Here is a 72089-nt window from a genome sequence, read left to right as displayed (position 1 = left end):
AAGAACAAAAAAAAATGGCTGTCTGCAAGTTACAAATGGATTGGATTCCTAAAAGTCACATAAGCCAGTGACTTAGAACACCAGATACATGGTTCTCATCAGAGCAACAAAAACTGAACTCATTCACTTACTCATTTCAACAATTATTTATTAAGTGCATACTTAGTCACTCTGCTAAATATTGCTAATAAAAATTGAAAAGATATTATTCCTGCTCTTAAAACTGCTTTTTTATAGTATAGTGGAGGAAAAAAAAATGATAACAAATCAATCAACCATAGCCTGTCAAATCCATAGTATAATAGATATATGATTACAGTCCCATGGAAAAAGAGAAGCAAGTGCTTTTTTTCCTACTGAGGCAAATGCATGATTGAACAAAGAGAAAACTGGCAGAGACTTAGGCCATATAAAACGTCCACATATGCATAGGAAGTTGAGGAGTCATTGACAAGTTTTATACATTTGAGGATTATGATACTAAATCACCCATATCCTGACAGGAACAAGACAGAAAGAAGAGAGAATAGTTAGAAAGGACTTTTTTAAGAGCCATTTTTTTAAGTGTCCGACTGTTTGCAACCCCATGGACTGCAGCAGACCAGGCTTTTCCAAGGAGTCAGTTCACATCAGGTGGCCAAAAGATTGCAGTTTCAGCTTCAGCATCAGTTCTACCAATGAATATTCAGGACTGATTTTCTTTAGGATGGACTGATTGGATCTCCTTGCAGTCCAAGGGACTCTCAAGAGTCTCCTCCAACACCACAGTTCGAAACCATCAATTCTTCAGTGTTCAGCTTTCTTTATAGTCCAACTCTCACATCCATAGATGACTATTAGAAAAACCAAAGCTTTGACTAGACAGACCTTTGTTGGCAAAGTAATGTCTCTGCTTTTTAATATGCTGTCTAGGTTGGTCATAGTTTTCCTTCCAACGAGCAAGCGTCTTAATTTCATGGCTGCAGTCACCATCTGCAGTGATTTTGGAGCCCAATAAAGAACTGCCACTGTTTCCACTATTTTCCCATCTATCTGCCATGAAGTGATGGGACCAGATGCCATGATGTTAGTTTTCTGAATGTTAAGCTTTAAGCCAACCTTTTCACTCTCCTCTTTCACTTTCATCAAGAGGCTCTTTAGTTCTTCCTCGTTTTCTGCCATAAGGGTGGTGTCATCTGAATATCTGAGGTTATTGATATTTCTCCCGGCAATCTTGATTCCAGCTTGTGTTTCATCCAGCCCAGCATTTCTCATAATGTACTCTGCATATAAGTTAAATAAGCAGGGTGACAATATACAGCCTTGACGTACTCCTTTTCCTATTTGGAACCCGTCTGTTGTTCCATGTCCACTTCTAACTGTTGCTTCCTGACCCTCACACAGATTTCTCAGGAGGCAGGTCAGGTGGTCTGGTATTCTCGTCTCTTATTTTCCACAGTTGGTTGTGATCCACACAGTCAAAGGCTTCGGCATAGTCAATAAAGGAAAAGTAGATGTTTTTCTGGAACTCTCTTGCTTTTCTGTGATCCAACCAATGTTGGCAATTTGATCTCTGGTTCCTCTGCCTTTTCTAAATCCAGCTTGAACATCTGGACGTTCATTTTTCACGTATTGCTGAAGTCTGGCTTGGAGAATTTTGAGCATTACTTTGCTTGCGTGTGAGATGAGTACAACTATGCAAATACAGTTTGTGCAACAACACAAGATATATATATATATAACAAGGTTTTTTTCTATATAAGAATGTCTTCAAAACTAGTGAATTAATACAAGTTCTCCCAGAGAGAGCAGACATGATATAATCAGGTGCTATGGTGGATGAGGTTAAATTAAGCTATGGCTTCTCTGCTTTCATAAGCACAGTAGGTGAGACAATGGAGGACATGGCATACTGGACGTTACAGAAATTGAACAGACCAACATACTTATTTTTAATCCTTTTTTTTTTTCTTTGTCTCTTCATATTCTCATTTTCTCTACCAAATTCTGTTTTCTCTGATAAGCCTTATGTTTAGGACATGTTTTAGCACAAGCACATCTCATAACAAGTGTTATAGTGTGAAATATCTATTTAATGTATTCATGAGAAGTCTACATTTTAGTGTCAGATAACAAATTAATCTTTATGTGCTGATAAGAAAGTATTTCAATCAAACTATTGCCAGCAGGCCCAACACTTCTCATAGATATTAAGAGGAAAGTGAGAACATGCAACAGATTAAATATTTTTATAAAGGAAATAAAATGATTTCCATTGTTTCCACATTCCTGAGTGTTTCAAGGCAGTGGAATACAACAGTCAATCAAGTGAGACACAGGGGATGTGCAGCTTCAGTGAACTATTATCTTGGCTGACTTGGACTGAGGTCAGTGGAAAAAGAAAAGCAATAACAACCAGTAGGTATGTGACCTACTAAGGTGTTCTTGCCTGGAGAATCCCATGGATAGAGGAACCTGGGGGGCTAAAGTCCATAGGGTCGCAAAGAGTCAGACGCAACTGAAGCAACTGAGCAAGCCCACAGTAGCACTTTTCCAGATATTCATATATATCTCTAATTACAAAGCTATTGTTAATTTTTGCTATCAGCTTTTACCCTTAATTAAGTCGTATTGCATCATATTGCATGAACTCCACCCAAGGTATCTTCCCAATTCTTTTACGAAGATGGAGCTAATTAAACTATGCATTGTTCTATCTCTGATTATGATTTAGTTACATTTTATACTTTTTAAAATAGGTGCCACATTTCCACACTTGCAAGATACACAGTATATGCACGGATCAGACTAAGCCAGATATATTTTTATCTTTGGTTAAAATCCTTGTTCTAATTTACAATACATTTTCTCCTTTGAATTATTCCAGGACAGTGCTGTTTACATTACAGAAAAAAAAAAAAAAGGAAATTCTTCTAGTGTGTTATAAACCATTTAAATTAGTTCACAAATTTTTTGCATACTACTGCCAAATGTGTAGCAAAAATATCATTTTTGCATTTTCATAAACTATTCTAACTCATCTCAGTAGATGATGATATAAACTTTGATTAACTGCAGTCATTTTAGTTTGATGTTGCAATTTGAGCATTCTTTTTAAATAACTCTCCTTTAGGTGAAAGCCCACTCTTTAATAATTCCTCCCTTTTCCTCCTCTTTTCCAAGTTTAAATGATCCCTTGTGTCTTATTGGTCGAGGCAGAGGAAATTTCTCCGATTCGGGCTTGGTGTTTTTTAAGTGCGCTCAGTTCTAGTATCTATTCGGACTAGTTTCTTTCCTAAGAACTAGGTCAAAACCAGCTTCCAAATGATGGAAGCAAAAGAAATTTATGGGCTGCTCCTTCCCCTTCCCTCTCTTTCTCTCTCCGCTTAGCACGTCTGGTAGCCTCCTGAGCTGGCTTTGGTGCACTTTTGCGCTTGCTCCTGATCCTTGCGCCGTGGATGTCTTTCGGTTCAGATTTAAACTCACACGGTACTCAGTCCTGGTTGTCTGCTGGGCCACCCTGCTCCATCCCACCACCACTTTGTACTTTCCAGTAGAAATTTCCTTCAGGCAAAGTATCTGGTTTAAGGCCCTTAGCTAAATATCACGCCTCCCACAGGGACAACCAGGAACATTCTGGTCTCCCTACACTCAAGAGAACTAGGGGAAAAGAAAAACTCCTAGGTTTACACATCAATTATTTTACTGTGATGTCCCACCCAGGCTGATCTGAGGAGCCCTTAACATGTTCTCTTTCAACACCCTTAAACATAAATTTTGAATTCCGGCAAAAATCCCATACCCTTTTTCTCCCAAAGTAACCTAACACAGGACTGATGCTGAAGCTGAAACTCCAATACTTTGGCCACCTAATGGGAAGAGCTGACTCATTTGAAAAACCCCTGATGCTGGGAAAGATTGAGGGCAGGAGGAGAAGGGGACGACAGAGGATGAGATGGCTGGATGGCATCACCGACTCTATGGACATGGGTTTGTGTAGACTCCAGCTGCTGGTGATGGACAGGGAAGCCTGGTGTGCTGTGGTTCATGGGGTCGCAAAGAGTCGGACACGACTGAGCGACTGAACTGAACTGAACCGAACCTAACACACCACATTTCACCGAAGATGGAAGAGTTGAGATCCCTTTCACACGTGTCTTTCTTCCCCATTTTTTCTTTCCTTTTTGTATAACCATCCTTGTCCATGGGGGAATTCTTTTGTTCTTCCGTCCACTTTTAATTGAGATTAATCTGTCCTATAACCTCTTCCATAGGACAGAGGCCCACGTGGCTCATACTATGGGCAAAGTCTATCATTTACACTGTGGCTGAGAGTTGATCTGAATCATTCAGTGTTGATAATTGATATGATAAGAAATTCAGAATCATTTCTCTCTATATAAACATGGCTTTTAAGCATGTGTTGGTGCTGTAAAATAGGATTTTACATGTAAGCATTTCTATTATTAAAAATTTTAGCCATACTAAGGGTATTAAAATCCAATTTGGATCAGAATTTGATTTTTTTTTCATTCCTATTAAAATAACGGTAAAGTATTCCCTTTCTCTCTGCCCAAACTGCTACCTCAAAAACATAGAAGCAAACAAAAACATAGAAACCTCAGATAATTGGATGCTTCAGGCTGACCAGACATAAGATACATCATCAAAGATTCATTAATATTTCTCAAATTGTTGCCCATGTTTTACATTTTGGCACAGTTATATGCTTGCATCCATGGAACCCACTGTGTTTTTGTGATGTGAACATTAAAACATCAAATTTATGTTTTAATGTTAAGGTTGAATAATTATTAAGGTTTGATCATTATTAAGGTTTGATCATTTAAACCTGGTTCTACTTACCCAGTTTTCTGTTTATGCATCCATGTATGGATTCTGCTTAAGAGTCTCCTAAATCTGAGCACAGATATTTTTCTGTATATGCATTTATTATCATTTTCTGAGCAAAAAAACAATGTTTTCATCAGTTCTACACAGGGGACAATGGCAAAATATTAAGAATCTTTTCACTGAAAAGAATGGGAAAAAATAAGAAGGAATAGAAGGACAATTAAAACAACCACCAAAAATGCAGAGAAAATGCTCTTTAAAATTAAAAGGGCCAGGCAATAATTGTGTTGGTCTAAGGAATTATTTTTTGATACTCTTTAGCTCTGTCTTTATGTTAGAATTTCTCCCCTACTCCAAATTTTCTCATCTTCACCTCACTTGACTCCTCCCAGTGTCCATTAATCGCTTTCTCGAACCCACTTTGAATGCAGCAGTCAGGGAAGTCTAAAACGCAGATCGGATCATGTCACCCCTCCATTTACAGCATCCTGAGGTTTCCCATTTGCATGTATTAAAAATACACTCTTCCTCGCATAGGATTCAGATTCTTTTATGATCAGACTGCTACTGAATCCCTCAGTCTCATCAAGTGCTATTTTCTGTCCCAGGATATATTGATTTCTCATTAGCTATACCTGCTCAGAAGCCAGAGAGCAGGAGGATCAAGATTTTAAAATCTGGACCACAGTGCTTGGTGGAAAAGGATGAAGAGTGACTCTAGAAGAGAAAGAGAGTACCTAGGTGAACAGGATCAAAGAGAATGAAGACAGTCTGACCTTGTGGGAATATCTTAACTTGGCTAGCTTGGTAGTTTGCAATTCCAGTTAACAAGCGATCTCAATTAGTGACTCTTTGTTTACTTTCCCAGCTCGATATTTTTGCTTCCTCCTCATATTACATGCTTGCAGAAAAACAGATTATATCTCTTGTTTCTGTATAGCCAAAAGAAATTGTTTTAACCTTTAAAAATAACATTTTGCTTCAATTATATGGTGTGTGTGTGTGTGCACTGATGCTATTGTTAGTGTTGTTTGAACCTCACAATGATTGATGCATGAAGAGTCAATGAATGATTCAGTTATCACGATAGATGAAAATGCCAGCTAACGTACTCATTTGATGTTGTTACACGTCTCTGTTGCCAAATATGATGCCATCTGTAAGTTGATTACAAAGCTTTATTATTAAACAATTGGATTTTTATTTATGATGCAATTAGTCAAGCCTAGTGAAAGTATAAAGAAGAAAATATTTATTACATAAAAGAGTAAAATATGTCTATGTTGAAATTAAATTCTTTCAGGCTTTTATCCATTTGTGTGCGGGCATGCTAAGCTGATTCAGTCATGTCTGACTATATGACCGTATGAATCGTAGCCCACCAGGCTCCTCTGTCCATGGGATTCTCCAGGCAAGAATCCTGGAGTGGGCTGCCATGCCCTCCCTTGGTTCTTCCTGACCCAGGGATCAAACTTGTGTCTCTTATGTCTACCTGCTTTGGCAGGAGGAGTCTTTACTACTAGTACCACTTGGGAAGCACCTTTATCCATTTACTTAATGTTAATATTTTCTATATTTGTTATTAAAAATCAACAAGCATGAGCTAATTATAGAATTATTTAAATCCAATCTAAAAATGTAATTATACCTGCATTATTCTTGTTTATATCCTTTGCTCTATAACTACTTTGCTCAATTTTCCTCACCAAGACAGAGAAAAACCATTGTCTTAGTTTTTACTTGCATCAGAAGTTAACCGTTTTCTGCATTATAAGCTATAAGGCAAATTATCCCACTCTTCAAGCACCAATATACTTCTTTAAACAAAAAGAAACATTAAAAAAAATTAAGTTGATTCTAGTCACCAATGAATATCAGAATAACTTTGTCTCTCTTGTACCCCCCCTCATCCCCCCCCACAGAAATATATGTTAATGGGAATTTGTGACAAGTTCTCACTGTGAGTCATGTTCACTCAAAAGTAACCCAAGTTTACATTGCTTACCAGATACATCACTTTTCTATGCTTTTAAATGACAATGTCTCTTTTTCTGTATTCTTAAACATATACTATATATTTTCTCCTGAACTTCACGGTAGCTGATGGAGTTCATCTAAAATAGGGCTGTTAGACAAAACTTCCCACCAAACTTCCTTAACTTCCCACCAAAATTTTTGCTAATCCATTCCCCTAATTTCTCACTTCTTTAGATGGGGTTATTTTAAGTGTCTTCACAACCCTATCTAAGGCTTCAGTCCATTCTGGATCTTCATCAATTTTATCTCAAGAACTCTTCCACTCATCAATATCTCATTCTCTATCATATTATTCCTAGTGGGAAATGAACATGGTATTTCTCTTTTTAAAAATAGCATTTATCTTAAAAATTAATTCTTTTGCGCTTTTACTCCTTAAAACCCATTCTTTTGCCTGCAGCGATGCACGGCCTTCTGGATTTGTTTCTAACTCACAGTACACACATATTCATGCTGTGTTGCCTTCTCCTTTCTTGGATTTGACCACACATTGTCCTGGGGTGGTGGTTTAGTTATCAAGTTGTGTCTGACTCTTGCGAGACAGTAGCCCGCCAGGCTCCTCTGTCCCTGGGATTCTCCAGGCAAGAGTACTGGAGTGGGTTGCCATTGCCCTTCTCCAGGGGATCTTCCCGACCCAGGGATCGAACCTGGGTCTCCCCCACTGCTGGCAGATTCTTTACCGCCCGCACTATGAGGGAAGTCTGTGCATTGTCCTGGTGGTGATTTAGTCGCTAAGTCATGTCCAACTCTTGCGACCCCATGGACTGCAGCCCACCAGGCTCCTCTGTCCCTGGGATTCTCCAGGCAAGAGAACTGGAGTGGGGTGCCGTTCCCCTTCTCCAGGGGATCTTCCCGACCCAGGAATCGAACCTGGGTCTCCTGCTCTGCCAGCAGATCCTTTACCGCCCGCGCTATGAGGGAAGCCCACTCATTGTCCTGGAGCCCTGTAATCTTTGTCCTATGTCCTCTTCTAGTATTTTTTCTCTATGTGGCTTCATTTGATTTGAGGTATTAAAGAAAATCTATTTCTCATGACCTCTACATGCATCTGAAGTCCTGGACACCTCCAGGAAATCCCGATGAGTATCTCTAACTGCCCAACTGACCTTCTCATTAAGATTGCATACAGTGCCTCAAACTGAATAAAAAGATTTCTTTACACATCTATTTTCTCCACAGTCTCTCAACTTCAGCCAATTTTACCACCCTTTACCAAGTTTCTTCAAGGCAGCAGTCTATAAGATATACCTGATCTTTGATTTTCCCTAATTCTCTACATTTGAAGCAAATCCTATTTTTGGAGAATGATTATTCTCTCAACACATGTAATAAATCTGCCCAAAATGTTTCCTCTGCTTTATAGATATTGCCTTGGCTCCCACGGTGGTGTCGTGGTAAAGAATCCACCTGTCAGAGCAGGAGATGCAAGAGGTGCAGGTCGGATCCCTGGGTCAGGAAGATGCCTTGGAGGAGGGCATGAAAACCCACTTTAGTTTTCTCGCCTGGACAATCCCATGGACAGAGGATCCTGGCAGTTTACAGTTCATGGATCACATAGAGTCAGACATGACTAAAGAGACTTGGCAGGCGCTCACCAGTAGATACTGCCTCCCTCGATCATTCAGCTCCAGTTACACTGCTTCTTTCCCTGGTGGCTCAGACAAAAGAATCCTCCTGCAATGCAGGAGACCTAGGCTTGATCCCTGGGTTGGGAAGATCCCCTGGTAAAGGGAATGGCCACCCAGTCCAGTATTCTTGCCTGGAGAGTCCCATGGACAGAGAATCCTGGTGGGCTACAGTCCACGGGGTGGCAAAGAGTCGGACAGACTGAGTGACTAGCGCGCGCACACACACACACACACACACACACACACACACACACACACAGTGCTTCTTTCTGGGAACATCTATTCTAGCTGTTCTCTCTGTCTGTAACGTTCTTAACTTTATTATTTGCTTAACTGGCCTTAGTTAATGTTTAGGTCTTTAGCTCCAACTTAACTACTTAAATTTACCCAGAAAGAGGCTGACAAAGATGCTACCCTTGATCAAACTTTAGACAAGCTCCTCTGAGGTCTCATCTCAACGAGTATTCATCTTAGTCCCAGTTCTTGCTTGTCCCGCCTAGCCCAGTTTTAGCAAGAATCCTGCTAAGCCAATTTAGACAGAAAAACTGACCGTTGGTATCTGAGTGCCTTGTCCTGCCTTCAGCAAGAATCCTCTCTAGTCAGCCTGGCGATAATCTACTTACACTTGACATCTTGCTTTCGTCCTTTCCACTCACTGGTCCCTTCCCTCCACTCATTGGCTTCAAACCTCCTGCTGTCTCTCTGTATTTGTAATTGAACCTGCTTTCTCTTCCCTATTGAAATATTCTTATTAAATAATCTTCAGTAAAATCTCCCTGACTGAAAGAGACACATGTATCCCAATGTTCATTGCAGCACTGTTTATAATAGCCAGGACATGGAAACAACCTAGATGTCCATCAGCAGATGAATGGATAAGAAAGCTGTGGTACATATACACAATGGAGTATTACTCAGCCATTAGAAAGAATACGTTTGAATCAGTTCTAATGAGATGGATGAAATTGGAGCTGATTATACAGAGTGAAGTAAGCCAGAAAAAAAAAAAAAAAACACCTATACAGTAAACTAACACACATATATGGAATTTAGAAAGATGGCAACGATGACCCTGTATGCGAGTCAGCAAAAGAGACACAGATGTGTAGAGCAGACTTTTGGACTCAGAGGGAGAGGGAGAGGGTGGGATAATTTGGGAGAATGGCATTGAAACATGTATACTATCATGTAAGAAACTAATCGCCAGTCTATGTTCAATGCAGGATATAGGATGCTTGGGGCTGGTGCACGGGGATGATCCAGAGAGGTGATATGGGGTGGGAGGTGGGAGGGGGGGGTTCATGTTTGGAAAAAAAAAAAATCTCCCTGACTGTTTAAAAAAGTATCAGGTTACTTTTTTCTTTAACAAGCTTTGACCATATCCTTCAATCTCAAGTGGTCACCTAGCTACTATGCTCATTGAAAAGTCATAGGGAAAGTGTTAGTAGCCCAGTCATGTCCTACTCTTTGTGACCCCATGGACTGTAACCTGGGAAGCTCCTCTGTCCATGGAATTCTCCAGGCAAGAAGACTAGAGTGGGTACCCATGCCCTTCTCCAGGGGATCTTCCTGACCCAGATTAAACCCGGGTCTCCTGCATTGTAGGCAGATTCTTTACTGCCTGATCCACCATAGCCCTGCTTACATTAATTTATTTCTTTATATAGTACTTACACTGTTAGGTAGTTTTAATATTCTTTCCTACGTTTGTATTACTTCCTTTATTTCTTTTAGAATTTCCCCTTTATTTCACTCTTTTCCTCTCTTCATTTTTCCCTTCATTCTCCTTTGCCTTTCTCTTTTTTCATTGCCTCCCCTTGCTATAAAGGAAGTTTCACATAAGCAGGCATATTGTCTCTCTTTTCAATCACGGTCTCCTCGGAGACTGAAGAACAGTTGTCACAGAAGAAGCTATTAAAACTTATTAAATAACTGATTGAATTATTACAAAGACTTAAGTATATACTACGGTAGAGATAAAGACAAAGGAGCTAACATTTAGAATAAAGATAAGAGATACTTGTTTATAGCGGAAAATTATGATACAGGACTCTATAAATGATATCATCAAGAGGGGTAATGTTCTATGGATTTAAGGTAGATATGAGGAGAATGGAAACAAGCAAGGTCATGTAAGAATAAATAGAAATCATTAATTAAGTATCGCTTTTCCACTTAATCTGACATCTCGCAATACTATTCAAATCATACCTCATATTTAATAGCAATAACAAGAGGACTTTAAATATTCCTGATACTCTTCCCACATCTTACAAATAGAAATGGATACAAGAAATGTTTACTCTGGGATTTTCAGTATATCTTAAAACTATTCATTTCATGGAATGATTGTCTGAGCTACTGCTAGAGATAAAGCAGTATAGAAGTGAGCATTGAGAGACCAGAGGCAAGCTCCGCACCATCTGCTTCCTGTTGCACCCCCAGTCCACAGTTCTCTTTGCAGAGTTTCATGTCTGTGAATATGATATTATGTGTTCTTCAGGAGGGTAAGCTCTGGGAGATTAACTGATGCATGCATCTGTTAGGATAACCTGTGTAGCGATTTGCCAATTTAAAATGAAAGTGTTACTACAGAGAGTACGCAAATGTGTCTTCTTTACACCATAATACAGTTTACTTAGGGAAGATTTTATTCTGAAACTTCCTTATTGACGCTATATGCAGAGTAATTGACAAAAGACGCTGATCTTCTGAGGCATCTAGCTCCATGACACGCTGAAAACTATTTTTAAAAAGAACAATTTTATGGACTACACTCTAATTTTTCCAACATAAAATTTACTTATTTTAAAGTGTGATAAGAGGGAGAGCAAATCATCAAGAATATAATATGTAAATTGACACTGGGAAGTCAAACTGGGTCTAAGACCTTAAAGTGCAATTATATTACTGGGGTTTGTTTGGTTTAACGTACTGACATCTACACGTCTGAATAACTGCTCAAAATGAGATTAATCTTGTAGGGTAAATATGTACTTGAAATGCTCAGGTGGCCTAGTCAGAATTAGGTCAGGTTTGAAATATATCTTGTTGGGAATTTGTTTTCCTTAGGCTTAACTATGTCTTTCAAAAAGTAACAAGGAAGAGGAGAGAGTAGACCTCAGATGTCCCAGGGAGCTCCAGACAGATTTCCCTGGTGGAGAGTGAGAGACTCGAAACAGAATGGTTCCAAGTGGTCTCATTGATTTGCTAAAATTAAGACTGTGTGGCTGCTGCTGTGGTGATTTCTCTCATTTTCACTCTATAAAACATTTAGTGTCTTTCCTACTTTCTAGATATTTGAGGCCACGGATTTGCCAAGTATGATATTACAAGGTAATGATGCAGGGACTTTTTGTTTCCATTGCTCTAGCAAAATATTTTGTAACTACTGGTGATTCAGAATCTTTTCCCAAATAACTATGACTAATCCAAAACCCTCAAGTTTCTCTTCTTCTGGACAGAAGACTCTAAGGCAAAAATCCCTGACTGCTCTGTTCATCTATCATCTGCCCCTTTGGCGCTACGATGAAGCTATCATTTTAAGCAAAGCCATGACCAAGTCAAGTCAGTGGTGAACAGCGTCATCATTTAATGTCACGGTGCAGCGAAGTCTGTGGCAAGTTTAATGGAGACTCTGATGAGATATTAATCTTTTTAGCCCTTTCTTACTGAACTGGGAGACTCCTCAGTCAGTCTGCCTTTAAGAGTAATTCCCCTAAGGTCTGGCTGAATGTGACTAAATCTGAACTAACCGTGTTTTGGGGTGCATGAAGGGAACTAAGGAACCTCAACAAAATGTGCCTGTAACATCCAACAGATATATGCAACCAGTTCTGTTACAATATCTGTTAGCTGTTATTAATATGTTAATATATTTAAACATATTTATTGAGTGCCTGCTATATCCTACATTGAGGTATATAGCAGGGTATAAGAAGTCAAGATACTTGCTCACACAGTGCTAACAACCTAACACAGAAGAGAAAGAAAATACATTATTAAACAAACAGAATAATTTAAAATAGCATCGAGTGCCATGAAGGTAATCACACAGGGTTGACATGGTGAGTGGGGATGACTTCACGAGGTCAGCTACTTTAGTTACGGTGTCAGAAAACTTTAGGCAAAGTGACATCTCTGGGAAGAAAACATTTTGTCCGAGCTGCATAAGGAGAATTGACTAAGTGAAAACTTGGAACCAGAAAATTCATGCAAAGTGAGCAGACAGTGTTAAGGTTCACATGCAAGAGAGACATGCGAGTTTCATAGATTCTGGGGGGAAAAGGCTAATGTTACTGTACCACAGTATACCAAAGGAGGTATGACAGGCAACAAGTCTGATAGAAAATCAGGACCCAAGTTATGTGGCATCAAAACCACATATGTGGGAACTTGAACTTCACTGTGTGTGTGCTTCCCCTTGTATGCGGCACATACTATAAATAGTATGACGACATGTAAAAGTATTTTTCTTTGTTTCGTTTCTTGTCTATTTTTTCATCTATCCAAAATTCTCAGTCTTTGATTGGTGTGTTTGTGTGTGTGTGAGCATGTGTGTGTGCACTCTGACATGTCTGTACACACATGTAGTCACCCTTGCAATGATCCATGAGTCTGTGAAGTCCAGCCATGTTGAATACTCAGGGATTCATCAGCTTTTTTTGATTAATGATGTGATATGTCCCAGATGTTAAGTGAACCCATTCCCAGATGTCCTCCATAGTAAGCAGTCACAGATCTAATGAATTGTAACTTTGTAAGGTGTGTTTTTAAGATTAGTGAAGTAAATGGAGTGTCAGAGAAATTTAGTTAGGAGGTGGGAAACACGTGTTTGTTTTAGGGTCACTTTTGAATATGTGTAAGGGCAATAGATTCTCCAAACATAGTTTTGTCTGTTCTCATTAGTGGGGTTGTGTAAGTAGCCATGGGATTTTTCATAGGTTCTTTTCAATTTAATTTTTATTGAAGTATAGTTGATTTATACTGCTGTTTTAGTTTCTGCTGTTCTTTACTGCCATACAAGGACAGACTACCATGTTACAATAAAGTCTTTTTTTATAAGAGTGAATATGCATTTGAAAACCTTCTTTAATCAAATTTATCAGTTCTAAGTATGAACTATTCAGTTTCACAAATCACCGAATGCAGCAACTGGATGGTTTTATGTGTAGGTGTGCACATGTGAATCATTGTGATTCAATTAAATAAAAACAAAAGAAACTAAAAGTGCAGAAATGTTGTGCTTCATTAGAAGACCAAGGCCAAGTGATAACTGCTTAGTTTCTAGTGAAAGGTTACAGTGGCTTCAAACCTCACTCCCAGAGAAGGCCCATGGGGGCATCTGGACCATCACTTATCTACAGAGCTGATACTCCCTTAGAGAACCTGAGGCCCTTCATTTTCATCCACCTCATTCATCACATTTGGAGAAACACTCAAGGTTCCAGTGACAAATAGGGATTACTAATATTGCTTAAGCTTTCTCAGTCTGCTTCTCTACTTGCAGACTTTCGATACACATACAAAAGTACTAAAGTAAATTTCAGAATTCTTAGGACTGTTAATCACCATTGAGCCAAATCTTTGCTCAAAATCCTTAACAGTCTTCAGTGGATCAAAATGAAAGATACTTATCAAACTACAAGTAAGATCTGTAGTTCTTTTTTTTTTTAATTTTTATTTTTACTTTATAATACTGTATTGGTTTTGCCATACATTGACATGAATCCACCACAGGTGTACATGCGTTCCGAAACATGAACCCTCCTCCCACCTCCCTCCCCATAACATCTCTCTGGGTCATCCCCGTGCACCAGCCCCAAGCATCCTGTATCCTGCATCGGACATAGATCTGTAGTTCTTGAAGCGTATAAAGTATGAGATTACATGAAAGTCAAATCATGTAAACAATGAAAAGTCAACTTACAAAACACATTTTCCATTCATTTGATTTTGAGGACATCTTGATTTTATTATGAAAATATGTGACGTGTCTTCATAACAACTTTTAAGCAACTCCAGGATTGCCATTTAAAATCCAGTTTAATACAAAAATGAATAATTTGATTCACAACAGGGATTTATCTGGAAAGAAAATTCTAATAAATCTTCCATCCCACTGGGATATTTTGACAAGTGCAATAACAGAAGCTGCAGTTGGCAGTCTCTTCAAGTGATATCTTGGCCCATCACCATAATTCTGACCATAGGACTTGAATTAGCTTCTACAAAGCTTAGTAATAAAAACTTCTCTTTGACCCTTGAGGAGATACCTGTGAATTAGGTGAGCACTTTTGCTTATCTGAATTATAAATTATGCTTTAACTGTTTCACGGTTTTAGGCATTCACGAAATTGATACCTGATATCAATTGCATTGCCCTCCTGAAGAAGTAAGGCGCCTGAATATAAGCCGTGCAGAACGTCATAAGCTGCGTCAAAAGTGGTTCTGAGAGCAAAGTAAGGGGAGAGTACAGGGAGTCTAAACAGTGTTTCCCACTGTATCAGCAGAAATATGAAGCATCTGAAGCTCCCCGTCATGCCACGTTCAGGGCTACACGAGAGAGGAGAAATCCACGCCCAGGATTCACTGCGCGTTTCAGCCAGCGAGTCACGAGTCATACTGTTTGGGTGTTCTCCCAGCATGCAGTGAGCGAAGGTCACGGATGTCAGGTACTACACCGTGAGGAGCCATCTTGCTTCCTACTAACATTCAAGTAGATTAATGTTAACCGAATACTAATATCAAGAAAAATTTCCCTGAATACAACTTGAGTATACATTTTAGAACATTTTCGTTGGTTATGTTTGGAATTTTGCTCATAAGTCTTCACAACTGAGAAGATTTGGAGTCTTCAGTTTTATAAATTTGCCTCTGTCTGAACTCGTGGTCATTCTCCATGTCGGAGCCAATATCTAATTCTATCAGTATATGTGCTGGTGCTGTCCTGTTTAAGGATGTACGTCCTGAAACACACATCATTTCATCGTAACCTTATTTTCTTCTGTATGATGAAGAGCATGAGCTAAATCATTTTAAATTATGTGAGTACAGTCCTCATTTTGTTTATGAACTTCATTTCAGCAGAATAAAGCAGGACTTTCTGAACATGTTTTAAAAGCAGCATCATTGTGTCTTATAGGGTTGAAAACAAACGTTGACATAGTTTGCACAGGAGATAGATAGGTACTGCAAAGAGTCATAATACTTGGGTTGAAAGGCCGGGGTTACAATCTTGTCTCTGTTCTATATAAGTTTCTACGTCTCAGGGGAGGTTTGAAGTATTGAGCTTGCAATTAGTCATCTGTAAAATAATATGACTGCCTGGAATGCAGGAGACCCGGGTTCGATCCCTGGGTTGGGAAGATCCCTTGGAGAAGGTAATGGCAACCCACTCCAGTACTCTTGCCTGGAGAATCCCATGGAGGGAGGAGCCTGGTAGGCTACAGTCCATGGGGTCGCAAAGAGTCGGACACGACTGAGCGACTTCACACACACACACACACACATCCTTATTCTTATAAAATAAGAATGATTACATATAGTGTACATCTCTTATAATTATGAGACTGATATTAAATCTTACATATGAAACTTATTTTTTATAACTTTTAACAAACGACAAAAATAGAGGCTATTACTATTACTAAGTATGAAAGCACACTTCTCCCCTCTATGGTTTTATTTGATTTTGAAATGATTAATCCCTCTTTCACAGGTATTGGGATTAATCACCATAAAAATTACAGAATTTTCCTCATTCCACAACAAGCATTTCCAAACTCAAGTTTAGTACAAACTAGTGTTCTAAGTCCAGAGGATAAAAGAAATGAGCATGACAAGTGTGTTTTGTAGTCCAGTTACGTTTATCTTTATACATGGCTATATTTAGCATTTATACAAGAATGAACGTGAACTAAAAGTGTCAGTCACTCAGTCATGTCTGATTCTTTGTGACCTCGTGGACTGCAGCCTACCAGGCTCCTCTGTCCGTGGAATTTCCCAGGCAAGAATGCTGGAGTGCGTTGTTCCTTTTCAGTGGATCTTTCTGATCCAGGGATTGAACCCATGTCTCCTGCATTGCAGGCTAATTATTTACTGTTATGGACCACATTAAGAACATTTTGGATATTTCCTATTTGGGAATATAGCAAATCGAGCTGCTATAGATGTTAGTGTGCAGGTATTTTTGTGGACTAACATTTTTGTTTTTCTGAGATAAATATCCAATCATGCAATTACTGGATCATGTGATAATTTCCTCTCAAAGTCAGCCAATTAGCCTCCTCACTTCCATCTACAGCTTTAATTCCCTCATTATCCAACATATTCATAGTTTCTGGAGATTTTGATACAGATGTTTCTGTGCAAGGATGGGAGGGACACTTACCTGCTTAACACAATTAATTTAATTATTCTTGAGTCTATATCTTAATATATAAAGTCTATATAAAACCTTCTTTGTCTCTATAAAAGATCAATGTGGTAAAAATAGACTTATCCTCAATATTGAACTTTCCAATTCATGAATATGGTCTCTCCATTTACATGGGTATTTCTAAAATTTTTTTCAGAACTTTGTTAAAATATGTTAAAAATTAACAGATTTTAATAATACCTAGCTTTCATGTATTTTGGAGCATTTGTAATACTACTTTATTTTTAATTTTGGCCTCCACATGTTCACTGTTAGTACATAGATATACAGTTTTTAAAAATAAACAGCTTTATTAAAATATAACATAAAATTCACACTTCAAAGTGTACAATTCAGTATTTATTATTATATTCAGAGTTACACAACAAGTAATGCCACTATATCATATTAAAACACTTTAATTATCCCAAAAGAATCTCAGGTAATCCCCTTTCCCATTCTTACCCACTGATTATGTCAACCACTTTTGGACTTATGCTTCTATGGATTTTTGACATTCTGGAAATTTCATATAAAGTGAATTATATTGGTGGCTTTTTTGTGTTAATTTTTTCACTTAGCATGTTTAAAAGGCGTATCCATGTGACGTGTATTGTACTTCATTTCTTTTTTACAGTCAAATAATATCCCATTCAAATTGTCTTTTCATTTATATGTCAATAGACATATATTCCACTGTTTCAATTTTTTTTTTTGTATTGGCAAATATTTTCAATTTTCTAGTCTATATACCTAGGTCATATATGTGGGTCATATAGTAACTCTGTGTTTAGCTTATTCATTCTTCAACTGACAAGATTTTTTTTTTTTCCCTAATGAAAGCATTTCTACTTTTGTCAGATGCTTGTACTGAATCTATGGAGATAATAATATGGTTTTCCCTTTCGTTCTTTAAATACTGCTTGTTATATTACCTGACTTTTAAATTTAAATTAACCTTGCAGTCTGAGAATAAACCCTGCTTGATCCCATTACTTTTTTGCATCTTGTTCTATTCCTTTATGTGATATTTTCTTAAGCATGTATGTAACTATACTTATGATGGTATTGATCTATCACCGTCTTTTTCTAAATTAACCTTTCAGATTTTTATTTGTGGGTTCATAAAAGGGGATTCTTCATCCTAAACTATTTGAAAGGGTTTCTGCCTTGTTACTGTTTTTCCTCGTGTGTTTGTCAGAATGCACTAGGGAAGCCTTGGAGGTATAGGCCTGCAGGCTTCTCAGTGAAACATTTTAAGATGTATACTCTCAGTTTCTTCAGTTATTATTTTGTTTCTTTTCCTTCTTGGGCTTTAGGCTTCCTGGGTCTTTACTGTGGTGGGCAGGCTTCTCTAGCTGTGGTGCACGGCCTCCAGAGTATGCGGGCCCAGCGGCTGCTGCTCAGAGGCTTAGTCGCCCATCACGTGGGGTCTTCGTTCCTGGACCAAGAGTGGAACTTGGGCCCCTACATGGGAAGGCGGATTCTTAACCACTGGGCCACCAGGGAGGTGCTATTACTGGGTTATTTTGATTTTATATTTCTCTGCTTTACAATTAATTTGTCCACCTTGTTTCATTTACTGAGAAAAATTGCTAAGAATAGCTCTTCTTTACCTTTTTAATCTCTGTAGAATCTTTGCTGTTGTTTTCTTTTTGCTTTCTGATACGGAAATTATGTTTTCTCTCTCACTCTTTTTTTTTTCCCTGATCAATCTTACTAGGAATTATGTATTTTCAAAAGATCTTTCAAAGAAACAATTTTGGTCTGTGTGACTTTCCATATTAGCTTCTTGTTTCCTCTTTCATGGATTTGCACTCTCATGTTTATTATTTGCACTTTTTCACTTAACAAAGGTGTAATTTGCTTTATTTTGAGGACTAGAATTTAGTTAAAAACTCTGCTTCAACTCAGATCGCCTATGCTTTTTAACTCTTTGGAGATAATTATAATTTCTTCTCTCCAATATGACCCTAAGACCAACTACTTCAATCTGTCAGATCTCAGCGTTGAATCTGCCAGACCTTGAAATCATAAGATCACCTCTAGTATTCTGTATATCAAGACAGGACACTTAGGAACACAGAGTCTGCTTTTTACATAGGCCTCAGTTTAAGTGCCCAACACACAAATACATTTTAAGTAAGACAGGATGTGATGTAAGTGTATATTTATGGGTTCGGTGAAAGAAATCAATTGACAATTGAAGCTGTGTTCTTGCTAATTAACTATGAATTTACTTGTCCTGTCATGTTAGGAACTGGGTAGGCAACAATGAGACAGTGAAGGGTTAAGTTTTCTTGGCAGGATTTAGTAATTATAGATATTGATTACTTTAAAACATCATTGAGCTGACAGGATAAGAAAAGCCCACTTGTCTCACTGTTTGGTCCTTTTATTTCTCACAAGATGGATGAGTTAATAAACAGGGAGCAAGCACTCCCATAAATTCAGCATCTGTAATATTTGTCACCTTTGGAATTACTTGGATGAGAGGAACATCCTTTATGTGAATCTGCGGGAGAGGACTAGCAGACTTTCCCTAGAATCTGTATTCCACAGTGTGATTAATACCATGTTGATGTTAAAAAAAGGCAGTGTCATTTGGAGAATATGCAGTGAGAAAGAACTGTACTTCCTGTAAGCATATTCTGAATGCTAAGCTTTTTTTTTTTTTTTTGATAGGTTATGTTTTTGTTCAGTAGCATGGGTTTGTTACTTCTTATTCCTTATAGCATGGCTTGAAACAGTAAGAAGTTGAACTATATATTACACACTGAGACATGGATAGTTTCTTGAAGAAGGGAACCCAAATAATTATCTTAAAGTTGTATGGTAAATGGCTATTTATATTAACATAAAGATAATCTAGTTCAGGTCCTTCACGTTTACAAAAGAAGAGATTAAGACTTAACGAGTGCGTATGACTTTTCCAAGGTTATAGGAATATTCAATGACAAGCGCATGTACTCCGTCATGTGTGACTCTTTGTGATGATACAGACTGTAGCCTGCCAGGTTCTTCTGTCTGGAATTTTCCAGGCAAGAATATTGGAGCAGGTAGCCATTTCCCACAGGCTATATATCGTCACCTTGTTTATTTAACTTACATAGAGAGTTGTTGTTCAGTCACTCAGCTGTGTCTGACTCTCTGTGACCCCATGGACTGCAGCACACCAGGCTTCTCTGTCCTTCACAATTATATGGAGCTTGCTCAAACTCATGTCCATTGAGTCAGTGGTGCGATCCAACCATCTCATCCTCTGTTTTCCCCTTCTCCTCCTGCATTCGATCTTTCCCAGCATCTGGGTCTTTTCTAATGAGTCAGCTTCTTGCATCAAGTGGCCAAAGTATTGGAGTTTCAGCATCAGTTCAGGATTTATTTCATTAGGATTGATTGGCTTGATCTCCTTGCAGCCCAAGGGACTTTCAAGAATCTTTTCCAACACCACAGTTTAAAAGCACAGTTCTCCCATGCTCAGTCTTCTTTATGGTCCAGCTCTCACATCTACATATGACTACTGGAAAAGCCGTAGATTTGACTACACATGCCTTTGTTGGCAAAGCAATGTCTCTGCTTTTGAATATGTCATTGAGATTTTGTCATAGCTTTTCTTTGAAGGAGGAAGTGTCTTTTAATTTTGTGGCTGCAGTCACAAGAAAATAAAGTCTGCCACTGTTTCCATTATTTCTCCACCTATTTGCCATGAAGTGATGGGGCCAGAAGCCATGATCTTAGTTTTCTGAATGCTGAGTTTTAAGCCAACTTTTTCACTCTCCTCTTTCACTTTCATCAAGAGGCTTTTTAGTTCCTCTTCATTTTCTGCCATAAGGGTGATGTCATCTGCATATCTGAGGTTCTTGATATTTCTCTTGGCAATCTTGATTCTAGCTTCTGATTCATCCAGCCTGGCTTTTTACATGATGTACTCTGCATATAAGTTAAATAAGCAGGGTGACAATATACAGCCTTGACGTACTCCTTTCCCAATTTGGAATCAGTAGTTGTTCCATATCCAGTTTTAACTGTTTCTCCTTAACCTGTGAGCAGGTTTCTCAGGAGGCAAGTATGGTGGTCTGGTATTCACATCTCTTTAAGAATTTTCCAGTTTGTTGTGATCCACACAAAGACTTTAGTATACACAATGAAGTAGATGTTTTTCTGGAATTCTCTTGCTTTTTTCCCTATGATCCAGTGGATATTCACAATTTAATCTCTGGTTCCTCTGCCTTTTCTAAATCCAGCTTGAACGTCTGGGAGTTCTTAGTTCACGTACTGTTGAAACCTCGCTTGGAGAATTTTGAGCATTACTTTGCTAGCATGTGAAATGAGTGCAACTGTGCAGTACTTTGAGCATTCTTTGGCATTGCCCTTCTTAGGATTGAAATGAAAACTGACCTTTTCCAGTCCTGTGGCCACTGTAGAGTTTTCCAAATTTGCTGACATATTGAGTGCAGCACTTTCACAGCATCATCTTTTAGCTGGAGTTTCATCACCTCTACTTGCTTCACCTTAGTGGTGTGCTCTAAGGCCCACTTGAATTCGCTCTCCAGTATGTCTGGCTATAGGTGAGTGATCACACCATTGTGGTTATCTTAGTCATTGAGTTATATATATATATATGTATATATATATATATATGTATATATATATATATATATATGGTACAATTCTTCTGTGTTTATTTGCCACTTCTGAATATCTTCTGCTTTTGTTAGGTCCATACCATTTCTGTCCTTTATTGTGCCCATCTTTGCATGAAATATTCACTTGGTATCTCTAATTTTCTTGAAGAGATTTCTAGTCTTACCCATTCCACATTTTACCTCTATTTCTTTGCAATGACCACTTAGGAAAGCTTTCTTTTCTCTCCTTGCTATTATTTGGAACTCTGTATTCATATGGGTCTATCTTTCCTTTCCTCCTTTTATTTTCGCTTCTTTTGTTTTCTCTAAAGAAAAGAAGAGAACATCATGAGGAATGTCAGACAGGATGAAGGACACACTAGAGTCAAGATTGTCAGGAGAAATATCAACAGTCTCAGATATGAAGATGATACCATTTACGCAATGCCAGAAATCACAGAGTAACTAAAGAGCCTCTTGATGTAGGTGAAAGTAAAGAGTGAAAAATTTTGGCTTACAACTCAGCATTCAAAAAACTAAGGTCATGGCACCTAGTCCCATCACCTGATGGCAAATAGATCAAAAAAGTGGAGACAGTGACCAATTTCATTTTCTTGGGCTCTAAAGTTACTGCAGACCATGACTGCAGCCATAAATTAATTAAAAGTTACTTGCTCCTGGAAGAAAATTTATGACAAACATAGGTGACATATTTGGAGAAGGCAATGGCACTCCACTCCAGTACTCTTGCCTGGAGAATCCCATGGGCAGAGGAGTTGGTGGGCTGCAGTCCATGGAGTCGCTAGGAGTTGGACACGACTGAGTGACTTCACTCTCACTTTTCACTTTCATGCTTTGGAGAAGGCAATGGCAACCCACTCCAGTGTTCTTGCCTGGAGAATCCCAGGGATGGGGGAGCCTGGTAGGCTGCCATCTATGGGGTCACAGAATTGGACACGGCTGAAGCGAGTTAGCAGCAGCAGCAGCAGGTAACATAATTAAAGCAGAGACATCGCCTGCTGACCATGGCTAGCATAGTCAAAGCTTTGGTTTTTCCAGTACTCATGTATGGATCTGAGGATTGGACCATAAAGAAGGCTGAGTGCCAAAGAACTGATACTTCTGAATTGTGGTGCTGGAGAAAATTCTTGAGAGTCTCTTGGACAACAGGGAGATCAAACAAGTCTAATCCTAAAGGAAATCAACCTGAATATTCATTGGTGGCACTGATGTTGAAGCTGAAGCTCCAATACTTTGGCCAACTGATGTGAAGAGTTGACTCACTGGATAAGATTCTGATGCTGGGAAAGATTGAGGGCAGAAAGAGAAGGAGGAATCAGGATGAGATGGTTGGATGGCATCACTGACTCAATGGGCATGGATTTGAACAAATTGCACGAGACAGTGGAGGACGGGGAAGCCTAGCATGCTGCAGTCCCTGAGGTCAGAAAGAACTGGACATCACTTTGCTACCAAATATCAGTGACAACTCCAGCATCTTTTCCACCCTAGGGCTGGCGCCTCTGGAATCTCCTGCATTGACACGCGGATTCTTTAGCTCTGTGCCCCCGGGGAAGCCGCTGCAGAGACACCTAACTGTTCCCATTCAAGTACAGGGGACTTAGGATTATTTGGTAAATCATGAAGTCTACTCAGTCACTGGATAGTTTATGTTTTCTTTTCTGTTTTATAAAAATGTGGTATTTACATATTTAAATTCGACTTAGTCTGTGAATGAAGGCCCTTTGGGTAAGCTCGTAAATGTTCATGCTTCTTTATGTTTGGAAATTAAAATTTTTGTAAAAAGATACAGTGAACAGAAAACAAGGCTTAGTTTGTAAAACTTGAGCAGAGTCTTTGGAAATTTTGATGTGCACAAAAAATGAATAGTGTTCAATTTGTGTGAGTTATTTTTCAAATGGTAGAAGTATCAGGATTTCTAACCTATAGTTGTGCCTCTTATAAGGTAAACTGATCTGATAGATAAAACTATATATATATTCATATATACAGAGATAGATAGATAGATATGGATATAGATACCATCTTTAATACTTGACATATCGTTGACTTCTTATTTATTTCATGTATGTATAGATTCTCCTCTTCAAACAAAATGATTGTGAAACCAGATTCTGGGCACACTGAGTCTGGAGTTTTACTTTCCATTTGACTGGCCATTGGTAGAACTCACTCAGTATTCAGTAATCATTGCAGGGGCTTCCCAATGGCACTAGTGGTAAAGAATCTGCCTGTCAGTGCAGGAGACACAAGAGACATGGGTTTGATCCCTGGGTCAGGAAGACACCCTAGAGGAAAAAATGGCAACCCACTCCAGTATGCTTGCCTGGAGAATTCCATGGACAGAGCAGCCTGGCAGGCTACAGTCTGTGGGGTCACAAAGAGTCAGACGCAACCACGCCTATAAATGTGAATCTTTACCATCAGAATGAACTGTTCAGAACAGCAGACATGTGAAATGGCAGGAGTTTAGTCCAATCTACACTTTTAGTATTTTGTAATTTTAGGTTTTACTATCCCTTTTTTAATGAGGAGACCTAAGGATAAATACGTTTACTCTAGTACCTATATAATTCTAATTCAACTGATCAATATTCATCACAAATATAATCAAATTTAAGCTATTAAAATGCCTCATTAAATGTGAGAGTTAAAACTCATAACTTCCTTTAAAAGTAATATTGTTCCCTAGCCCAGCATCTCTTTTCAGCTTGCTTCAGGCTAGACACGTGCGATACAGGAAGAAGGAATGCGATCAGCATCTTTTGTCTTGCTCTTCTCCTCATCACCCTTTCTTTAGCTGATGCTTATGACGTTTACAGAATCTCACTCAGGAATTAAATATAGAGAAGAGGTGTGGAAAAGGGCAGGGAAACTTTCCCAGGCAGCCAAAGAAATATGGTGTTCAGTGAATACTTAAACCTAGCTCTTTTAATTCTCTATGACCACATTTGTTAATAAACAAGAAGACTAAAAACGAGAAATCCAGGTTTAATAGGCTGAAAAATTTCCACAAAACACAGGTGAGTACAGTCTGAACTATCACAGGAAATATTTACAAGATCAAACTGACGAAATAGAAGGGATTAGGTATCTACGGAATCTGGATTTTGAGCCTGAGAGATATCTGGAAGTATAATGTGTGGCATTTATAGAAAGAAAAAAAATCTAGATAATGAGACATTTGCTAAGGTATATCACTTTTCTGATGGTTCTTAATACTAGAACAATAATCATAGTGCATGCTTGAAATCCCCCTAGGCAAGATACAAATATATTTAAGTAGAGAATAGGGGGGGTTGTTTTTACCAAATAAGAAAGGTAAATAATAAACGTGGAATAGTGTGGGCTCACACTAAAGATAAGGAACTTGGATAAGTAGCTGTATTTTCAACTGCTGGGTGAGGAAATGACTTCTCTATTTATATGACCCTGCACCTTTTTAGACTTTCTCTGAGTAACCTCTGTCTCCTGAAACTCTGTTTTTCTCTTCATTGTCTTGGCGTTGGTCAAGGTGAAGATAAAGAACAATAATAGGGATGTTACTGATTTTTGGCTCCTTCTAGTGAGCAGAACAACTTCTACACTGAGTCCAAAATGACATTCGTCCCCTTATTAGGCACTATCTGCTGACTGTAGTGATAATAACACCCTTCTACATCTTCCCCAGCATAAAGAATTGCATTGTAACCAGTTCACGCTCAGATTTCTATTGGTCACAAGAAAAGAATTGAATTCATTTTAATTTACATGAAGAATTACGTATGGCCAATGGCTGAAAATTATAGTTCAGCAGAAAAAAGGGCTTTCTAAGTACCTAACTAAAAAAATAAACAGTGAAAAAAGCTGTCTTGAGACAAATCTGCTCCTAATAAGTCAGTAGTTTTACTCATTCTAGTTTACTAGAGACTAGCCAAACACTTAAGGTGCCTTATAAGAACATGTTTTTAAGCCTCCATATTTATATAAAATTTTTTTCTGCTATTCATGTATTGGCATGTGCACATATCTTTTTGCTATAAAATTTTATTTTATTTTTTAAATCAATTTTAATTTTTATTTACTTTAAAAAATATTTGGCTTCAACCTAAGTGAATATACTCATGAAATCTAGGCATTTGTATGCTAGTAATAGCTTAGTTTTCTATTACATATTAAAATAAATTGATAGCTATTAAAGTTTTAAATATCCATCTGTGTTGCTTCTAAATCATCTTATGTACAAGCCCTGAAAAGCAGTATTCTAGTTTGGAAGAGATGACCATTATACTTCATTCCAGCCACATGATTTCATAATTTCATAATTTTATGTTTTACATAACATATGCACTTTAATTTGTACATTTTATGTATTTGTATTTTCATATTTATGAGTATAATTATGTATGGCATATGTGATATTGGTGATTAATATTTAGGTCTGAACATATTTGCCACTGTAACAGAGTTTGGTAATAAAAATGTATCTATTTCTTTTCATATAAACTAGTGTAAAACTAGCTTGGCAGCACTCCACTATTTTACAAATTAAACCCAATGGGCATTGCAGCTTTAAGCAATGTCTTGATGCAATAAAATATATTATAGTCAGATTTTTAACATTTAAGAGAATAAATTTTACCACCAATGGTTTCACATGCTTTTCTTTGGCTTGTAGGGCCTTTGAAAATCTGCCTCCTCCCACTTTCCAACCACATCAATTCCCTCCATCACTTCTACTTTGTGGACAAGATATGCTGGTTTTCTCCAAATTTTCTAAACCTTCATTCTGTTTAAATTCCCTTATCGTTCAATTTTCCTGCCAATGTCTTCAGTTTGGTTAGTTCAGTCTCTCAGTCGTGTCCGACTCTTTGCGACCCCATGAACCGCAGCATGCCAGGCCTCCATGTCCATCACCAACTCCTGGAGTTCGCTCAAACTCATGTCCATTGAGTCCGTGATGCCATCCAACCGTCTCATCCTCTGTCATCCCCTTCTCCTCCTGCCTTCAATCTTTCTCAGCATCAGGGTCTTTTCAAATGAGTCAGTTCTTCACCTCAGGTGGCCAAAGTGTTGGAGTTTCAGCTTTAGCATCGGAATGACTTCCTTTAAGGTTTACTGGCTGGATCTCCTTGCAGTCCAAGGGGCTCTCAAGAGTCTTCTCCAACACCACAGTTCAAAGCATCAATTCTTCAGTGCTCAGCTTTCTTTATAGTCCAACTCTTGCATCCATACATGACTACTGGAAAAGCCACAGCTTTGACTAGACAGACCTTTGTTGGAAAAGTAATGGCTCTGCTTTTTAATATGCTGTCTAGGTTGGTCATAGTTTTTCTTCCAAGGAGCAAGTGTCTTTTAATTCCATGGCTGCAGCGACAATCTGCAGTGATTTTGGAGCCCAGGAAAATAAATCTTTCACTGGTTCCATTGTTTCCCCATCTATCTGCCATGAAGTAATGGGACAAGATGTGATGATCTTAGTTTTTTGAATGTTGAATTTTAACCCCATGAACAGTATGAACATAGTTTGCTATTGTTTATTTTTCCCTACAGTAAATACGTGCATTTGTCTGACTCTTTGTGACGCTATGAACTGTAGCCCTCCAGGCTCCACTATCCTTGGGATTCTCCAAGCCAGAACACTGGAGTGGATTGTCATGCCCTTCTCCAGGGTATTTTCCCAGCCCAGGGATCGAATCTTCATCTTTTACATCTCCTGCATTGACAGGTGAGATCTTAATCACTATTGTCTGGGAAGCCCAGGGATTGCATTTGACATTATAAGAAACTGCCAAATGGTTTTACACCATGGATGTAGGATTCTGTGTTCTCACCAGCAAATTATGAGAGTCCCTATTGCTCTGCAACCTCTCAGCTCCTTGATGTTCTCACTATTTTTAATACTCTATGCTCAGAAACTCAGTCGCGTCTGACTCTTTGTGACCCCATGGGCTGTAGCCTGCCAGGCTCCTCGGTCCATGGGATTTTCTTGGAAAAAATACTGGGGTGGGTTGCCATTTCCTTCTGTAGGGGTGCTTTCCTACCCAGAGATCAAACCTAGGTGTCCTGCACTGCAGGAGGATTCTGTACCCACTGATCCACCACAGAAACCACATTTTTAATGCTAGTCATTCTAATAGGTATGCAGTGGTATGTCAGTGTGGCTTTATTTTGCATTACCATGATGACTGATGATATCAAATATCTTTTAATGTGCTGATTTGCCTTGTATATATCTTATTTCATAGTGAAAGTGAAAAGTAAAAGTGAAGTCGCTCAGTCGTGTCCGACTCTTTGTGACCCCATGGACTGTAGCCTACCAGGGTCCTCTGTTCATGGGATTTTCCAGGCAAGAATACTGGAGTGGGTTGCCATTTCCTTCTCCAGGAGATCTTCCCAACCCAGGGATTGAACCCACGTCTCCCGCATTATAGGCAGACACTTTACTGTCTGAGCTACCAGGGAAGCCTTATTTGATAAAATACCTGCTAAAGTGTTTACCCTTTTTAAGTTGGGTTGCATTTTCAATGGTTAGTTTTGAGAGTTCTTTAAAAACATTTAATGCAAATTCTTTGCTGGATATATGGTTTACAAATGCTTTTCACACTCTGTAGCCTTGTGTTTTTATTTTCTTAGCCATGTTTTCTATGTCTTTGACATAGAAAAACTTTGCAACATTTTAATAAGCTTTTAAAATTTATAACATTTCAGGTTTACAAAGAAAAAAGTTACAGAGATAGCAGGGAGAATCCCCATATAACCAACACACTTTTCCCCATCATTAACATCTTACATTAATATGATGCATCTATTAAAATTAATGGACCAATAACGATTCATTAACTAAAATCCATGCTTTATTCAGATTTCATTGATTTTACCCCATATCCTTTTCTCTTCCAAGGTCTCATAAAAAATGCTATGTTATATTTAGCCACCATTACTCCTTAGGGCTTCTCTTGATTGTGACAGTTTTCCAGACTTTCATTGATTTTGATATCCTTGAATTTTGGGGAATACTAGTCAGGTATCCCGGAGAAGGCAATGGCACCCCACTCCAGTACTCTTGCCTGGAAAATCCCATGGACGGAGGAGCCTTGTAGGCTACAGTCCATGGGGTCGCTAAGAGTCAGACACGACTGAGAGACTTCACTTTCACTTTAATGCATTGGAGAAGGCAATGGCAACCCACTCCAGTGTTCTTGCCTGGAGAATCCCAGGGACGGGGGAGCCTGGTGGGCTGCCATCTATGGAGTCGCACAGAGTCGGACACGACTGAAGCGACTTAGCAGCAGCAGCAGCAGCAGCAGTCAGGTATCCTGTAGTACATCCTTCAGCTGGGATTCATGTGATGTTTTCTTATCATGATTATACTGAGATTAGTGGGTTTTGGGAGAAAGTTTGCAGAGGTAGAGTGCTTTTCTCATCATAAGAGAACATGTTATCAGCACGAGTTATCACTGTTCTTACTAACTTGGTCCAGTTGGCTAAGTGTTTGGTTTTTCTCCGGAAAAGATAGCCTGCTTCCCCGTTATCAAACTTACCTTCAGGGAAATAATTTCATGTGTGGCTCACACTTAAGGAGTGGGTAGTTTTAACTCGAAATATACACATAAATAATTTTAAATTCTTCTGCAAGAAACATATATCTATCCCCAGTATTTTATACGTGTATTTATGTATGTAATTTTCAATTTATATCAGTGTAGACTATTGGGCATTTATCTTATACTGGGGACTATACCAATGCTTCTTTATTTATTTGGTAATTCAAATAGTCCCAGCTTAGGCCAGTGGCAGCTCTTTCATTTGGGTCCTCTGTTCTTTTGCCATGTATCAATCATATTGGGATTTACTAATAACTATAATAATAAAATGGAAGCGGAAATGGCAGAGAATCCTGACAAAGTACAGTCTACAGGATTGCAAAGAGTTGAACATGACCGAAGTGACTTAGCACATAATAAAAAAAAATAAAAATTCTGCCTCGCCAGCTCCCTTGTCTTTTTACCTAATGACAGCACAGTGATTAGTATGTGCTAGGGACAGTGATAATTTGCATACATTTAGTTAGTTAGTTCAGTCACTCATTACTGTCCCACTCTTTGTGACCCCATGGACTGCAGTACGCAGGCCTCCCTGTCCATCACAAACTCCAAGAGCTACTCAAACTCATGCCCATCAAAACTGTGATGCCACCCAACCATCTCATCCACTGTCGTCCCCTTCCCCTCCCACCTTCAATCTTTCCCTGCATCAGGGTCTTTTCCAGTGAGTCAGTTCTTTGCATCAAGTGGCCAAAGTATTGGAGTTTCAGCTTCAAAATCAGTCCTTCCAATGAATATTCAGGACTTATCTCCTTTAGGATAGACTGGTTGGATCTCCTTGCAGTACAAGGACTCACAAGAGTTTTCTCCAACACCACAGTTCAAAAGCATCGATTCTTCAGTGCCCATCTTTCTTTGTAGTCCAACTCTCACATCCATACATGACTACTGGTAAAATCATAGCCTTGACTAGATGGACCTTTGTTGGCAAAGTAGTGTCTCTGATTTTTAATATGCTGTCTAGTTTGGTCATAGTTTTTCTTTGAAACAGCAAGCATCTTTTAATTCCATGGCTACAGTCGCCATCTCCAGTGATTTTGGAGCCCAAGAAAATTTCCATTTTTTCCCCATCTATTTGCCATGAAGTGATGGGACCAGATGCCATGATCTTTGCTTTTTTAATGTTGAGTTTTAAGCCAACTTTTTTACTCTCCTCTTTCACTTTCATCAAGAGGCTCTTTAGTTCTTCTTTGCTTTCTTCAATAAGGCTGGTGTCATCTGTGTATCTGAGATTATTGATATTTCTCCCGGCATTCTTGATTCCAGTTTTTGCCTCCTCCAGACCAACATTTCTCATGATGTACTCTGCATATAAGTTAAATAAGCAGAGTGACAATATACAGCCTTGACGTACTCCTTTCCTGATTTGGAACCAGTCTATTGTTCCATGTCCAGTTCTAACTGTTGCTTCCTGACCTGCATACAGATTTCTCAGGAGGCAGCACAGGTGGTCTGGTATTTCCATCTCTTTAAGAATTTTCCACAATTTGTTGTGGTCCACATAGTCAAAGGCTTTGGTGTAGTCAATAAATCAATAAAGTAGTCAATAAAGGCTTTAGCATAGTCAACAGATCAGAAATAGATATTTTTTCTGGAATTCTCTTGCTTTATGTGAATTCCAACTGATTTTGGCAATTTGATCTCTGGCAATTTTCCTCTGCCTTTTCTAAATCCAGCTTGAACATCTGGAAGACCTCAGTGCACGTGCTATTGAAGACTGGCTTGGAGAATTTTGAGCATTACTTTGCTAGTGTGTGAGATGAGTGCAATTGTGTGATAGTTTAAATGTTCTTTGGCATTGCCTTTCTTTGGAATTGGAATGAAATCTGACCTTTTCAGTCAGTCCTGTGGCCACGGCTGAGTTCTCCAAATTTGCTGACATATTGAGTGTAGCACTTTCTTCAGCATCAACTTTTAGGATTTGAAATAGCTCAGGTGGAATTTCATCACAACATAGTAATGCTTAAATCCCACCTACTTCACACTCCAGTATGTCTGGCCCTAGGTGAGTGATCACACCATCGTGGTTATCTGGGTGATTATGATCTTTCTTTATATAATTCTGCATATTTCTGCCATGTCTTCTTAATCCCTTATGCTTCTGTTAGGGCCATACTGTTTCTGTCCTTTATTGAGCCCATCTCTGTATGGAATGATCCCTTGGTATCTCTAATTTTCTTGAAGAGATCTCTAGTCTTTCCCACCAAGAAAGACTAGAGATTGTTTTCATCTATTTCTTTGCCTCAATTACTTAGGAAAGCTTTCTTATCTCTCCTTGCTATTCTTTGGAACTCTGGATTCAAATGGGTCTATCTTTCCTTTTCTCCTTTGCTTTTCACCTCTCTTCTTTTCTCAGCTTTTTGTAAGGTCTCCTCAGACAGCCATTTTGCCTTTTTGCATTTCTTTTCCTTTGGGATGGTTTTGCTCACTGCCTCATGTACAGTGTTACAAACCTCTGTCCATAGTTCTTTAGGCACTCTATCAGATCTATTCACTTGAATCTATTTGTCACTTCCACTGGATAGTAGTAAGGCATCTGATTTAGGCCATACCTGAATGGTCTAGTGGTTTTCCCTACTTTCTTCAATTTAAGTCTGAATTTTGCAATGAAAAATTTCATTATCTGAGCCACAGTCTGCTTCTATTATTCTTTTCTCTGACTCTATGGAGCTTCTCCTTCTTGAGAACTGTGTGGCCACAATAATAATACGTTTCAATAGCTTAGAAGGTGATCGTATTGGTGGTAGTGAAGTAGCGACTAATGGAAGATTGGGAGACACAGATTTTGGAGAGGTGCACGAGAGGCGCCCAATACGCTCTTCTTGGTCAGTTTCACACGCACCTCCAAAACATGTTGAAAACCCCGCATATTCTGCTCTCCATTCTGATCACCATAGTTCAATCACTCATTATGTCTTGCTTGAATTTGGGAAGAACCTATAACTGATATTTCTGCTTTTAGTTCTGCCTTTTTAAAAATCCATTCTCCATCAGAGGGTATTTCCAAGACATATTTATTTATAAGAGACAGTTGAGCACTATGAAATATTATAGACTTTGGAGTGAGATTGGTATGAATTTGAAATTTTCTTCTACTCTCCCTTTGGTTTAAGCACATTATTGAACATCACTGCTCTTTACCTTTCTTATGTGAAAATATTTACTAAGCATAGGGTCATTGCAGATATCATAAAAATAGTTAACCTCAATACTGCTTCTCTGTTTACTGTGGGAAAAACACTAAAGGATGTGTTCAGTCTGGCATCAAAATATCTCTGAGCTGGAGATTAATTATAAATATGAAAACTGACATACACAAATTATGTGATTATTCAGTATCACAAAGCTATCAAATGATGAAGCTAGGGTTCAAACAGGAATTTTAAACTGCAGAATCCATGCTTTTTAAAACCACACTGGCCAATTTCAGACTGAGAAAGTTATGGCACCAAGAATGGAATCTAAGTTTTCTAATATTTCAAACTGTTTAGTATTATTGTCTAAAAGAGAAAAATACTTAAAACCCACTAGTTCACTGTCCAAAATACATAAAACATTGATAAATAGAAATGGCTCTTTATTATCATTATTTTTATAACCACTGTCATTTAACCTACTGTTTAATATTTTTGTAGACTCTGATCACTTACTTTGACATGTAGTTAAGAAACCGTCATAATCTAGCCTTGTTTTTATATTCAGACATTCGGATCTATCTTTAGTTTTACCTTTCTCTGTCTTGCTATCTCTATGGTCTCTAACTCTGTTACGGATACACATACACACAGAAGGAGCTACATAAAGATGCATGCAAAGTTCCTGTTAGTCGCTAAGTCATATCTGACTCTGTGTGACTCCGTGGGCTACAGCACTCCAGACTCCCCTGTACCTTACTATCTCTTGGCGTTTGCTCAAGTTCATGTCCATGGAGTCCGTGATGCTGTCTAACTATATCATCCTTTGCCACTCCTTTCCCCTTAATACATTTTTTATTCCAAAATTTGGCAATGTTTTATTGCTCTTTTTTGTTTATGCTAATTCCTATGTTTGGAATAGCTCTGACCCTTTTCAAGGTTACTTTTTGGGCTTCCTTGGTGACTCAGATGGTAAAGAGTCGAGTCTTCCTGCAATGCAGGAGAACCAGGTTCCATCCCTGGGTTGGGAAGATCTGTTGAAGAATGAAATGGTTATCCACTGCACCATTCTTACATGCAGAATCCCACGGACTGAGGAGCCTGGTGGACTAGAGTTCATGAGGTCTCAAAGAGTTGGACAGGACTGAGTGACTAACACTTTCACTTTTCAAGGTTGAATTATTCCTAATGTTTATATAATATTTTTATGAAATATTTCTTCCTTCAAAGAATCTTCCCCAAACTTCACCTCATCCTTTTTGTTTCTATATTCCATTTTCATAACATATATTGCTCTATCTTGCATTCTTTCATATGTCAGATCACCCATCTAAGCAGTAAGCTTCTTGAGCTCAAAGAATGTGTTTTATATATATGTTCCTCAAGGTTCATTACACAACATGTTAAAAGCCACAATTATTTCTAACTAGTGAATAAACTGACATAATGAATCATTGTCTACAATTTTCAGCAAAATATTTTAATCTGAATTTATCAACATTACCAAAAAAAAAGGAAGAAAGAAAGAAAGAAATACCCTTTCTCTCTATTTTGCAAGATAGCAGTTTCAGATGCTTCTTATTATATTCAGCTTCTCATCAATTTTCCTAGTTAGAAATATAGATGTCTATACAGTGTTCAGAATATATTGGGAATAATTCAAAATTACAGTGATTCCTTTTTTCCAGTGCTAAACAAACCAATGGTTATATAAATTCTACTAACATTTGACTACTTCATGGTTTACAAAGGGATGTGAGTAGAAGAAAATCCAATTTTTACTCTACCTGGAAAGTATATTTGACTGAAATATTTGATTTCATATCTTAGCTTTAACAATTCATGGTAGAAAGAATATGTACAAACAAACACACATATCCATGCTTAATTTTATTGTTACTTTGTCACTCCTGGGTTGAAATCAGTAAGTAGTCTTATTTTAACAAATCAGTGCTAATATCTACAGAAAGGATGATAGAATTCAAAGAGTGAATAATCTGTTATGAAGTTCTTTGTAATTACTTATACATTGATTTGGTTAAAAGTGAAACCAATCTGGGAGATGTTAGTCTTTGTAATACAATTAAAATCATCATTTAAAATGGCTTCAGATTTTTCTGAGGAATGCAACAAATATTAGGATAAAATATCATTAGAGAAGTTAACAAAAGATCGATGTTGATAAATATGCTAATTGTGTTCTAACAACTTTAGAAAAATTATTACCATTGGTACTGGAATTCAAAATAAGGAATTAACTTGAAAGTATGCCATCGTTAATACAAATATGTACCATCACTAAATGCCTAGACTGTGATAAAATTCTCTATGGAGTAGTGAATAAGAGCTGAAATAATTAAACAAACCTCAATATATCACAATGGACTAACTCATCAAGAGTGAATGGGAGGGAAACACATTTCTTTCTATAAGCAGAGTGATCATATATTTGACTGTGATTCTTTTCTAAAGGGAACATTGTCTCCCTTCGATTTAATACACCAAATGGATTAATCACTATTAAAAATCCAGTTTGGAACTCCTCAGTTGGAGATATTTATGTTCTTTTCTCTCTTTGTTTATTTCCCCAGTGGAGTCAGGATTGTATATGAAAAATATGTAACACTCTGTTGCTGAGTAGAAATAGGGAATTCATTTTATAATTTAAAGGATCACAAAAATTTTTATAATTAGTTTAACTGTATGAGAAAACAATTTTCATCAAAAATTAATTTAACATTCTTCAGTCTCTTTAATTAGTTATATAGTGCACATTATTAATAAATGCAACATTTTACATTTCCAGATAAAAATTCATTTTACTATTTTAACAGCTCATTAGAAAAATTACCACTAATAAACTGATTGAACAAATTATTGCAAATTGTTCTACAATTTTATTTAAAAAAGACTTCTCAATTTAGGTAAATAATTCTATAATAATAGTGGTTGGCCTAGTTAAACTCTCTCTTAATTGAATCATTAAATTTTCCTTACAAATATAAAACAAAAATTGGACAAAAGAAGTCCAATTTTTACTTGAAATCATGTTTTAATTTTGAAAAATTTTGCTATTATATTAAAATCTATTCCTATATTAAAAATGTAAAAGTAATTGAAACTGAAATAATTGCTAGTTTAAAATTAGGATATACTTCTAGTATCATTTTTAATTCTTATTCATAATGAATAATTGGTAATGCACAGTTTATAATCTGTGTATATATAACCATAAATTTGATTTGTTCCATACATTGATGCCCAACTTAGAAAAGTAAAGTGGTTTCATTTCAGAACTGAGTATGAGTTGGGATGACTTCTGAAATATTCGCATATCTGTTTGAGAATCTTTGGAGTTGGTGATGGACAGGGAAGCCTTGGGTGCTGCAGTCCATAGGGTTGCAATGAGTTGGACACTACTGAGCGACTGACCTGAACTGAACTGAATGTATTATGCAATGCAGATTATGTATAACATTTTCAGAAAAACTATAGCTTGTTTTCAATGATTAAAAAAAGAAAACAGAGTTACATAAGAATATATTAGGTATGAAGCAACATAATACATGAAAAGTTTTTCTAAAGAGTTGGCTAAAAACTAAAAATTTATACTTGGAATTATTGGAATTAAATTTATACTTGGAATTAAAATATGATATTCAGTTAAATAAATCTCACTAAGGCATAGAAAAGTTTAATTTTGGTTTAAAGTGCTCTAAAGATTATAAGGAAAAAAAAAATTTGCCTTGAATCCACCCACACACTCTACATGTTTTCCTCTATAAGAGCTAACAAAATGTAAAGATTCAACATAAGATCATTTTACTGTCCTAATGATGATGATTCCAAGTCTCCCACGTATGTCTTTCCACTGTGATCACAAGACTAAGACCTTCAGATGCGATTACACCATTGAAGACATCACAATAACCACCGATCCGCAGAGAGGGAAGGAAATGTCTGGTCAGCCTGTTAAATGTGCCACTGCCAGGATTACATGAGTTTTCAGCTAGGATCCTGTTCCCCAAGCCAGGAACTGCTAAACGCAAGAGGTATCTCTATAGACCACGTCTACTGCAGGAAGAGTCACACTCACTGGTACCTTACCCTCCAACAGAAAGCATTACCTTGGCTATCTGTCCAGATGACGATCCTAAAGCAACATGCAAAGCTAGTAGGATCAGAGGGAGACCTTGCCCTCTCCTCAGTGTTCTGTCAGAATGAGTGTTCCGTATTGAAGCTCGCTAACATTACTGTTCGTGTTCCACAAAGAGCTTGCTTTTTGCACCCACGGCTGCTTACCATTTTTACCCAAATTGTGTACGGTGCTGACTGAAGAGCCTTGAATGCTGGACCAGTACCTGCCCAGCAGTTGAACTCACGTCACCCTTACGAAGACTCTCTCCCTGGCGACTTTGGGATTGTCTCCTTTGAAGTATCTTTCCTCAATGTCACCTCAGACAACAGAAAATTTAAATAATTTTAAACCAGAGTAAAAAAGGTAAAGTGCCTATATATATATATATTTTTTTTTTTCCTTGTCAGAAGAGTCCTTGTATTTGCTCCTAACTTTTAAATAAAATATTCCAGTGGATATGGGGAAAGAGTTGAATGAATTTCTCTTCTTATTCAGTTTAGTTCCTGAGCATAAAATCCTCCCCTCACACTTTTTCTAGAATTGGTGCTCCACTGCCATAGTACACACATATATACCCAAAAACAAACCAACAAAAAAAAGCCACATTGGAGATTCCAGTCAGAATAGTGAGGAACCACTTCACAGGGACTTTAAAATGGAAATGGGTGATCATTTTCAATGTGCAGTTTTTCTTTTATTGTGACAATTATTCACTATTATGACAATATAAAATAAAAATTGTTCCTCACCAGATGCCTTGATTCATTTTAGCTAAGTATAATACAGTGATCAGTGTGAGTTAGAGACAGACGCCATTTATATAGTTTTACTTAGATTTGGCTCCATTTTACACAGGAAACATAACAAAGTAAGGCAGGAAAGGAAAATAATCCAGTCCAAGAATAATTAAATCAAAAACTTAGTAGGCCATTGCCTTGGCAGATGAGGAATTATAAATTTGGAACTATATTAGTCTTCTTAGTGTTTTATGTCAATTCTATAAAACAATTTAAATAAATCAGGGGGAAAGTACCTTAAAAACCTGAGTTCTTCAAAAAAGCAAAACAAACATGGGCTGAAGCAGAAGCAATTCGAAGAGGTTATTTTAAGAGATAAACAACTACAAGAAGGAAAGAGGAGGATCTCAATCTAACATTACACCTCAGTGAACGAGAAAAGAAAGAAAGAAAGAAAGCCCAAACTTAGAGGGAAGGAAACAGTTGAAAAGAGAGAGGATAGATAAAAAAGAATAAAAATTTAGTGGAAAATGTCAATGCAATGAAGATAGTTTTTTTTTTTTTTCAAAGATAAACAAAATAGGCAATCTTTAGCTAGACTTCCCGAGAAAAAAGAGAGATGACTCAAGTAAATAAAATATGAAATCAATGAGGAAATATTACAACTTATACCACAGAAGTGCTAAGGATTATAAGAGACTGCTACAAAGAATTATTTGCCAACAAATTGTACAATCCAGAAAATGGATAAATTTTTATAAATGGACAATAACAACTAGGGAGATTAAATCAGTCATCAGAAAGCTCCCAACACTTCTGTGTCCTGGAAAATCACAGGAACAAATAGTTTTACTAGTGAATTCTACCAAAATTTTAAAGAAGAGCTAGTACCAATCCTTCTCAAAATCTTTCAAAAAAATTAAGATGAGGGTACTCTTCAAAATTAGTTTTACAAAGATAGCACTACCCTGGTCCTAAAACCAAACAAGGAAAACTAAAATATTACAGGCCAATATTCCTGATTAACACAGATGCAAAACTCCTCAAGAAAATTCCAGCAAACTGAATACAAATGTGCATTTTCAAAACTCACACCCATTGATCACATGGATTCATTGCAGAAATGGGAGGATTGTTCAAATCCACATAACAATTAGTGTGATATACCATGGTGACAAACTGAATAACAACCATACACACACTCAATACACACACGCAATACACACAGAAAAAGCATCTGAAGATTCTCTCACTATAAACCTCTTAAAAAACTGAGCATTGAGTGAATATACCTCAGCATAATAAAGTTTGTATATGACAAGCCCACAACTAACATCATATTCAATAATGAAAGCTGAAGGCTTTTTCTCTAAGATCAGAAACAAGATAAGGGTGCTCACTCTCTCCATTTTATTTAACCAGAACTTGTTTACAGGAAAAATGAATAAAATACTTTATCCTGTTTGCAGAAGATATAGTATTGTATTAAAAAACTACAGTCCACACACAAAAAAACTGAAACATATCAGTTCAGTAAAGTTGCTGGTACAAAAATCAATACACGTAAATCAATTTTGTTTTCATACAATAAAAATGAACTATCAGAGATTATAAGAATAATCTGATTTACAACTGAATCAAAAATAATAAAATACTTAGGAATAAATTTAGACAAGGAGGTAAAAGATCTGTGCACTGTAAACTGCAAAACATTGATGAAAGAAATTGAAGGAGGCATAAACAAGCAGAAAGATATGCAATGTTGATGGATTAAAAGAATTAAAATTGTCAATATGTCAATATTATCCAAAGTGATCTACAGATTCACTGCAATGCTTATCAAAATTTCAATGCTACTTTTCATAGAACTAGAATAAACAATTCTAAAACTGAATGGAATCACAAAAGACCCCCAGGAGTCAAAACAATATTTGCAAAGAAGAACAAAGCTGGAGGCATCACACTTCCTGATACCAAACTATATTACAAAGCTATAGTGATCAAAACAGTATGTTTTGACATTAAAAAAATAGACCAATAGAACAATGTAGAGAGCCTCAAACAAACATGTGCATCTACGGTCAGTTATGACAAAGAATCCAAGAACATACAATAGAGAAACAATGGTCTCTTTAATATAAGTTTTGAGACCACTAGAGAGCCACATGCACAAAAATGAAACTGGAAGCTTATCTTACACCATGCACAAAGGTCAGCTGAAAATGGATTACGTACTTAAATATAAGACTTGAAACCATAAAATTCCTGGGGTGGGGGGAACCTTAGGCAATAAATTCCTAGACTCCATTGTCTGCAATGATTTTCAGGATTTGAGACCAAAAGCAATAACAAACAAGTTGGTCTACATCAAACTAAAAAGCTTCTAAACAAACAGCAAAGAAAATCACCAAGAACATGAAAAGGTAACCTAAAGAGTGGGAGAAAATATTTGCAAATCATAGATCGTAAGGGGTTAAAATCCAAAATATATAAAGAGCTCATACAACACTATAGCAAAGCAAAACAAAAACACAATTAATTCAAATTAAAATTGGGCAGAGAAACTGCATAGACATTTTTCCAAGGTATAAAGATGACCAACAGGTACATACAAAAAAACTGCTCAATATTACTAATAATCAATGGAATTGAAATCAATACTACAATGAGTTGTCACCTCAGGCCAGTAAGAATGGCTAGCATCGAGAAGACGAGAGTTGACACATGTTAGTGAGGATGTGGCCTCTTGTGCATTGTTGATAAGAATGTAAATTGGTGTAGTCACTATGGACAATAGTATGGAGATTCCTCAAGCTATTAAAAACAGAACTACCATATATTCTAGCAATCCCATGTCTAGATGTACAGTTGACCATTGAACAGTGCTGGAGTTAGGGGTGCCAACTCCTGTGCAGTTGAAAATCCCACTATAACTTTACAGTTGGCTATCACAGTTCAAGGTCTGACATACACGCAAACATGGATCCTGTAGCAATGTAGTATGTATTTATGGAAAAGAGGAAAAAAATCCACGTTTACAACCTGTGCAGTTCAAATTCATGTTTAAGGCTCAACTGTATGTCCCAAGGAAATGAAAACAAGATATCACAGATGTCCATACTTGCATGTTCACTTCAGCATTAAATACTATAGTCAAGACACTGAAAGAGCCTAGTCTTCATCAATGATGGGTGTATAGAAAAGTATGCCCTACATATACCAGATGGTTTTTAACCATTAGACACACAGAGGAAGATTCCTGCATTTGCAGCAGCATGGACGGGCTTTCAGGGCCTTGTGTTAGTGGCTAAGTCGTGTCTGACTCTTTGTGACCCCATGGTCTGTCCATGGAATTTTCCAGGCAAGAATACTGGAGTTGGTTGCCATTCCCTTCTCCAGGGGATCTTCCCAGCCCAGGGATTGTTCCAGGATCTCCTACATTGCAGGTTGATTCTTTACTGTCTGAGCTACCAGAGACTTTCAGGGCATTATGCTAAGTTAAATAAGAAATATGAGAGAAAGATAAATTTCATGGTATCACTTATATATGGAAACTTTAAAAAATCTACACTCATGGACACAAATAGTAGGATATTGGTTGCCAGGCTCTAGGGGAGATGGTGGAGATAGAAATCAAAAGAGGTTGGTAAAAAGGAGAAAAAAGCAATGTGGCATTGATTAATAAAGCATTAATTTTTAATGTAAATACATGATTTTACCTTTTGTAAATCATAACAAGTTCATTATATTGATTATACATCTACCTTGTGGTATGGTCAATATATTGCCCAACTAACTTTCAAAAGAATTTAGCAGCTAAGACAATAAATATGATCTAATACAATTACATAAAAATACATTGGAGGGACTGATGTTGAAGCTGAAACTCCAATACTTTGGCCACCTGATGCAGTGAGCTGACTCATTTGAAAAGACCCTGATGCTGGGAAAGATTGAGGGCAGGAGAAGAAGGGGACGAGAGAGGATGAGATGGTTGGATGGCATCACCGACTCAATGGACATGGGTTTGAGTGGACTCCAGGAGTTGGTGATGGGCACGGAGGCCTGGCATGCTGTGATTCATGGGGTCACAAAGAGTTAGACATGATTGAGTGACTGAACTGAACTGAATACAATTACATTTGAGATACATAGAATAGGTTGGAGGGTGAATTCATTTCACTTAACAGAAAATTAAAACCTACTGTATAAATATTAACATTATTCTGCTAGTGGTTGGGACGAAGGATGCAATGGGTCAAAGGATGCTTTAGAAATATAATAAGATTGCATTTCCTAATATCAGACAAGAGGAGATAGATCCAAGAATTTGTTTCTAATTCTGGCATTTAAACCCAGCTTTAGTCTTTTAAAATGCTAAAATGTCTGAGTGTTATGTTGACTCAGTTGCTTTGCTGGACTCTGGTGCTTAGAGGGAATAGAAGTCTTAATGGAATGCTACCAAAGTCATAATCCATAACTTGCTTTTATCAGCAGACTGTCAAGATGGGACACATAGGCTTGAAAAACAAATGTGCTGTGTCATCCTCAGAGAAGAGTTTTAGTTGCTGAACCTGAGGTTTTGCACCCCACACATTACTTCAAGGAGTTTTGTTGGCCTTTTGACCGGTCACAACTAATAAAAATTTTTCCTGTTAAGTGGTACTGATCCGAAACTTTTTGAGGAAATGGTATACAAGGACCACTCATATTAACATTTTATGTTTTCCTCTCAACATCAGTGGGAAATGGGGTAAACTATAGTGGAAGTTTACTATATCAAATATAGCACAGACCTGCTAAGAAAAGAAAAGCATTTCACATTCTATAACCTGAAGAACTCAGGTAGAAAATTATCATCAGGTTTTTCAGCAGGAATCTAAGTAAAGCAAAGAATACACATCTGTACCAACTGATTTATTTTATTGAAGCAACTTTCAACCACAGCTCTTTTAAAGCACTTAGCAGATCATATCTCAAGAAGTTCTAATTTCTCCTGTTGCTAGTAGTGAATCAAAGACTAAATAACTTCCACTAACTCTCTTAAAATAGGGGTGGACACATATTTTGGGGTACGTGGCCCAAAAGGACTTAAAGGGAAAGAGTTTGAAAGAAGTTGGTCTGCCTCTGTTCTCATTTCTTCCATTCTGGTGAAGGAAGACGAAAACTGGCCCCATGAAGTCCTGTGGGGTTTTTATTACATGTAGTAGAGTCTTACCGTTGTTATTTATTCAATACAGGGAAACATGCTATAGAGATGGATTTGAAGGACACTGATAGGAAAAAAAAAAAAGAAATTCTCATTGTCTATAATTCAGTCCTTAAACATTCTGTAATTATGTTTTATAGAATTATCGCTCATAGTTTATATATATATATATATATGCACACACACAAGAATACGAAATTTATGATGGTGAGAAGAACAACTGTCTGGATTACTTCTCTAGTCTCAGGGTTTTGCACAGGGCCGGTGCATTATAGGAGCTCAAATAATATGTGTAAAATGTTTGAAAGTAAGTTTCCTATGGCATTCCTTTAAATACTTTTACATTTTGTGTTATATTTAAATAACTTAGAACTCATGAATTGGCCTCACACTCTAGAAGCCAGTTTTCTACTTCCCTGTCATTGCAGGAAAATTCAAGAGTCGGTTATCATAGCTACACAGAAGGTGACATCTTTCCTTAACAATGCCAAATATTGAGATGTCTGACTGTAGACTATCTCCTTGGAAAGCCTGAGTAGAGGCTTTTGTACAATGTCAATTTTTTTTTAACCAGTCTAAGTAATCATCATTGCTTCTCGGCCTTCCGGCTAAGATCAAGTGTAGATGGTCATCATGTGTGTATCTGATTAGTCTGCCAGTGTTTCGTGTGTGTTTAGAGCAGTTGTCTGTTATGTATCTATCTGACTCTTGCTTTGTTCGATTGTAGACATATTATGGCTGTGATTATTGAGCATACTAGATCTGAAAGATTATACCTTCTTAGCTTACTTTCATAAAACAAAAATACTACTTCTAATTTATGGATTTACCCTTGCCACTTTTGTTTGTTTCTTTAAATCAGTTAACATTTCTGGTTAATATTTTTCACAGATTTAATAAGGGAAAGATACATGCATTTCTCTCTGTTTAAATAAAATGGTTTCACTTGATGTCCAACAAAAGGTCTGATTTTCGAGGCACTTAGAATGTCACTCTTACTTGACAATTAAGACTACTTCACAACTAAAGCCTAGTTTGAAAAAATTGAAATATAATGAGTTTATCTTGGTATTATTGCTTTCCATGTTTCAGGCTGCAAGTCATCTGTTTTCTTTACAACATGTAATTATGGAACTTATTTTAAAGCTATTAATGACAACATTAATAGGTCTTAAAGTTGAGTGTGTTGCCTAGGATAAAGTTATTGGAGAATGGAGTTTGTCATTTTACAATGTTAGGTAATACGTTTCTTAACATTTTTGCCGTGAATGTATCAATGGCATGTAGACAGTAGCAATGAGAAAGCCTTGCTACTGATTTATAATATTTATTACAGGTGAAGTTGACTTGTCAAAGCAGAACCAGTACTTGTATTTATCATTATTACAAAGTACAATTTAAATGTATCACCATAAACATTTAAAGAAAAAAACATAAATTCATAAACTCCATTTTGAAGCTTCAAAAGAAGAGAGAGGATATATAATGGTAGATGTTGCTTCCATCCTTAATCCAGGGCAATGTTACGTTTGATATATATTTTGTAGACTTTAAAAAGATAGTTTATCCTTGTCATTATTCTTGTAGCTATTAACAGAATATATGCAAAATAATATATTAAATAGTAACATATTCTCAAACTGAAGTTTCTCAGTCAAGAGATTTGAAATATCTGCATGACAAGGAAAACTGGAAAAATTAAACCAAAAAAATTCAAGATTAGTTAATTAATGAGATGTAATTATTTTTTATTGAATTCTGACTTGAATTATAAACCTCAAAATGGTGAGAGAAGAAAAAAGTTTTCTTTAATTTGAAATCTAGAATGTTTCTGTTTTAAAGGAATATAGACTTCCAGAAACAACAACAAAATGCTTAATTAGTTGTGTGTGTGGTAGATGAAGTCTTGCTCCACCTGTGTGCTGACAGATCTCTTTAGCATTTTCACATTGTGCTTTTACATCCAATAGCTAACACCTGCAAGGAAAGCCAGCAATACCTGAGATCTGCATCGCCCTGCAAAGAACCCTGGAGAAGGCGATGGCACCTACTCCAGTGCTCTCGCCTGGAAAATCCCATGGACGGAGGAGCCTGGTGGGCTGCAGTCCATGGGGCCGCACAGAGTCGGACACAACTCAGCGACTTCACTTTCACTTTTCACTTTCATGCATTGGAGAAGGAAATGTCAACCCACTCCAGTGTCCTTGCCTGGAGAATGCCAGGGACGGCGGAGCCTGGTGGGCTGCCATCTATGGGATAGCAGAGTCAGACATGACTGAAGTGACTTAGCAGCAGCAGCAGCAGCAGCCAAGAGCTCTAGCAAATGGCTCCCAGCCCAGAGGTAGAAACAACTCCAGCATCCTTGCCCCTAGTCCAGACTGCTCTGAGGTAAGACTGTCTTCAAAATGTTTTGTGGAGTTGAGCCTAAATTGCCCTTCATAGGACTTTCTTTAATGTCAAATATTTGCTTGGTTTCCTCCTCTTCCTGGTCTCTCTTCACCACTCCCTTACTCTTTTTTTTCACCCCTGGCAGCACTTCCTAATAAATTACCTTCATATGTATCCTCATCTTAGGGGCTGCTCTTGGTGAGTCCTGCTTAAGACACGGTGATACTGATTAACCCTACTCTCTGCATTCTAGGTGCAACACAGGGCTGTACTTGCTGGCTCTGTAGTTGCTGGTTCTGGGAGAGGTGATGTATGCCACTTCTGGTTGAGCATTGCATTCCCCAGATTAAACCATTTAGAGCTCTGCTATGCTGACCATGAATGTTCCAATTAGTGGCTATTCTATCAGCCTGGGAGAAATATCAATAGCCTTAGATATGCAGATGATACCACCCTTATGGAAGAAAGTGAAGAAAAACAAAAGAGCCTCTTGATGAAAGTGAGAGAGGAGAGTGAAAAAATTGGCTTAAAGCTCAACATTCAGAAAACTAGGATCATGGCATCTGGTCCTATCACTTCATGGCAAATAGATGGGAAAACAGTGGGAACAGTAAAAACAGTGTCAGACTTTATTTTTCTGGGCTCCAAAATCACTGCAGATGGTGACTGCAGCCATGAAATTAAAAGATGCTTACTCCTTTGAAGAAAAGTTATGACCAAGCTAGCATATTAAAAAGCAGAGACATTACTTTACCAACAAAGGTCCATCTAGTCAAAGCTATGATTTTTCCAGTAGTCACGTATGGATGTGAGAGTTGGACCATGAAGAAAGGTGAGCATCCAAGAATTGATGCTTTTGAATTGTGGTGTTGGAGAAGACTCTTGAGAGTCCCTTGGACTGCAAGGAGATCCAACCAGTCCATTCTAAAGGAGATTAGTCCTGGGTGTTCATTGGAAGGACTGATGCTGAAGCTGAAACTCCAGTACTTTGGCCATCTAATGCAAAGAGTTGACTCATTTGAAAAGACCCTGATGCTGGGAAAGACTGAAGGAGGAAGAAGAAAGGGTTGACAGAGGATGAGATGGTTGGATGGTATCACCAACTCAATGGACATGAGTTTGAGTAAACTCCACGAGTTGGTGATGGACAGGGAGGCCTGGCGTGCTGCAGTCCACTGGGGTCACAAAGAGTCAGACACGACTGAGCGACTGAACTGAACCGATTGTGCTTATGTTCTTGACCTATATGTCAAAACCCTGTGACATAATTCATATCATGATAATGCACAGATGATATTTGGACAGGTATCTCTGAATGAGACCTAGTTCTCCAAATGAGTAGTAACTCAACTCTTGTGTCTTCATGAAACTTGGGGTGTGTTCATGTGTGTGTATATCTGAGAAAGCAGGAGCGGGAGAGGGCCAGTGAATGAGAGTTCATTCACATTTTGCATGCAAGATTTTAATAAGGAAGAGGAAAGAAAATGTAAGTTCAAGGAACAACATGATAGTCCCCACTCTTTGCTTAGATGTTTACTCCATAGAGGGTATGGAAAGTCAGAGTTCCATAATTCAAATGAGTGTCAAACCACCTGATTGTGTATTGGAAATGATCTGGTACCCAAAGAAAACAAGGAAATTCACACAAATTAGTGTTATTTTTCCTTAGAAATCACTTGTGGGTAGGAAGCACACGCTAGTGCTCTAAAAGGCGTGGTTGCTTATTTCATGTGCTTTGCTTACCAGGGGTACAACAAGGTTTATATTCAGAGCAAAGCTGTGTAAGTCCTGTCTGATATTCAAGTCAAGCACAATTCAAGTCTATCAGGCGTTGGAGGAAATACAGCTCCAAACTGTCACTTTGTTTCTCTAAAGAGTCGTTGAAACATTCAGTTAATGTACACAGAATGATTCAAAGGTTTATTTATGTTTTCTAGGCTGTGCTCCTCCAAATGCCAAGATGTCATCCAAAGCCTTTAATTTTAGTTATTCATAGAATTTCTTCAGAAGGAGCTTATTTCCAACTTCACTTTTATTGGATGTAATTCCATTTCCATTAAGCTCTCAGTGTACGTGTTTGTCAATTTACGACACCAGTGCAGATTTAATTAAATAATCTTAAATACATGTACTTAAAAGTCAAATGAAGAAATTAAGATCCAGTTGTTCACCTGCAACTGTTTAATTTATGCTGGCTATTTAATTGAAAGTCAATAACCAGGAAAGAAAAAGCATATTCATTTGAGATTATATTAGAAACTGTAAAGCATAATCAATTGCATGATTCACAAGTGTATCTATTTATTTGAATTTAAAGTAACAATTTGTCCTCTTCAAATATGTTTATCAAATATATATACCTTTCTAAAGTAGTGTTAAAATTGCTAATATTCTCGTACATTTGAAAACAATGAAACTCCAGTACTTTGGCCACCTCATGCGAAGAGTTGACTGACTGGAAAAGACTCTGATGCTGGGAGGGATTGGGGGCAGGAGGAGAAGGGGACGACAGAGGATGAGATGGCTGGATGGCATCACTGACTCGATGGACGTGAGTCTGAGTGAACTCCGGGAGTTGGTGATGGACAGGGAGGCCTGGCGTGCTGTAATTCATGGGGTCACAAAGAGTCAGACATGACTGAGCGACTGAACTGTACTGAAGCTGCCAAGGGCTAAACTTACTAATGCTGCACATATTTCAGTTTTACTTCAGTTATATTTTATTTTCATGTATATAGATATATTTTTAAAATCATGTTTATTTTAACATCATATTAAAGAGATAACTACAATTATGCTTTAAGCATGAGGTCTTTTACTTTCATCCATATGAAAACTCTATATAAGCCTTGTGTTTAGTAATCATGCTATATAATTTGGTTGACTCTTATTTTTCATATCTATCATTCCTGCATATATTTGTGCCCAGTGGAAGACATAGTAATAAGACATTTTCATTGATTACAAATTTAAAGGAGATTTATTTAACAGGGAAGGAGATTCTTACATTTACTTGTTACTATACTAACTGTAGATTTACTGTGTGACTTTGAAGAAGTTGCTTAGCTTCTTAGTGTCTCAGTTCCTCTACTAACAAACTACTGTAGCAGTCAGGCAGGGTAGATAATTATTTATTTTTATCTGAGACGATTTTCTGAAATAATGGAGAAGAAACAAGGTAGTGAATACTTAAAGGTTAAAAAAGAACCTAAAAGGGTCTTTATCACATATATGTGAAGCAGAGCAGGGAAGTGAAACGCTGCAGAAGAAACCAAGATGTCCTTTTTTGTTAGAGCATTGGGTAAGAATTCTAATTTCCTTCAGTATCAGTTTCCTCCATTGTAAATTAGGAATGATTATATTTTTTCCCTCATAGGTCTGTTTCTGCGAATAAAAATAATTGCACTTTGGAATTCCTTGTGATTTACGAAGTAATATATATGTACTCTTTGGATCTCCCTGGTGGCTCAGTGGTAAAGAATCCTACCAATGCAAGAAACACAAGTGATGTGGGTTCGATCCCTCAGTTGGGAAGATCCTCTGGAGGAGAAAATGGCAACAACTCCAGTATTTTTTTTAATATAAATGTATTTATTTTAATTGGAGGTTAATTACTTTGCAATATTGTATTGGTTTTGCCATACATCAACATGAATCTGCCACAGGTATACACCTGTTCCCCATCCTGAACCCCCCCCCTCCCTCCTCCCTCCCTGTACTCAGCTATTAAAAAGAATACAACTCCAGTATTCTTGCCTGGAAAATCCCACGGGCAGAGGAGACTGAAGGGCTGCAATCCATGGGGTTGCAAAGTTGGACATGAGTGAGCAGCTGAGCACAGCACATTGATGCTGCTCTTTAGTATTGCCCCATTTCTATGATAAGCAATCTTTTTTAGGCCTGACCAATTTAGCAAATTTATTTAATATAAAATCACATCTAGACTATTAAGATTCTGTCAAAAAACATGTCTACTGTTTGATGAGTTTACATACCACCTGAGGGGGCTTAGTCGTAAAGAATTCGCCTGCCAATTCAGGAGACGCAGGAGACATAGGTTTGATCCCTGGGTAGGAAGACCCCTTGAAGGAGGCAAGAGCAGACTACTCCAGTGTTCTTGCTTGGAAAACTCTTGGACAGAGGGGCCTGGAAGGTATGTACTCCATGGGGTCTCAGAGTCAGACAAGCCTGAGTGATGCCGTGACTGAGTATGCATCAGAACATATTACTCTTCCCAGGTGGTGCTGGTGGTACAGAATCTGCCTGCTGGCGTAGGAGACTGTAGAGACGTGGGTTTGCTCCTGGGTTGGGGGGATTCGCTGGAGAAGGACATGGTGCCCACTTCAGTATTCTTGCAGAGAGAATCCCATGGACAGGGAAGCCTCCAGCGTTATAGTCTGCGGGATCACAGAGAGTTGAACACGACTTAGCGTCTGAGCACTCGGAGCTTGTAAGAGTCTTACCTGCTAGAACTATTACAGTCAAGTGGTTGTGTCTTTCTATGTTTATTAAATATAAACTTTATCTTCTGACAACTTTAGCAATATAGCCAGTATTATACTCATTGGTATCTCAAATTTCAATTAATCATATATTCCAAAATTTCAAATGGTTTATTTAGGAAAGAAAGATAATTATTCTGAGAATAAAAGCTAGCAAAATCACAGTTAATATATTTTTACTGCATTCTGATTAATTGTATTTTATAGTTTCACAAATGCAAGAAAGCAAAAAACATCTGGGCCACATCTTACATTTGCCTGTGGGATTAAGTGGCATATTTGATGAGTCTTAACAACCATATTTCTCTTCTGGGAGGACGCAGGGAATATTTTGGGAAAACAAATCAGGAAATACTTTATGATGTTTTGTAGTTTACGCTTTCTACAAATTTTCTTTAACACATTTTCCTCTTTATTCTTTTAAAGAGGTAGACTGATTTTGGAAAAAATATATATATTATTTATTTTGACCCTCTTTTTTATTTTTATTTTTATTATTATTATTTTTTGATATTTTATTTATTTATTAAAAAAAAATTTTTTTTTATTCTTACATGTGTTCCCAAACATGAACCCCCCTCCCACCTCCTTCCCCATAACATCTCTATTCTAATTTTCTTGATCAACTTTTTAACATTTTGACTTATTAGCAGAATTAGTAGATTAGATGTCCTTAGTGAAATTAAATTTGCGGTGCACTTTTTCATGGGAGGAGTGCAATATCTTGATTATATGTTAGTAAGAGCATTGTAGGGATTTTTAGTTAAAATGATGGATTGTTTGCTGGTATCTATTTTCACAGTATAACAAAATCCTGGAAAAAAAAATGTTAAAGGGATTGTTTTAAGGATGTGAAACTCCAGTGGTGGAGAAAACTAGAAGGCAGAGAAGAGCCACAAAGTTGGAAGCTAGACTGTAGATGGAATAGTGGTAAATGAACTGACCTGAATCATCTGACCTGAGAAATCCAAATTCTTAATCACTAGTGGTGCAAACTGAGAAAAACTCTGAGTCTCACTACGGAATTCCTCTTGGCCTCAGGAATTGGAACATCAGGTCCTGCTGGGAGTTAGGGCAAATGGAAGGGATGGGTACAATGAGGATGAGTAGTTATAAGTAGTTTAAAAGGCACTGTGAAGGCTAGAGATCCTTCACACTACACAGCCTAGTCATAGCCTCTTCCAGAGGGAAACCAGTTCATTTTCTAGAGGAGTTAAAAGAGTGAGACCGACAGGAGAAAAAACAGGTATCCTTGGGAGCAAGGTTATCACAAAGAAAACCTTAGTGGGTGTGGTGATTAAGTAACAAACGACACAGAAAACGAGAATCTCTTTCAATATTTGACTCTCCATATTTGGGCAGTCAGATCTTTTCAAGTTGGAAATTAAAAGTGGGTCAGTTTGATATTAAAATACAAAGCGTTTGCTATCAGAGTTTTTATCCTGCAATAGCGTTAACAAAGTGAAAACCAACAATCCTTCTTAGAACTGTCAGAGAAGTGGAGTCACTGGGTAAACTGCTGATGCCAAAATTGGAGAGACAGATGGATAAAGAGAACCTTCATTTATCGGAGCAGAAACTCACATGTAGACCCAATGCTGGAGTTCAGTTCAGTTCAGTCGCTCAGTCGTGTCCAACCCTTTGTGACCCCATGAATCGCAGCACACCAGGCCTCTCTGTCCATCACCAACTCCCGGAGTTCACTCAGATTCATGTCCATCGAGTCAGTGATGCCATCCAGCCATCTCATCCGCTGTCATCCCCTTCTCCTCCTGCCCCCAATCCCTCCCAGCATCAGGGTCTTTTCCAATGAGTCAACACTTCACATGAGGTGGTCAAAGTATTGGAGTTTCAGCTTCAGCATCAATCCGTCCAATGAATAATGAGGACTGATCTCCTTTAGGATGGACTAGTTGGATCTCCTTGCAGTCCAAGGGACTCTCAAGAGTCTTCTCCAACACCACACTTCAAAAGCATCAATTCTTCAGCACTTGGCTTTCTTCATAGTCCAACTCTCACATCCATATGTGACCACAGGAAAAACCATAGCCTTGACTAGACGGACCTTTGTTGGCAAAGTAATGTCTCTGCTTTTGAATATGCTATCTAGGTTGGTCATAACTTTCCTTCTAAGGAGTAAGCATATTTTAATTTCATGGCTGCAGTCACCATCTGCAGTGACTGTGGAGCCAAAAAAAAATAAAGTCTGACACTGTTTCCACTGTTTCCCCATCTATTTGCCATGAAGCGATGCGACCAGATGCCATGATCTTCGTTTTCTGAATGTTGATCTTTAAGCCAACTTTTTCACTCTCCTCTTTCACCTTCATCAAGAAGCTTTTTAGTTCCTCTTCACTTTCTGCTGTAAGGGTGGTGTCATCTGCATATCTGAGGTTATTGATATTTTTCCAGGCAATCTTGATTTCAGCTTGCACTTCTTCCAGCCCAGCGTTTCTCATGATGTTCTCTGCATATAAGTTAAATAGGCAGGGTGACAATATACAGCCTTGATGTACTCCTTTTCCTATTTGGAACCAGTCTGTTATTCCATGTCCAGTGCTGGAGTAGGAGATGGTAACTGATGAATTGTGGTAAGTGCAATGGAGACAATTCTGAGAGTTAAAATTCTAAGACATGATCATAGGAGAGTCCTAGCACTTTCGAAAGCTTGACCTTCTGAAGGCCTACCAGGCCCTCCTAGTGATTATCAGAGAGGAATCCCCTTGAGCCTCCAGCAGGAGATTGGAGCCTAATCTACCTGCAGAGAATGGAAATACACAGATCCAGGCCTTTCACCTTCCCTGTTCTACCAAAAGGGAGAAAGACAACAAAACATGGCAAGCATCAGTGAAGTTCATGGATCAGGGATGCAGGCTAACCAAAAATGGAGGCATACTCATAGGCTCTAGAATGGTTATGCTTTCTCCCCAACTTGCCACAACAACAACAACAACAAAAGCAAATTTAAAACATGCTGAAAAATAAAAAAGCAGCTTCACTGCAGTATATGTAAGAGAAAGATATTTTTTACACAATTAATTACTTCACTTGGCAACATACAGGGATTTTAATTGCCCTTGTGATTTCAACAGTTTTTCTTTTATAACCTCTCTGTTGATGTATACTAATACTAATGAATATATGTTTCCTTCATACAGTCACCGTCCAGACCACAGGGTGATTTTGGTGATCAAGATGTGTTTCCTCTGGACTTTGTAATTTTTGATCACTCTGTTCTAAGATGGCAAGTTTGAGTATCAGTTTTTATAAATTGGGGGGGGTGGGGAACTTTTCTCTACTTACCATATTATATTGGGTTGGTGAAAAAGTTTATTTGAGTTTTTGTATAACATCTTATCTCCTATTGAAATGTAAGTTCTTAATAAATATGTATCAATTAATTTCAGCTTATGGAACTTGGTACTAACATTGTTTTGGCATATCTGTACAGAGGATGTAGGTCAGAGGGATCAGGCATTAGAAGAAATAAAATTCTATTATTTCTTTAAAGCCATAATGATTATCACATATTTTAACAATCTAAAGAATATCAAACGGGAAATTTCACACCTCTTTAAGCATTTCCTCATGCTCATATCTCCTCTTTTCTTGGTGCCTGGATCACTACAAGCAATTAAAAAAGACTGCACCCAAGTGGTGCAGCAAGGTGCACCTAAGGACCTAGGGTCAAAAGAAGACGATTCTGTGACATGTATGTGTCAAACGCCCTAAAAAATCTGGCCTACTCACATTTAGTTCTTTATTTAGTTCCTACTGTGCTCAAGACACTGTGGTAGGCATCATTCAAGGTACATAGATGGATAACAGGTTTTTTGACAGTAAGGAATTTATTTTATATATAATAGCAAAACATAAAATATAGTCAGTAGCATGCTATAAAATGTACACAGAAACCATAGTAAACTAAGATATTTTAAGATATTGGATATATTAGTTTTAAAATATTATCCTCCAAAAGATTTAAATAAAAAGTAGGATATTATGTTCTAATTTTAGAAGTTAGTGTTAGAATCATTTCAGTTCAGTCCCTCAATTATGTCTGACTCTTTGCTACCCTTTGGACTGCAGCATGCCAGGCCTTCCTGTCCATTGCCAAGTCCCAGAGCTTGCTGAAGCTCACGTCCATTGTCAGTGATGCCATCGAACCGTCTCATCCTCTGTCATCCCCTTCTTCTCCTGCCTTAATCTTTCCCAGCATCGGGGTCTTTTCCAATGAGTCAGCTCTTCTCATAAGGTGGACAAAGTACTGGAGCTTCAGCTACAGCATCAGTCTTTCCAGTAAATATTAAGGGCTGATTTCCCTTCGTATTGACTGCTTGGATCTCCTTGCAGTCCAAGGGACTCTCCCAAGGCTTCTCCAACACCACAGTTCAAAAGCATCAATTCTTCAGTGCTCAGCTTTCTTTATACTCCAACTCTCACATCCATACATGACCACTGGGAAAACCATAGCTTTGACTAGATTGACCTTTGTTGGCAAAGTAATGTCTCTGCTTTTAAATATGCTGTCTAGGTTGGTCATAGGTTAGTGTTAGAATATTATCTTCATAAAGATTTAAATAAAAATTAAGATGCTATAGGTTCCTATGAAAGTGAAGTGAAAGTTCACTAAGTTACTTGCTTAGTCATGTCTGACTCTTTGTGATCCCATGGACAGCAGCCCACCCGGCTCCTGTGTCCATGGGATTTCCTAGCCAAGAATACTGGAGTGGGTTGCCATTCCCTTCTTCAGGGCATCTTCCCAACCCAGGGATTGAACACAGGTCTCCTGCAGGCAGACTCTATACCACCTGAGGCAGCAGGGAGAGCCATAATTTCTTATAGGTGAAATCAAATTTTGTTGGGGAAGAACATTAAAATAAGAGGATTGAATTAACACTAACATAAAGAATCTGACATTTTTAAAATTTATTTTTAATTGAATGATACTTGCTTTATAATATGGAATTTGACATTTCTTAAGTTTAAAGCATTGTCTGTTATAATTTAGCTGTGTATAAAACTGCACTTTCCATTCATTCTGCTTTTCTCTTTCCCATTTATTTATTTTTTTCTCACCGAGTACAATGTTAGTATTTTCTTCTCTTATAATTTCAACACAGGAATTCTCAGTTCACCTTTCTGTATTGTAAAGCTCTTAATTATCATTGACTTTCACACTTTAGTATTTTTAGTAATATCATTGATTGTGCCCAATTGGGAAATGAAAGTTTTCTGAATTATTGGACATTTAAGAAGAAATGAGATGGAATAAAATACACACATAATAATCTTCTGACAGAAATTGAGGAATGTGGAATCCATCACAAATGTGAAGGGATAAAACATTTTGCACCCATATATACTAACAGAACAAAATTTATTTTATTGTCATATTCAATATTTGAATAAACCACCACTAAAATGGATTGATGAAAAACTCTTCAAAAAATGGGCATACAAGGAACCTACCTCAACATAGTAAACACCATATATGATAAACCCACAACAAACATTATTTTCAATGGTAAAAAAAACTGAAAGCATTCCCTCTCAGACAAGGATGGGCAAGATAAGGATGCCCACTCTCACCACTATTATTATCAACAATTTTAAATTAAGCAAGTTTTTTTTTATTGTTTAGGGAGTGAATTTGTCTCATAAGATAAAGACTAGAGCATGCAAAGTTCTTGTCTAAAACAATCAATTTAATTTTGTAAACATTTGAGCCTAATAGTAGAGAATACAATTTAGGATTGATACCAATTGCAGATAGCTTTTTTTTGCTAAGAACACATTTAAAATTGTACTAAAACTAAAATAATTTTGCAAGTATATTAAGAAATAGCAAGTACACAAATATATGACTGATTATTTACCTATTGGTTATCTCTTCATTTACTCTCTTTGGCGTATTTCAAATTTCTGGTTCACTTACTGACTTCCTGCTGAATGACTTTAAATGTAAGCAATGGTAGCTCATGTTGAAATAAGAGAAGAATTTACTCAGCAGCAAAGACGACACTCTGAAAATATTTCCAGGAAATGGTTTATTCAAATAGGAATATGGGAGAAAAGTTTAAGGGAGGGTCAGTTTCGTGCAAACACAGATCTATTGTATTTTGGAAACTGGAAGATATAGAAAACTGGGATAGAACCGACAAGAGGGTCACTTAAAGACTGAGCTGGGGCAGTTATTGAAGTAGGGTAAAAATTATAAAGGAGGATTTTAGAAAGGAAGGTGACACTGATAGTGCAGAATCTCACAGGCCCCAAAAGCTCAAGATAAAACCATTTTCCTGGCCAGAGGAGTTACAGAACAGATATCCTGTGAACCATAAAATTCTGGGAGATTTCCCTTTGTGTGTGTGTGTGTGTGTGTGTGTTTTCTTATAGCACTTATCTATGAGGGTAGCTCCAGAAGAATGAAACTGCTTGAAGGATGGGAAGCTAAATTACTGAGAAATAAATAAGCAGAAAATATTGTATCCAGTAGATGACGTAAGAGGCTCTAAATGATACAGAGAATGCGGGGTAATGGAGAGGAATGAGCAAGAGAAGAGAGCTCCCGAGAGTGGTCCATAAACATAAATAAGTCTGAGCTGACCCTGATGGAATCAATGGAACAACCCACTGAAGCACAGGAAAGGACTTGAGAACCAAACTGAACCGCTGCAGATGCCAGTTAAATTGTAAAGCGGACAGACCTCTAACCAGACTAACCATGAAAAAAGAATCTTTTCAGCCTAGAATTTTTTTCTTTTTTCTTTTTTTTAAATTGAAGTATAGTTGGCTTACAATATTATATGAGATTCAGGAACAATACAGTAATTCCATATTTTTATACACTACACAACACACTAAGTTATTACAATATTATTGACTATATTCCCTGTGCAGTATATTATATCCTTGGGATTCATTTGCAATTGCTGGTTTGTACCTCTTAATCCTCGTCATGCTTTTCATTCATTCTGTACCCTTTCCTCTCTGGCAAGCACACGTTTTTATCAGTGCCACTATTAGCTTATTTCTGTTTTGTTATATTTGTACATTTTTTATTGGCTACTTGCAAATGACACCATACAGATTTGTCTTTGTCTTTTTTTTTTTCTCTTAGTATAATATCCTTTAGGTCCTTCCATGTTGTCACAAATGACGTGATTTCTTTATTTTTAATGGCTGAGTCATTGGGACCTTTAATCCAATTGTCTGATGATGGATGGGATTCTGCTCTCTCCCTGTTAGTTTTGCCTGAGTCTGAAAGGCTACTGGCAACATCCAAAAGGAATTATGCCCACATGCACCTCCCAGGACAGTTGTGGGCAGAGCCCTGGTCCCTGAGGCAGGCAGCTGCTGACCCATGCCTCCGCAGGGGACCCTCAGACACTCACAGGCCGGTCTTGCTCAGTCTCTCACGGCGTCACTGCTCCTTTCCCCTGGGTCCTGGTGTGCACCAGGCTTTGTTTGTGCCCTCTGAGAGTCTCTGTTTCCCCCAGTCCTATGGAAATTCTGTAATCAAACCCCACTGTCCTTCAAAATCAGACTCCCTGGGGATTCCCAGTCCCTTTGCTGGATCCTAAGGTTGGGAAGCTTGATGTGGGGCCTAGAACCTTTGCAACAGTACAATAACTTCTTTGGTGTTATTGTTCCCCAGTTTGTGGGTCGCCCACCCGGCAAGTATGGGATTTTATTTTATTGTGATTGCACACCTCCCACTGTCTCCTGTGGCTTATCTTTTGTTTTTGGACATTGGGTGTTTCTTTGGTGGGTTACAGCCTCAGTGCCAAGATGGAAGAGTGAAGGGACATGCACTCATCTTCTGTGCTTACCTTCTCTGGAGCAGTAGAGAACTGAAATCCTGGGCTTGCAGCCGTGGCAAAACACGTGAAGGTCCCAGTTTGCAGACTCAGTGGCTCTTACCGCCCACATCCAAGATGGACAAGTAATGGTGGAGAGTTCTGACTAAATGTGGTCCACTGGAGAAGGGAATGGCAAACCACTTCAGTGTTCTTGCCTCAAGAACCCCATGAACAGTATGAAAAGGCAAGAAGATATGACTCCAGAAGATGGACACCCATGTTGATAGGGGTCCAGTAAGCTACTGGGGAAGAGCAGAGAAATAGCTCCAGGAAGAATGAAGAGGCTGAAGTGGAAATGACACTTACATGTGGATATCTCTGGTGGACAAAGTAAAGTCCGATGCTGTAAATAATGATATCGCATAGGAACCTGGAATGTTAAGTCCACAAATCAAGGTAAATTGAATGTGATCAAGCAGGAGATGGCAAGAGTGAACATCAATATATTAGGAATTAGGCAACTAGAATGGATGCGAATAGGCGAATTTAATTCAGATAACCATTAAAAAGAGATTAAGAAGAGGTGGCGTGAATACACAGAAGAACTATACAAAAAAGGGTCTTAATAACCTGGATAACCACTATGGTGTGGTCACTCACCTAGAGCCAGACATCCTGGAGGATGAAGTCTAGTAGGCCTTAGGAAGAATTACTACAAACAGAGGTGATGAATGTGATGGAATTCCAGCTGAGCCATTTCAAATCCTAAAAGATGATGCTGTTAAAAGTGCTGCACTGAATATGTCAGAAAATTTGGAAAAGTCTGCAGTGGCCACAGGACTGGAAAAGGTGAGTTTTCATTCCAATCACAAAGAAAGGCAATGCTGAAGAATGTTCAAACTACAGTATAATCGCACTCATTTCATATGCTGCTGCTGCTAAGTTGCTTCAGTCGTGTCTGACTCTGTGCGATGGCAGCCCACCAGGCTCTGCCGTCCCTGGGATTCTCCAGGCAAGAACACTGGAGTGGGTTGCCATTTCCTTCTCCAATGCATGAAAGTGAAAAGTGAAAGTGAAGTCGCTCAGTCGTGTCCGACTCCTAACGACCCCATGGACTGCAGCCTACCAGGCTCCTCCATCTGTGGGAGTTTCCAGGCAAGAGTACTGGAGTGGGTTGCCATTGCCTTCTCCTTGGAAGGTAATACTCAAAGCCCTTCAAACTAGGCTTCGATAGTGAAGAACAGGTAGGCCTGGCATACTGCAGTCCACGGGGTCACGAACAGTTGGACATGACTTGGTAACTGTAAAACAACAATATGGACACTTAGGTCGCTTCCATATCTTGACTATTATAAATAATGCTACAGTGAATGTGGCGGGGGGGATGCATATATCTTTTCAAATGTGCTCCTATTCTTCAGATACATACCCAAGAGAAGAATAGTTGGATCATATTTCTCTCTTTCTCTCTCTCTCTCTCTTATTTTCAGGAATCTTCATACTGTTTTCCATTCGGCTGTACCAATTTACATTCCCATCAACATGGCAAGAGGGTTTCCTTTTCTCTACATCCTTGTCAACACTTATAATTTGCTGTCTTCTGGAGATCAGTTCAGTTCAGTTCAGTCGCTCAGTCATGTCTGGCTCTTTGCGACCCCATGAACTACAGCATGCCAGGCCTCCCTGTCCATCACCAACTCCCAGAGTCCACCCAGACCCATGTCCATTGAGTTGGTGATGCCATCCAACCATCTTATCTTCTGCCATCCCCTTCTCCTCCTGCTCTTTCCCAGCATCAAGATCTTTTCCAATGAATCAACTCTTTGCATGAGGTAGCCAAAGTACTGGAGTTTCAGCTTCAGAATCAGTCCTTCCGATGAACACTCAGGACTGATCTCCTTTAGAATGGACTGGTTGGATCTCCTTGCAGTTTGAGTGACTCTCAAGAGTCTTCTCCAACACCACAGTTCAAAAACAGCAATTCTTCAGCACTCAGCTTTCTTTATAGTCCAACTCTCACATCCATACATGACCACTGGAAAAACCATCACCTTCACTAGATGGACCTTTGTTGGCAAAGTAGTGTCTCTGCTTTTTTTTTTTTTTTAATTTTTATTTTTACTTTATTTTACTTTACAATACTGTATTGGTTTTGCCATACATTGACATGAATCCACCACGGGTGTACATGCGATCCCAAACATGAACCCCCCCCCCCCACCTCCCTCCCCATAACATCCCTCTGGGTCATCCCCATGCACCATCCCCAAGCATGCTGTATCCTGCATCAGACATAGACTGGTGATTTGATTCTTACATGCTAGTATACATGCTTCAATGCCATTCTCCCAAATCATCCCACCCTCTCCCTCTCCTTCTGAGTCCAAAAGTCTGCTCTACACATCTGTGTCTTTTTTGCTGTCTTGCATACAGGGTCATCATTGCCATCTTTCTAAATTCCATATATATGTGTTAGTATACTGTATAGGTGTTTTTCTTTCTGGCTTACTTCATTCTGTATAATCGGCTCCAGTTTCATCCATCTCATCAGAACTGATTCAAATGTATTCTTTTTAACAGCTGAGTAATACTCCATTGTGTATGTGTACCACAGCTTTCTTATCTATTCATCTGCTGATGAACATCTAGGTTGTTTCCATGCCCTGGCTATTATAAACAGTGCTGCAATGAACATTGGGGTACATGTGTCTCTTTCTATTCTGGTTTCCTCGGTGTGTATGCCCAGCAGTGGGATTGCTGGGTCATATGACAGTTCTATTTGCAATTTTTTAAGGAATCTCCACACTGTTCTCCATAGTGGCTGTACTAGTTTGCATTCCCACCAACAGTGTAGGAGGGTTCCCTTTTCTCCACACCCTCTCCAGCATTTATTGCTTACAGATTTTTGGATCGCAGACATTCTGGCTGGTGTGAAGTGGTACCTCATTGTGGTTTTGATTTGCATTTCTCTAATAATGAGTGATGTTGAGCATCTTTTCATGTGTTTGTTAGCCATCCGTATGTCTTCTTTGGAGAAATGTCTATTTAGTTCTTTGGCCCATTTTTTGATTGGGTCGTTTATTTTTCTGGAATTGAGTTGCATAAGTTGCTTGTATATTTTTGAGATTAGTTGTTTGTCAGTTGTTTCATTTGCTATTATTTTCTCCCATTCAGAAGGCTGTCTTTTCACCTTGCTTATATTTTCCTTTGTTGTGCAGAAGCTTTTGCTGTCTAGGTTGGTCATAACTTTCCTTCCAAGGAGCAAGGGTCTTTTAATTTCATGGCTGCAGTCACCATCTGCAGTGATTTTGGAGCCCAGAAAAATGTAGTCATCCACTGTTTCCCCATCTATTTGCCATGAAGTGATAGGACTGGATGCCGTGATCTTTGTTTTCTGATTGTTGAGCTTTAAGCCAACATTTTCACTCTCTTCTTTCACTTTCATCAAGAGGCTCTTTAGTTCTTCACTTTCTGCCATAAGGGTGGTGTTATCAGCATATATGTGGTTATTGATATTTCTCCTGGCAATCTTAATTATAACTTGTGCTTCCTCCAGCCCAGCGTTTCTCATGATGTACTCTGCATAGAAGTTAAATAAGCAGGGTGACAATATATAGCCTGACGTACTCCTTTCCCTATTTGGAACCAGTCTGTTGTTCCATGTCCAGTTCTAACTGTTGCTTCCTGACCTGCATACAGATTTTTCAGGAGGCAGATCAGGTGGTCTGGTATTCCCATCTCTTTCAGAATTTTCCACAGTTTATTGTGATCCCCACCGTCAAAGGCTTTGGTATAGTCAATAAAGCAGAAATAGATGTTTTTCTTGAACTCTCTTGCTGGACGATAGTCACTCTGAACAGTGTGGTTGTATCTCATTGTGGCTTTGACTTGCATTTCCCAATGGTTAATGTTGTTGAGCACTTTTTCATTTGCCTTTTAGCTGTCTGTATGTCTGCTTTTGAAAAAATGACTAATAGTTCCCCTTCACTTCCACTTTTTTGACAGTAACTGTTCTTATTATGGTGATAATATCCTAATTAATGAAAATATGAAATTACTATATTGTGTGTCTGAAATTAATATCAGTGTATGTTAATTATAGGTCAACTTATGTATAAAATACATTCTTTATAATATTGAGTTGTGTACATTCTTTATATTTGGAAATCAACACTTTATCAGGCATATTAATATGTTTTGCAATGTCTTCTTCCATTAAGTAGACTGCCTTTTACTTTTGCTGATGGTTTCCGTAGCTGTGCAAAGGCCTTTTAGTTTGATGTAGTTGTGTTTGTGTATTTTGTGCTTTTTTGCCCTTGTCTTTGTAGACAGATGTAAACGAATATTGTTGTGATCAATATTAAAAAAAAATGCTGCCAATGTTTTCATCTAGCAGTTTTATAATTTCAAGTCTTACATTTAAATCCTTACTCTATTTTGAGTTTGTTTTTGTCCCAGGTGTATAAGGGGCCGAAGTTATTATTTTTATATGTTGTTGTGTAAAATTTCCAATACCTCTTATACCTCTTTTGTTATAGATTGTATACATATAATATACAGACACACACACAATTATCTATATATATCTAGATATATAACCATGTAGATTATATAGTTATAACTATATTATAATTATATATATATGTCTGTATACAATTATATAGATATACATACAGTTGACTGTATTTATATGGGCATATTACTGGGCTGTCTCTATAATATATATACATAAAGTTATGTATATATAACCATAAGATTATATATAGTTATAAATATAACTAAATATATAATTATATAGATATACATACAGTTGACTTTATGTATATGGGCAATTGCCAGGCTGTCTATATAATATGTATATATGCATACAGCTATATATATATAACTATATAGATTATATATAGTTATAAATATGTTATAATTATATAGATATACATATAGTTGACCTTATGTATATGGGCATATTGCTGGGCTGTCTATATAATATATATATATATACACATACGGTTATCAGTTCAGTTCAGTTCAGTCACTCAGTCGTGTCCGACTCTTTGCGACCCCATGAATCACAGAACGCCAGGCCTCCCTGTCCATCACCATCTCCCGGAGTTCACTCAGACTCACGTCCATCGAGTCAGTGATGCCATCCAGCCATCTCATCCTCGGTCGTCCTCTTCTCCTCCTGCCCCCAATTCCTCCCAGCATCAGAGTCTTTTCCAATGAGTCAATTCTTCACATGAGGTGGCCAAAGTACTGGAGTTTCAGCTTCAGCATCATTCCTTCCAAAGAAATCCCAGGGCTGATCTCCTTCAGAATGGACTGGTTGGATCTCCTTGCAGTCCAAGGGACTCTCAAGAGTCTTCTCCAACACCACAGTTCAAAAGCAAATTCTTTGGCACTCAGCCTTCTTCACAGTCCAACTCTCACATCCATACATGACCACAGGAAAAACCATAGCCTTGACTAGACGGACCTTAGTTGGCAAAGTAATGTCTCTGCTTTTGAATATGCTATCTAGGTTGGTCATAACTTTTCTTCCAAGGAGTAAGCGTCTTTTAATTTCATGGCTGCAGTCACCATCTGCAGTGATTTTGGAGCCCCCGAAAATAAAGTCTGACACTGTCTCTACTGTTTCCCCATCTATTTCCCATGAAGTGATGGAACCAGATGCCATGATCTTCATTTTCTGAATGTTGAGCTTTAAGCCAACTTTTTCACTCTCCTCTCTCACTTTCATCAAGAGACTTTTTAGTTCCTCTTCACTTTCTGCCATAAGGGTGGTGTCATCTGCATATCTGAGGTTATTGATACTTGTCCCAGCAATCTTGATTCCAGCTTGTGTTTCTTCCAGTCCAGCAATTTCCCATGATGTACTCTGCACAGAAGTTAAATAAGCAGGGTGACAATATACAGCCTTGACATACTCCTTTTCCTATAAATATGTTATAATTACAGTTGACTTTATGTATATGGGCATATTGCTGGGCTGTCTATAAACTATATATATACAGCTATATATATATATATATATAACTATATAGATTATATATAGTTTTGCTGCTGCTGCTGCTGCTAAGTCACTTCAGTCTTGTCCGACTCTGTGCGACCCCATAGATGGCAGCCCACCAGGCTCACCCGTCCCTGGGATTCTCCAGGCAAGAACACTGCAGCGGGTTGCCATTTCCTTCTCCAAGGCATGAAAGTGAAAAGTGAAAGTGAAGTCGCTCAGTTGTGTCCGACTGTTTGCGACCCCATGGACTACAGCCTACCAGGCTCTTCTGCCCATGGCATTTTCCAGGCAAAAGTACTGGAGTGGGGTGCCATTGCCTTCTCCAATATATAGTTATAAATATGTTATAATTATATATATAATTATATAGATATACATACAGTATATTGCTGGGCTCTCTATATTATATATATATACAGCTATATATATATAACTATATAGATTATATATAGTTATAAATACATTATAATTATATATATAATTATATAGATATACATAGAGTTGACTTTATGTATATGGGCGTATTGCTGGCTGTCTATATAATATATATATACAGTTTTATATATATATAACTATATAGATCATATATAGTTATAAATATATTATTTATATATATATAATTATGTAGATATGCATACAGTTGACTGTATATATATGGGCATATTGCTGGGCTGTCTATATTATATATATATAGTTATATATATATAACTATATAGATTATATGTAGTTATAAATACACTATAATATATGTATATAATTATATAGATATACATAGAGTTTATGTATATGGGCATATTGCTGGCTGTCTATATAATATATATACACAGTTATATATATATATATAACTATATAGATTATATATAGTTATAAATGCATTATAATTATATATATAATTATATAGATGTACATACAGTTGACTGTATGTATATGGGCATATTGCTGGGCTGTCTATTTTGCTCCAGTGATCTATCTCTCTTCACTGGCTGTCAGGTATCATTTACCGTGTGTCCAGAGGTTGAAGCAAAGGCCTTGCTGAGGTGTCTGGGAAATGGGTCTATGCTCCAACCAGTAATGCTGAAGAAACTGAAGTTGAATGATTCTGTGAAGACCTACAAGACCTTCTAACTAACACCAAAAAAAAAAAAAGATGCCCTTTTCACCATCGGGGGCTGGGATGCAAAAGTAGGAAGTCAAGAGATACCTGGAAAAACAGCAAGTTTGACCTGGAAGTGAAAATGAAGCAGGGCTAACACTAACAGAGTTTTGCCAAGGGAACACACTGGTCATAGCAAACACCCTCTTCCAATGACAAGATGACCCTACACATGGACATCACCAAATGGTCAGTATGGAAATCAGATTGATTATATTCTTTGCAGCCGAAGATGGAGAAGCTCGATACAGTCACCAAAAACAAGACCGGGAGCTGATTATGGGTCAGATCATGAACTCCTTTTTGCCAAATTCAGAATTAAGATGAAGAAAGTAGGAAAAACCACTAGGCCATCCATGTATGGCCTAAATCAAATCCCTTATGATTACACAGTGGAGATGACAAATAGATTCAAGTGATTATATCTGGTAGACAGAACGCCTTAACATCTATGGACAGAGGTTCATAACATAGTCCAAGAGATTGTGATTAAAACCATCCACAAGAAATAGAAATGCAAGTGTTTGTCTGAGGAGGCCTTACAAATTGATAAGAAAGAAGAGACGTGAAAGGCAAAGGAGAAGGGGAAAGATACACCCAACTGAATTCAGAGTTCCAGAGAAGAGCAAGGAGGGAGAGGAAGGCATTCTTAAATGAACAATGCAAAGAAACAGAGGAAAGCAATGGAACGGGAAGGCCTAGAGATTTCTTTCAGAAAATTTGAGATACCAAGGGAATATCTCACGCAAAGATAGAAACAAAAAGGACAGACATGGCTAGGTCCTACCAGAGGCAGAAGAGATTAAGAAAAAGGGGCTAGAACACACAGACGAACAACAGAAAAGCTTTTGATGACCTAAATTATAATGATTATGTGGTCACTCACCTAGAGCCAGACATCCTGGAGTGTAAAGTCAAGTGGGCTTAGGAAACATTACTATGAACAAAGTTAGTGGAGGTGATGGTATTCCAGTTGAGCTAGTTCAAATCCTTAAAGATGATGCTGTGAAGTGCTGCACTGAATACATCGGCGAATTTGGAAAATTTAGCAGGTCACAGGACTGAAAAGGTCTGTTTTCATTCCAATCCCAAAGAAAGACAATGCCAAAGAACGTTCAAATTACCATTTAATTGCATTCACTTCACATGCCAGCAAGGTTATGCTCAAAATCTTTCAAGCTAGGCTTCAGCAGTACATGAATTGAGAACTTCCAGATGTACAAGCTGGATTTAGAAAGGTGGTGAAACCAGAGATCAAATTGCTGCTGGATCGTAGGAAAAAAAGTGGAATTAAAAAAAAAAATCAACTTCTGCTTCATTGACTATGCCAAAGTCTTTTATGGTGTGGGTCATAGCAAACTGGATTATTCTCAATGAGATGGAAATACCAGACCATATTACCTGCCTCCTGAGAACACTGTATGCAGGACAAGGAGCGACAGACATGGAAAAACAGACTAGTTCCAAACTGGGAAAGGAGTAAGTCAAGGCTATATATTGTCACAGCCTTATTTAATTTATATACAGAGGACATCATGTGAAAAGATAGTCTGGATGATTACAAGCTGGAATCAAGATTGCCAGGAGAAATGTCAAAACCTGAGATAAGCAGATGATACCACTTTAATGGCAAAAATTGAATAGAAACTAAAAACCCTCTTGATGAAGGTGAAAGAAGAGTGAAAACGTTGGCTTATAACTCAGCATTCAAGAAATGAAGATCATGGCATCCTGTCCTATCACTCCATGTCAAACAGGTGGGGGACATGTGGAAACAGTGTCATATTTCATTTTCTTGGGCTCCAAACTTAATGTGGAAGATGACTGCAGCCACAAAATTAAATATGCTTGCTCCTTGGAAGAATAGCTATGACAACTCTAGACAGTGTGCTGCAAAAGCAGAGACATCACTTTGCCAACAAAGATCTCTATAGTCAAAAAATATATATATATATTTTTTCTAGTAGTCATGTATGGATGTGAGAGTTGGACCAGGAAAAAGGCTGAGTGCCGAAGAATTGATGCTTTTGAACTGTGGTGTTGGAGAAGACTCTTGAGAGTCCCTTGGACTGCAAGGAAATCCAACCAGTCAACCCTAAAGGATGTCAACCCCGAATATTCATTGGAAGGTCTGGTTTTGAAGCTGAAACTCCAATACTTTGGCCACCTGATTTGAGGAGCTAACCCACTGGAAAAGGCTCTGATGCTGGAAAAGACTGAGGGTGAGAGGATAAGGGGGCAACAGAGGATGAGATGGTTGGATGGCATCACTGACTCAATGGAAATGAGTCAAGGACAGGGAAGCCTGGAGTGCTACAGTTTATGGGGTCGCAAAAAGTCAGACACACCATAGTGACTGAATATCAGCAATCTGTTTTTGTGGCAGCACCTACTATTTTGATGACTATAAATTTTAGTACAGCCTGAAATCAGGGAGCTTGATACCTCCAAATTTTTTCCTTCTCAATACTATTTGTGATATTTTGTGTTTCCATAAAAATTTTTGGATTATTTATTTCTGTTCTCTGAAAAATGCCATGTGTATTTTGACAGGAATTGCACTTAGAAAACAGCATTGAATTTGTAGATTGTTTTTGGCGGTATGGATATTACTTCTTCCAATCCATGTATACAGTGTATCTTTTCATGTCTTTGTGTTATCTTCCATTTCTTTATTCATCACCTTATAGTTTTCAGGTCTTTTACCTGCCTTGTTAAACTTACCTCTAGGTATTTATTTGATTTTTGCATGATTATAAATGGGATTGTTTTCTTGTTTTCCTTTTCTTATAGTTCATTGTTAGTTTGTAGATATGCAACATATTTCTGTATGTTAATTTTGTATTCTGAAATTTTACTGAACTTATTTCAATAGTTTTGATAGTATTTTTGGCATAGTCTTTATGGTTTTTGATACGTGGTATAATGATATCTATTCAACCAGCCCATTCTGAAGGAGATCAACCCTGGGATTTCTTTGGAAGGAATGATGCTAAAGCTGAAACTCCAGTACTTTGGCCACCTCATGCGAAGAGTTGACTCATTGGAAAAGACTCTGATGCTGGGAGGGATTTGGGGCAGGAGGAGAAGGGGACGACCCAGGATGAGATGGCTGGATGGCATCACGGACTCAATGGACGTGAGTCTAAGTGAACTCCAGGAGTTGATGATGGACAGGGAGGCCTGGCGTGCTGCGATTCATGGGGTCACAAAGAGTCAGACACGACTGAGAGACTGACCTGAACTGATAAAGATATCTACAGAATGACAGTTTACTTCTCCCCTTTCAATATAGATGCTTTGTATTTCTTTCGTTTGTCTAATTGCTGTGGCTAAGACTTCAATGCTATGTTGAATAAAAGTGGCCAAGGTGAGCATCTTTGTCTTGTTTCTGATTTTAGAGGAAGAGCTCTCAGATTTTCACCGTTGAATATGATGTTAGTGTGAGTTTGTCATAAATCATCTTTACTATTAATATGTTAATGTATATTCCTTCTCTATTAATCTTATTGTGAGCTTTCATTGTGAGTGGATGTTGGATTTTGTCTGATGAGTTTTCTGCATCTACCATGAAGACCGGGCTTCCCAGGAGGCTCAGTGGTCAAGAAGCCTCCTCCAGTGCAGGAGACACAGGAGACGTGGGTGGGATCCCTGGTCAGGAAGATACTTTGAGTAGGAAATGGCAACCTGATCCAGTATTCTTGCCCAGAAAATTCCATGGGCAGAGGAGCCTGGTAGGCTGCAGTCCATGGGGTTGCACAGAGTTGGACATGACTTAGCAACTGAGCACACAGGCATCAAAATGATCACATGGTTTTAATCCTTTGTCAATGCGTTTTCTCACATTTACTTATTTGTAGCTATTATAACATTCGTGTATCCCTGGAACAATTCTCTCTTGATCATAATATATGATCCTGTCAGTTTATTGTTGAATTCGGTTTGCTAATATTTTGTCAGAGCTTCCCACATCTGTTCATCAGTGACACTAATCTGTAATTTTTCTGTGGGTGGAGGGTACTGTCTCTCTCTTGTTTTGATATTAGAATGATGATGGTCTAATACAAGTTTGGAAGTGTTCCATCCTGTTCAATTTTTTGAAATAGTTTTAGAGACATAGGTATTAACTCTAAAGCTATAGTCGAATTCCCCTGTGAAGCCATCTGGTCCTGGACTTTTGTTTGTTGAGTGTTTATTGATTATAGATTCAGTTTCATTAGTCTGTTAAGGTTTTCTATTTCTTCAGTTAATCAGTGTGTTAAGGCTTTCTATTTCTTCCTGATTTAGTCATGGACGATTATTTGTTTCTAGTAATTCACTCATTTCTTCTAGGTTGTCCAATTTTGGTGTATAATTGTGTTCTTTTGTGATTGTATTTCTGTGATATTGGTTGTAATTTCTCCTCTTCCATTTCTAATTATATTTATTTGAGTACTCTCTCTTTTTCTCTCAATGATTCTAGCTAATGGCTTTTCAATCTTTAAAAATATGTTTAGAAAACCAGCTCTTAGTTTCCTTGATCTTTCATATTGCTTTTTATCCTCAATTTTATTTATTTCTGTTGTGATCTTTTTACTTTCTTTCTCTACTTCACTTTTTACTCATCTTTTTCTAATTTCTCTAGATATAAAGTTAGATTGCTTATTTGAGGTTTTTTTTGTGTGTGTTTATTTGTTTCTTGAAGTAGCTGTATCACTAAGAACGTCCCTCTTAGAGCTCTTTTTTTTTTTTTTTTTTGGCTGTGTCCCAAAGATTTTGGAAGTTGTGTTTCTATTTTCAGCCATCCCAAAGGGCTTACCTGAGCAGTCTTGGCAAGTTGACTAGAGTGCCAGACACTTCCAGCTTGCTGCCTCTGCTTTGGAGCTCAGAGGAAGTAAGTTTTGTGTAAGCCCTTTGGGAGCACACTCGGTTTTCTCCAGCCCTCCAGCTCAAAAGCCCTGCTGCTTTTCAGAACCAGATAGGGGCTTATCTTCCTGTTGCCCATCCCCGGGGCAAGGATGCCCAATGTGAGGCTCAAACTTCTTTCTCCTCAGGGAGGACCTCTGTGTTTGTGATATTCTCTTCCTTCTTTGGTGGCTCACGTGAGGCGTAGGTCCTGATTAAATCATGTCTCTGTCCCTCTTACCCATCTCAGTATTTTTTTTTTCTTTATATCCTTAATTGTAGAAGAGCTGTTCTGCTGGTATTCAGGTTGGTTTTAGAGAAAGTTGTTCTATATGTGGTTGTAGTTTTGATGTATCAGAATAAGTGAGTTCAGGATCTTCATACTCTGATCTTGATCCCACCCTCTTGATCCCATCTTGTCCTCACCCTTTCTCAACATAGAATTCTGTTTCCAGTTTAAATATCCTTCGAAAATTGCTGAAATAAAGACAGTCTTAGATTAAGGAAAAATAAGATAATCTGTCACTATCTGACTCCCCAACCTCCCCCCGCCAAAAAAAGAAATTATAGAATGTTCCTTAAGCTAAACAAAAATGATTCCAGAAGAAATTTTGTAACTTCAGGAAGGAAGGGCAAGCAATTAAGTTAATAAAATTGATACCATATAAAGCATATCCTGTGACCATAATAGTATGCTAGAGATAAATTACAAAAAGATATCTGGAAAATCCCTTCAAAATCCCCAAAGTTGGAAGTTAAACAATAGACTTCTAAACAATCTATTGCTTGAAAAGAAAGTCTCAGCTATGTAAGAAAATATTTTGAATTAAATAAAAATATTGAATCATGACTATTGAATATATGTAGTCATATATTTTGTATATAATTAAAATATGAATTAAAATATTTTGAATTAAATAAAAATAGCTACACCTTTTGGGTACTGATAAAACAGTTCTTAAAGGGAAGTTTATAGCATTAAATGCATATATTGGAACAGAAGAACAATCCAAAACTAGTAAGCTTTCACCTTAAGAATGAGAGAGAGAAGGGCAAAATAAACCTACAGCAAACAAGGAATATGATAACAGTGATTAGAGCAGAGATCAGTGAAATTACAAGCAAACAGAGAAAATCAGTAAGCCAACATTTCTTGTTGTTTTCAAGATCAATTAAATTGATAAACCTGTAGCAAGCCCAACAAAGAAAGGAAAGAATACATAATGCATACTCCTCTGATATTAAAATAATAGCAGGACAATATTCTAAATGACTCTATGGCAATAAATTTGAAAATAATTAGATGGAATGCACTAAACCCTTAAAAGATACAAGCTATCAAAATTTACTATCAGTGAAATTTACCACGAACAGTGTAATATCTAGCAAAGTAAATCTCAATCCCTGGTGGTTTCACTGGTGAACTGTACAACACATTTAAGACAGAAGTCATATATTTTGTACATAATGTATCCAGAAAATTGAATGGGAGAAAATCTTTCCTAACTTATCAGAGCAACATCCTTATATCATATCCAGATAAAAATTATAAGGAAAGAAAACCACAAATATTCATCTTGAATATAGACAGAAAATCCTCAGCTAAATATTAACAGATAAAATCTAGCAATATATAAAAGGATAGTATAATACATTCAAGTAGAGTTTATTTTAGTAATGAAAGACTAGTTCAACACCTCAGACTTAAACAATGCAATGTACCATAGTAACATGCTAAATAATACGGGGAGGGAGGGGGGAGGGGGGTTCAGAATGGGGAACATGTGTGTACCCGTGGCAGATTCATGTTGATGTATGGCAAAACCAATACAATATTGTAAAGTAATTAACCTCCAATTAAAATAAATAAATTTATGTTTAAAAAATAAAAAATAAAAACAAAAGTGGTATAATATCAAAAGAAATAGAAAATAAATTTTATAAAATTCAACATGTATTTACTGAAGAAATACTCTCAGCAAAATAAAAATAGAGTATACTTCTCTTAGAGTATACTTCTTGAAGCATCCAGGATGGGTACTTCTGGAAGGCAAGGACTATGACTTGGTTATTTTTTTTACCCATGATTAGAATAGTACCTTCTATAAAGGCAATATATATATATGTATATGTAAATAAGTCATTTACAATACATAAATGAGTGCACAATTTATAATAAATCACACACATAAAGTCTGACCTGTTCAAATAGGTTTAATCACTTTAGCAGATCTAAAGAACACCATGTAGGGGCGCACATCCTCAAAATAGGAGGATGTAAAATGTGCTTATGTTATGTGAGTGTGGATTTGTGAAAGTAGGTATTAATTTGCAAAGGAAGTTTTGAGGCTATAAATAATCTGTCTTGAGGAGCCAGATTTTTAAGTAAAAAGAAGATATTTCTCTCCTTTTCCAAACAACATCATGATGTCTAAAATTTATTTTAGAAAGCTGACATATTTTAATACGCTTGGGTGATTTAAGATGGGCTGGTGAAGGGGCTGAAACCATGAAGCATTTTATTCCAGACATGACAGTCTGGGTCTTTTTAGTAGTAGATATCATAAAGATGAATAGGTTAAAAAAAAAAAAATCAGAAACTTTGTTTCTTAAAATTTCATGGGGTAAATAAATCAGGCTAAACTTAAATATGCTTTTTCAATATGTATTAGAAATCACTCTTCTAAAGTATTTTTTTTTAGTGATAGTTAAATTTAGCTATCAGTTCGGTTCAGTTCAGTGGCTCAGCCGTGTCCGACTCTTTGCGACCCCATGAATCACAGCACGCCAGGCCTCCCTGTCCATCACCAACTCCTGGAGTTCACCCAAACTCTTGTCCATAGAGTTGGTGATGCCATCCAGCCATCTCATCCTCTGTCGTCCCCTTCTCCTCCTGCCCCCCATCCCTCCCAGCGTCAGAGTCTTTTCCAATGAGTCAACTCTTCAAATGAGGTGGCCTAAAGTTTCAGCTTTGGAGTTTCAG

This window comes from Capricornis sumatraensis, chromosome 9 (genome assembly GCF_032405125.1).
Source record: "Capricornis sumatraensis isolate serow.1 chromosome 9, serow.2, whole genome shotgun sequence".
In the NCBI taxonomy this organism is placed as follows: domain Eukaryota; kingdom Metazoa; phylum Chordata; class Mammalia; order Artiodactyla; family Bovidae; genus Capricornis; species Capricornis sumatraensis.
This window is presented reverse-complemented; position numbering follows the sequence as displayed.